The sequence below is a fragment of the Lactuca sativa genome, chromosome 3, assembly GCF_002870075.4.
Source record: "Lactuca sativa cultivar Salinas chromosome 3, Lsat_Salinas_v11, whole genome shotgun sequence".
In the NCBI taxonomy this organism is placed as follows: domain Eukaryota; kingdom Viridiplantae; phylum Streptophyta; class Magnoliopsida; order Asterales; family Asteraceae; genus Lactuca; species Lactuca sativa.
Genome location: NC_056625.2, coordinates 120,934,676 through 121,006,764, shown reverse-complemented (window position 1 = coordinate 121,006,764; position 72,089 = coordinate 120,934,676). Strand labels below are relative to the sequence as shown.

General features: G+C 36.8%; 3 protein-coding genes across 3 annotated transcripts; 2 read left to right on the top strand and 1 right to left on the bottom strand.

Annotated features, from left to right (window-relative positions):
- The first annotated feature begins 15,505 nt into the window (after window positions 1-15,505).
- Window positions 15,506-17,260, top strand: LOC111902374 (probable histone chaperone ASF1A). Its single transcript, XM_023898216.3, has 3 exons — window positions 15,506-15,807; window positions 16,414-16,529; window positions 16,609-17,260. The coding sequence occupies exons 1-3, from the start codon at window positions 15,699-15,701 to the stop codon at window positions 16,963-16,965; spliced, it is 582 nt and encodes a 193-aa protein (XP_023753984.1). The 5' UTR covers window positions 15,506-15,698; the 3' UTR covers window positions 16,966-17,260.
- Window positions 17,261-17,399: 139 nt separating this feature from the next.
- Window positions 17,400-20,035, top strand: LOC111902398 (protein DETOXIFICATION 14). Its single transcript, XM_042900277.1, has 7 exons — window positions 17,400-18,030; window positions 18,152-18,696; window positions 18,793-18,879; window positions 18,982-19,038; window positions 19,115-19,353; window positions 19,423-19,628; window positions 19,725-20,035. The coding sequence occupies exons 1-7, from the start codon at window positions 17,809-17,811 to the stop codon at window positions 19,827-19,829; spliced, it is 1,461 nt and encodes a 486-aa protein (XP_042756211.1). The 5' UTR covers window positions 17,400-17,808; the 3' UTR covers window positions 19,830-20,035.
- Window positions 20,036-31,472: 11,437 nt separating this feature from the next.
- On the bottom strand, window positions 31,473-31,922 carry LOC111902397 (uncharacterized). The gene has a single exon (XM_023898237.2). The coding sequence runs from the start codon at window positions 31,920-31,922 to the stop codon at window positions 31,473-31,475; it is 450 nt and encodes a 149-aa protein (XP_023754005.2).
- Window positions 31,923-72,089: the final 40,167 nt, after the last annotated feature.

Sequence of the window (72,089 nt, the reverse complement as noted above, 5' to 3'; positions counted from 1 at the left end):
AATCTCTCCAAGTATGTCAAATCTCTCCCAAATCTCTCTAAGTATGTGAAATCTCTCCCACATATCTCTTTGTATGTGAAATCTCTCCAAGTATGTCAAATCTCTCCCAAATCTCTCTAAGTATGTGAAATCTCTCTCACATATCTCTTTGTATGTGAAATCTCTCCAAGTATGTCAAATCTCCCCCAAATCTCTCTAAGTATGTGAAATCTCTCCCACATATCTCTTTGTGTGTGAAATCTCTCCAAGTATGTCAAATCTCTCCCAAATCTCTCTAAGTATGTGAAATCTCTCTCACGTATCTCTTCGTATGCGAAATCTCTCCAAGTACGTCAAATCTCTCCCAAATCTCTCTGAGAACGAGGAATCTCTCTCAAATCTCTCTCGAAATCTCTCCCAACTTTCTATAATCACTCGGGGCATCCCGACCCTCGAATTTGGCGAAAATAGCCCAAGAACGGAAGTCTACGCGAAAAACGGACTTAAGGGAACGAACCCTCCGAACCGAAAGTACTATTCACGAACCGAACCGAAAGCACTATTCATGAGGGTCCGAACCGAACGTACTGTTCATGAGCTGAACCGAAAGTACTGTTCATGAGCTGAACCGAAAGTACTGTTCATCCGAACCGAACCCGGCCATGAAAGAGATCCGAACCGAACCCTGCTAAGAAGAAAGGTCCGAACCGAACCTCACATGGAAGGATGGTCCGAACCGAAGTTACTGTTCACAACAGTAGCTTCGGTTCTAGCCACCCTTCGGACCGAACTCCACCTTCGCGTCGGATAGCTGCTCGGACCGAACCCGCTTCTCGACTTCGCTTCGGACTGCATCGCTTCCGAGCCGAGCTCGCTTCGCCTTTCGCCTCCCCGCCTCAGCCTGCCGCGTCCGAGCCGAGCCACCTTCGCGCCTTCGCCTCCGGATTCAACCCCAGCGTCCGAACCTTCGCCCAGAGGACCGAGCCTCGGCCGAGATCCGAAGGGTCTCGCTGGGCAGCTCGGATTTCGCCTATTTTTACCCATTTTTGCATTTTAAACCCATTTATGATTATTTTAACATGGGATTTTCACCCAAAACTTTATTTTTAATTATAGGACCCCTAAATTAATGATTTAATCACATTTTAAGGGTAAAATTTTATTTAAAAAGGGGTTGGTAAAGTACAAAAAGAAGAAGTGTTGACCTTACCCTAGTTATGACGCAAGCAACCCCCATGTCCACTCCATGACAACCCACACTCCTCCCCACCATACCTTGTACCTTTTTATCTCCCTCACAAGCCACCTCCATGCTTTGAGAGCTGGACATTCACCCCCCTCTCCCCTCTTTTCTCTCATTTGTTCACACTTTCACAAGAAGATCAAACTCCTTTCTCTCTCACTCTCTCTCTAGAAATCCAAGATTCAAGGGCTGATCTTGAGAGTTTCCTCCACCTTTGGTAAGCATAATCCATTTCCCTTATGATTATCTCAGTTATTTCCACTCAAATCATGGATATCTTACACAAACTTCATTATATTTGTGTTAGAGCTTCGAATCTTCAAGCGATCCTTCTAGTGTTCTTGGATTGAACACTTCTTTTCTTCAACACTTATCTACTGAAATCACATAAGGTGAGTTCATACCCCTACATTTTCATGTTTTCTTAAGTTTTTAGGGGGAGAATACAAGTTAAAACACCAAGAACATAACTAAAACTTTCTAACAGCTTTCATCAGAAAAGTTGGACTCCATTCACGGACTGTTTTGGACACCTTAAACATTTTAGTTTTCAAAACTGTTTTAGGTGCATGTAGTTCCACTTCTTAGCTTTAAAATGACTACTTGCACATCTCCATACGATTTTTCTACAATTTATGGTGATTTTTACAAAACTGCCTATCATTTCAAACACCAAACCGGACCAGTCTGTGATTATGGACTGTTTCACCTAAGTTGCAGGTCATTGAAAATCATGGTAAAAATTATGAGTAAACTAGACACATTTTGGGAACTCCCAGAATTTACGGATTTAGTTTTCGACTTCGTATGATTTTTCTATAAAGTTTCAAAAACAGTGTAGAAAGGCTGAAAATTTGTTAACAGCTTGTAATTTTTAACTACACTTTGTATTGTGTTGAGCAAGGTGTATATTGTCAAGTTCTAAGTATTGAATGTGATATGTTGTAAATTTTATCATCTTAAACTGAAAATAAGTCACTCATGATAAGATTATTCATTCATTTAGAACACGTGTACATACACATAAACTATAATACGCATAGTTTATTGGATTTTATAATCCTAACACCTTTTCATAAAAGAGTTCTTATATATTACAAACGTTTTGGATAAAACTATAATAAGTATAGTTTTCAATACATCACCTAACACGCACGTACGAGAAGGGTACATTCATACAGAAAGGTTTTACACTCCCGCATACAACTAGTAAACTTGTTAACCTAAATTGTGAGACACTCTCTTTCCGTACGTCCGAGTGCGGAATATAAAATCCTGTACGTTATAATCAGAGTCTCCCGGAGGGAGAACGTGATAGTTATATATAGATCTATATTGGGTTTGACACCCCACACCTTGCTGCTAGCTACAGTTGGACCTGCAGGTCTACGGGTGATAATTGTCATTTCAGTTAATCGACGCCTAAGAAACGTCGTGGCAGGTTCATTAGTCTTAAGTATGATTATAGCGGCTCACATAAGGATATAACAATACATAAAGTTTACGGGATTCTTTTTAAAAAACTTAAACAAGTTTTATGACGATTTTTGAAATCACTTTTATCTCAATAAGTACGGGCATTACTGCACGTTTTCGGTTTCGGTAATTACGACTACGCATCATGTAATACCACGTTTATAATTTTAAGTATGGACAATACTTGTTACTTTCTTGGTCCTAAGATTTAGGACTACACGCACAAAAAAAAATATTAACAAATTTAAGAAATTTCGAGAGTTTCACTAATATCATATGCGTTTAAATTGAAATAAACATGCATTATTTTCTGTAAATAAGGAAGACTACTCATACATTACAGTTTTCGGATACAAAACTACATTATTCACTTTAAGAAAAATATCGGATTTTTCTGGAACAACTAGGCCATTATTTGACGAGCTTTTTCATAAAGATATCCAAATACTTATGAACTCACCAACCATTGTGTTGACACTTTTCAAACTGCTTGTATTCTCAGGAAATCGCTAAGCAGGTAACAAAACACTTTTGAGGATGGGACGTTAAGGCGTCAAACTTATCTTATTTTGTCAACATATTGTAATTGAATTTGAAACATGTAATACATACAATGATGTAACTTTTTCAATTATATATATGTTGGCTGTGTTTACTTTCATCACTATTACCATTGTTGTTACGATACTACACATGAAGTCCTCCATCCCTGGACGTTTCCGCCATCCTTGGTTCAGGGGTGTGACAGGCCAAATTCTTTCTTTCCCAAGGACCTAAGCCTCATAACCTTTGAAGATTAGGCAACACCCCCGAATAAAGAAGCAAGTCCGAAACCGAGTGTTACATCGACATATCTGCCCATAACAAGATTTGGAAATTGTAGTTCCGACGATTGGTTCGACGATATCTGGGAATGAGATCGGGGGGGGGGGGGGGTTAAGTTAATAGCGTTTGATTTCATGGAACTTTTTGGTCATCAAACCTAGAAACTGGGAAATATAAGCGACAAGAGTGACAATGGGCGGTTGACGACGATAACAGTGATGAGGGGTGGTCAACGACAATAGTTCTTGAACAAACCCATAAAATCATTTTTTTTTCACAAGCCTAGAAACCCATCATCTGATTTCATATATGTATGTGTGTTGAAGATGAAACCCAGAAAATTCGGTGTCAATGTAAGATCTGAGAACAGAAACCCATAAAATCGTCATTTGATTTCATCTGATTTTGTGTATGTGTGTGGGTTCATATTTGATTTCATGTGTGTTTTGTGTGTGTTCATATGATTATATATATATATATATATATATATGTGTGTGTGTGTGTATGTGTTCATTTGATTTCATGTATGTATGTGTGTACATCATATATGATTTTGTGTATGTTTATTTATCAGATAAGTACAAACTCAAGAACAAACCCATATTTGTTTGTGGTTTTTGTTTCTATGATGATTTTTTTAATGGAGATGAACTGGTAGACGGTGGTGGTGGAAGTTGCTCTTGAGTGTTCTTGAATATATAAATATGTTTTTGAGTGTTTATCAAAAACATATATAGAGAGAAGGAGAGGTAAAGAGAGATGTATTTTCTTTTTTTAATTGTTTTAAAGAAAATAAAAAACGAAATTAAAATGGCAAATTTGTCACTTTAAATGTTTTGTAAATAATTTTGGAGCAAATTCACAACAAATGAAAGTTTTTGGACCACTGGTACAACTCAAAAATATTTTGGACAAAACATCCAACCTTTGACATACCAGAGGAACCAAACTTACAATTTTGTCATAATTTATCTACACGGAGTGAATTATTTTAGTATAATTAATTTAATTTTACACACACATACATATATATATATATATATATATATATATATATATATATATATATATATATATATATATATATATATTACGAGAACTCGTATATTCGTCTTAACTCAAGAACCTTTTTTGCTATGGATTTTTTTTCAAGAAAAAAGTTTATAGACATCTAAAACGTGTAAATATAAATAAAATTTGTAAAAAAAATCAAAAGATATGTATATATTAAATGTGCATATATGCATAGACAAAATTACAAATTTAGTCTATGTGGTATTCAAAAAATTGTTGTTAAGTTTTAAGTACAATAACACACCTATGGTGCACATGCAACCCTAGATGCTTTGGATCTATGTTTTCTTTAATTATACATGCATTTTCAATTTTCCAAATCATACATTCTAACTAGCATACAATAGATGATATACAATATAAAACTCATAGTTTGGGGAATACCTCTTATGTAGTTTGAAGTTCTTGGCCTTGAAAGCTTTAGCATCTTAAGTGTGATGTCTCTAATGTGTCACAAACACCAAATGCAAGAGGATGCTTGAGAGAATAGGCTAGTTAGCTCAAAATCGATTATCACTCTCTTAGAATGATGGGTCAACCGATTTTGGCTCTAAGGGTGTGCTTTTAGAGTGTTACAAAGGCTAGGGTTTCATGCATGTAAACCCTAATGCACCATGACCCTTCATATTGCTTAGGCTCCATGGGTTAAACCTCCATGGAGTATCCATGGAGTATCATATTGGTTTAGCTCATCCTAATTAACCATGGATCATTAACCCACACTATAAGAATCATTGATTTACTTAATCAGTCCCCGTATATTTAATTAGTCTCTTTTGATGACTAAATTAATTATTGATCTGTACGAATTAAATAATATGATTTCTCAATTAATATATTATACTTATAATATATTAATAAATCATAAATAACCTTATTCTCAAAAGTTCATCCTATCAAATTGCATTGGTGAAGGCAACCCAAAAGGCTCATGCTACTATCGGGTCAAATACATCCCAATTATAGTTATTGGCTTAGACACCTAATCTAATATATATATATATATATATATATATATATATATATATATATATATATATATATATATATATTACTAGAGGTGCATTATTATTATTTTTTTTTTGAAAAAAATATACAACAAAAAAGGTTTTCGGATTCTCATATATATATATATATATATATATATATATATATATATATATATATATATATATATATATATATATATATATATATATATATATATATATGGGAGGGTTCACTTGAGATTAAAAAAAAGTAGAGAACTTGAAATTCAACCTCAGTCACATATTTCTCATTTGCCGCTCTAATGCTCCTGCGTACCGGCAGCAACGGCGTATGCCCAATCATAAATGATTATATGGCAGAGAGGTATAATCATATAGGATTATACATATTTATACATATATGTCTCATCATAAATGATTATACATATATGTCTGTTCACAGATTGAGTAATCATAAATGATTATGACAGTTGGTGGCAGAAGAGGTGGTGGTGATATAAGTAATGAAGGTGACTGTGGTAGGGTCGATTGGTGTCAGAGGTAGTGATGGTGGTGGTGGCGGTGGCGATTATGGTGGTGGGAATGGTGGCGAAGGAGAAAGGAACGGACGACACTGTATAATCATTTATGATTATACCATGTCTGTCGTGTCGGTACGCCGGAGGGTTAGAGTGGCAGATGTGAAATACGTGGCTGAGATTGAATCTCAAGATCTCTATTTTATTTTTAATCTCAATGGAACCTCTCTCTTTCTCTCTCTCTCTCTCTCTCTCTCTATATATATATATATATATATATATATATATATATATATATATATATATATATATAATCATTGTTTTTACAAAAAAAAATTAAAAGATAATAATTTGAAATTAAATTTGTTATACAAAAGGTCTATATTTTAATAAAAAATAATAGAAGATAATTTTGATTGATATAGACATTTTAATTTGTTGTTAGTAAACACTTAAAACAATAATAGTATTGTATCTTTTGTGGATTAATCCATATTTTAAGTATACAAATTAATTTCTAAATAATATTGTTTATACCGCTATATGCTATATTTGGTATCATGTTTATTATGTTACTGATAAGTTTTTTGGAACATGATTTCTTCATTTTTTTGAAAACTTTAGTTATAATCATATTAGTCTCTCTCTCTCTCTCTCTCTCTCTCTCTCTCTCTCTCTCTCTCTATATATATATATATATATATATATATATATATATATATATATATATATATATATATAATTTTCAAATGATAATAATTTTAATAAATTGGGGATTTATATTAGGTATTCTAATTAAAATCAAACAAAATGTCACAGTTAATATGCTTATTAAAATGTTATATGTGAATTGTTATTTTTCCTGCTATTAATTGAGAATGTACATAAATATAGTAATAAACATAGTGATACTGATAGCTAAAATATATGAATAATTAGTTGGCATAGGTAAAGTGTTTTGCCTGACCCCCTAAACTTCTAGACCAATGCATATGCAAATGATCGACCGAATAAAAATCGTTGCAGTTTGGTCTGATTCTAGATACGTAACATCCTAAGGAAACCACGATTAATTTTTAAATGGTAGTAAAATAATAGATTTGCCGAAAAGCTAATGCAATGATTATGTTTTATTGCAAACAATTAATCAAATATTATTGGAGGAATCTTGAAGTCATCAAGTAATGACAACGGGAATCTATGTTACTGTAATTAGGAGAATCTACAATGTGTGTGTATAAAAATTTGTATGCATGTTAGTGTAAGCCCACTTTCGGGTCTATGAATTTCTTTAGCCCATCACGCCCTATCCTAAGTCCTAACGTGTATATTATATTAATGCATATCATACATACTTATAAAGCTAATATTTTCCTTAAACCTCATGCATTTGAAACCTTCATAAAAATTTGCAAACACCTCATGCATTTGAAATCTCCTATTTTATGAATACCACTCAAAAGTTTCTTAATAAAGATTAACAATTCAAAGGTTTTATAACTTATATAATATATTTAATAAACAATTAATGGATACTCTACTATTAAAAAATCAATCTTTTTTAATAGACACACAAATACAAATCACATACAAAATTCACAAAGAAAACAAGTTTATAAAGTTTTTTGTGTTGGTTTGATGACTTTAAACAATTATTCGAGCCATGTTATTATGTTGAAGTTTTTAATTTGTAAGTTTGTTATATACTATTTCTTTTTTGTATTTTCTTGATTTAAGTATTCTTTTAAGAATATCATTGTATATTGTGGTTGAAATTTTAATATAAATTATATTAGATTAATGTTATCGATCATATATTATGGAAGGTGATATATATAATATTTAATTAACTATTGTATACATGTTTGTATGTTTACGTTGCTTCAAAATAGTAATTAATTAAAAATCATGGATATGTCATATTATCCATGTATGCCTTTTTAAAATGCAAATTGTCTATATTATCACTTTATATTTTAGTATATGTTTAAAATTTTAATTATAATAATAAGTGCTTTTTAAAAGTTTATTTCACTTATTAATAATAACAAGGGTTTTAAAATTAATAAGCAACAATTATAAATAATAAAATCAAATTACATGGATATGTCATATTATCCATGCAAGTCTCTTTTGAAATGCAAATTGTCATATTTTATCACTTTATTATTTAGTGTATGTTTCACATTTTAATAATAATATTAAGTGCTTCTTAAAAGTCTTCTTTAACTTATTAATAATAATAAGTGGTTTAAAATTAATGAATAACAATTTTAAATGATAATAACATCAAATTATAAATTACATTTAGCTATAAATAAATTGTATTTTAAATGAACATCGTTATTGAAATTAGAAAATGATCGCATAAATAAAAATATAATTAATCAATAATAATAATTATTAAAAATAATACTAAATAATAATTATATTTAATTCTATTAATAATGAATGTGGGTTGATGTCAATGAATATTATTATTCAAAATAATTGAGAATATATATATATATATGTATGTATGTATATATATATATATATATATATATATATATATATATATATATATATATATTGTTAGGTGCTATTTGTGCACCTTTTTGCACACCTTTTAGTCCCATTTTATGCATATATTTAGCACAATTGTTCTTCCTTTTCCTTGCATTTTATCATATTCATTTTAGTCTCTAGAACAACCTTATTTGCACACTTTTATATCTTTTTCAGGTAAACCGGAGGTTGGAACGCGCTTTGGGAAGTGTCGGGAAGCATTGGTGGAGATTTCGGGACGATCCGGCGAAGAACTAAAAAGTTGGAAAAATCAAGTTTGGAATTGGAGTCAGAGAGGTACACGGGACGTGTTGAATTTACACTGAAAAGTGGGCACGGGGCGTGTTTGACCAAAATGGGAGCTGTTGACCATGCTGAACACGACCCGTGTCAGTTTAGTGCAAATCAACACGGGGCGTGTTGCTGAACACGACCCGTGTCAGTTTAGCCTATTTTAACACGGGCCGTGTTCGGCCAAGAAACCAACTTTTGGCAGTTTTTCCTATCTTTCATATTACGGGTTAAGGGTCATTTTTATAGACACATAACATACCAGAGCACCATTGGAGGAGGATTTTCAAAGGTTTTTGCAAGGGTTTGATTAGCAATCATTTGGAAACATTATTTCTAGTATTTGTAAGTTGTAATTGCACTTTAATTCCATCTTTTATTCTTGTGATCTTGTTCTAGCCATGTGTGGCTAGAACCCTAATTTCTCCAATTTCATGTTTTGACTTCTTGGTAGTGACTTCATTCATATGACATGATATTTGTTCTTAATTTCTATTTAATGAATTTGATTTTGCTTCAATCGAATGTTTGATTCTAATTATGATTCTTATTGGCCATTTGAATTAGGGTTAGATCATTCAAGTTATCTCTTTTACAAAATCCGTAATTGTTTTGTGAAATTGAACAAGTAACAAGCACTAAATTAATCTCTATTGAATGAATTTGGTGTAAATCTTATTCATACACTTTTACACTCCCGAGCTTGTGAGGAGTATTGGGTGTTGTTGGGAACATTCACATAAAGCTTCATGCAATCTTATAATCTAATCCTAAGAGCTTGTTTAGATTAGGTTAATAAGGTTAGGATTAATCAAAGAGCTTGTTTTGGTTAATTAATATGGTGAATGGGAAGTGTTAGAGCTTATTAGCACTTTCAAGTACCAACTTAGATAGAATTGAACGAATATTGTGTCATCTTGGAGTCACATTGCTAAATTGTCATACATGGGATTGGAGTCCTCACAAATTCTGAATTTAATTCACGCACTTAATTGATTGCTTATGTTTTTAATTATTTGTTTAATCATTACATTCTAAACCCCCCTCTCTTTTTACTATTGGTGACTATGGTACCTTGTGCAAATAGGTATAGACCAATTGTCTTGTGTCTCTGTGGATCGACCCTGCTTGCCTTGTACTACCTTTTAGTGCAATATAGTGGGATTATTTTGGAGTATATCGTACCCCTTTATTTGTTGGGTTTGACACGCCTAACATATATATATATATATATATATATATATATATATATATATATATATATATATATATATATATATATATAAATTAGTGTAAAAATATTATCTCAAAGTTAATGTCAATACACATAACCATTTTAAACATATATTTTTCAATATTTTAAAAATATATTTTTAATCTTCGTTGCGCAACGTGCGGGAATTCGTCTAATCGAATATATAAATGATAAAAAAATATTGTCCAAAGCCCTAGCAGAGCAAAGAGCCGGCTGGAAGATTTTAAAGAACATATGCAATTTAACAAACAAATAGTATTTACTCTAGGCTTGCACAAAAAAAACCGGTTCAGGATCCGAACCGGTCACTGAACCTGTAAACGGTTCACCATGAACCGAAAAGATTCAAGAACCGAACCGTCGGTTTGATCTCGTTCGAGATTTTAGACATTGAGACCGGTTTAAAACCGGTTTAATAACCGTGAACCGGTTTAGAACCGGTAGTCAAACCGATCAAACCGGTGTAACCGGTTTAGATAGGTTCGAGTTTTTCTATGACGGAACCGGTTTAAGGTTGAACCGGTTTTACTATTTACGAATCGGAACTGAACCGGTTCGGTTTAAAAAAAAACGGTTTGCTCACCCCTAATTTACTCTCGGGGATGTTTCCATGGATGACTTCTTTGTGAAATATAAAAATAAAATTTCGATCAAAAGATTTAGGTAGGAAGAAAAGTGGCAAAAACTAAAATATGAAAGTGTATCTTGTTTGATAATATCACAAATGATGATTAATTAAGAAATTATAATAATAAAAATCAATATTAATACAAATGATAACTATAAAAATTATATTTAATGGATGAAAAACATAACTTAAAAATATAATAACTTTAAAATATAATAAGAGATAAAATTAAAACTTATAAATATAATAATTTAACTTTAAAATTATCAAGGGATTAAACCTGTTAGACTAAAATTATTTGAAGGAAAAAAGTATAAATATATAAAACTTACTATGAACAAAATTAAAGTTGCTATTGGTAGAGATTTATTTGATATATTGTATTAAAAGGCTTTACATTTTTCTTAGGATTTAGAATTGACACTTTTAGTTTTCTAAAAAAACAAAATAAAATGACCATTAGATTTTTAGTAGATAGAAAGTGAACGAAGTAATAGGAAAGTCTATTGTGGCTATCGAATAGTTAGAGTAATTATATTTGGTACGACTAGAGATGAGCTTTAGAACCGGAATTGGTTTTTTTATAATATAAGAACCGGGAACCGGACCGTCGGTTCTAGTGTCGGTTCCGGTTTCGGTCTTGATGTTCCGATTATTTTTCAAACTTGAACCGGTTGAAATGTTGTTGACGATATTTATCTTACGGAGCTTGTAAATGATTTATATTTAACCAAATTATGACTTTTTACATTCTAATCTGAAGTACAAACACTAAATTACTTGATGTAAAAAGAATCAAGTAATTTCGACTTCATATGAGCGAGTTATGCGCATTTTAAAAGCGTGACAGATTAAAAAAAAATGCTAAAACAAAAAATACGCAACATTGATATGTTCTCTTTCGGGGTCTATAGCTGATTCAATATATAACCAAAATATGTGTTTGTATGGTCTAAAATAAAGTACAAACGCCAAATTACAAGCTAGAAAAAAAAAAGAAGTAATTCCGACGTCATATGAATGCGTTATACACATTTAAAAAAATGGGACAAATTAAAAAAAAAAACAAAAAAAAGTGCTGAAATAGAAAAAATGCAACATTGATATTCTTTCTTTCGAGGCAGGTGTCTGATTCAATATCTAACCAAAATATATGTTTGTACAGTACAAAATGAATTACAAACTCCAAATTACACGTTGAAAAAACAAAATCAACTAATTCTAACTTTATATGAGTGAGTTATGCGTATTTTAAAAAACGAAAAAAATATCAAAGTGGTTCCGATTTTTAGAACCGGGATCGGTTTTCATAAAAATGGAAAACCGATAACCAGACCTTATTACCAATTCCGGTTCCGATTTGGTTCCAATCCAGTTCCGGTTCCGATGGTTTTAATGCGCATCAATAGTATGACTATCCAATGGTTAGAAATCAAAGTTCTAATGAACAATACATATGTGAGGGGAAATCTTTTTGGTAATTAATATATAGGGGAGAGTTCATGCGAAAATGCAAATAATTTGCGAAAACGCAAAAACAAGAAAAACCTATGAGATTGTGCCACCTCAACATTATCTTTTTGGACAATAATTCATCCAAACTTTGAAATACATGATGATAATCGATAATAGAGGAGAAATTGTGTCATATTAGCGAAGTATGATTTTTGACATTTTTATTATGAAAACATGAATTTAAAAATGGTTAAGGACGTGAAAAAAAAGTAATTATTAAAAACGTTTTTTAATCTATATTATCATAACACAATCCAATATAAACTTATTAACTTTAATTTATTGCTAATAAATTTATTTTTTATAGTACATGTGTTTAATTTTTATAAGATAAAATCTGTTTTCGCGTTTTCTCAAGATATTTATGTTTTCGCATGAACCTACTTCTTAATATATATATATATATATATATATATATATATATATATATATATATATATATATATATATATATATATATATATATATATATATATATATATATATCCTAAAACATAAAAGATCTAAAAATTTAAGCAATACATAAAATTAAAATTTCATTAAAATAATACACAAAAAAATTGCTTCTATTTGAAAACAGTTACCTTTTAATATTTTTTGAAATAGTTTTTTCAATAACATCTTTATAAGTAACTCTGTCCTAAATGTTGCGATCAATCTTTATCAAAACCAATCCATTGAGTCGTTCTTGAGTCATTGTAGATCGTAAATAGGACTTTAAAATCTTCAATTTGAAGAAACTTCATTCTGTAGATGCACCACTAATAGAAATAGTCAACATAATTCAATATGCAATAGTTTTAATAGTAAAACAATCAACACGTTTTAAAAACTTTAGAATATCAATTGCTGTCATATTTTTTTTGAAAAAAAATATAGAAGTAATTTTAACTCGACATATACATCATTTCTATGAATATTCAATTGTTCTTCTTTCTTGAGTTAATTTTTAAAAGACTTACAACATGACTTTAATGTTATATCATATAATAAAAGTAATTTTTTCAAAAATAAAACCGCACACAAATATGATAAATAAGACTAACAAAATAATATTAACTTCAAATCTTGAACTTATTTTTTTACTGAATAATTAATAACATTAATAGCGCTTGGATAATAATATTGGATCAAAGTTAGATATCCAATTGGATTGGATCCGTTCGGTTATCCACTGGATATTCATGATGAACCAATAACCGATCCAATCCAATTAGATTTTGAATTTTCGCATCCAGTCGAATCTAACTGTAATCGGCTATCCAATCCTATATGCCGGTTCTTAATTGGATTGGTTAATTTCTATACACCCTTACCTAAAGTTACAAATTGGTATAAACTAGTACAATAAAAGCTAACATTTTGGTTTGGCATGCTTCACTCAATCATTTAGCAAATAGAGATAATTTGGAAAAGTCTGGCATGGATTTGGATCGTATATGCATGTTGTATGAGTTGGGGGTCAAAGTAGCATCTCTTATTTTTTTTTTTTTTGTAGGCTCAAACAATTTGGGTGAGATTGAGGCTTTGGTGGGATATTTAAGAGGTGTCGCTATAAATAAAATATTTTTAAAAATGTCGAAAAAAACTAAGAGAAAAAAATTTCCGAAGATTTTTAGTGGAAATTTTTTTGATATAATCGATGGGTATTTGAGATTTTATTGTGAACTGAAAAAGAAATCTAGGCAAAACTATTTATTGATTTATGGCGGTAAGAAAATGAGTTTTTTAAAAAATGTTTGTATTAGTTTTTGTGGTGAGAAAAATCAATAAGTGTTGTTTTTTTTAAAAAATGTGTTCATTAACTTATATATGTTTTAGAAGGTATTTGTCTTTTACAACCCAAAAAATTATAAAAAGTTTTGAAAAATTAGAAATCTTAACTTATTAAAATCTTCTTTTTGAAGTGATAATAGAAAGTTATTTTAAAAGTCTATTTCATATTGTCAAACAATTTTTTTTTGGCTTATTGATATCTCAAAAATCTAATAAGTCAATAAATTACTTTTTAATGAAATACCAAACAACCTTTTAGTTTGTAAATTAAGAAATAGGTCATTTATATTTTAGTTTTATACAATATGTGACAAAACATTTTTTTTAGGTTTTTATTTCACCATTAGAATGCATTTATATCCGGTAAATCTATCATATAAAATGTCATAATGGACATAAAGTCAACATTAGACAAACCTAAATGAAAAAAATTACTTAGGCTGGAGGGAGTGGGTCGCTATGGACGCTCGCCTCCAACTCACCATGGACTCGCTACACCAGACCCTCACCTTCGCTACAGGAGTCGCCAAAGATGGATCGCTACAACCTTAGCGAGATGAGAGAGAAAGCAAGAGAAAGCTGTGATTGGTGGTTGGGCTTTTGTACAAAAATCGAATATATAATCCTAGATCAAAATAATAAGAAAGATGATGAACCTCTGGGTGATCCTTCAATGGACTATAGTCGAAGCTTCATTTTTGTTGCTAGTTTGTTAGCGTTCTTTTAACCAGAAAAATTGGGGAAGAAGCTGATTCTTTTAACAGAGAATTATGAGGAAGATGAACAGATTAGACATTTGGCCCCTAAAGTTTCAACAACTTAGTATTTTTTGTCTAAAAGTAAAAACCTTTTTATTTAATTTTGATAAAAAAAAATCAAGGAGTATTAGCGGTGTTACCACTCCCTATGAAATACTGATGGCAGGCCAAAAAATGATATGGCAGCAAAAAAAAATGATGTGGCAGGGTGATAAGAATATTACCACTCCCTTTAGCCTTATGCCATAATGAATATCAAAATGAATGTCTTACCGTAGATTCAATATCAGTTTACCAAATTAAAATATACTGCCGTAATATAATAAAAACCCAAATAATAAATTGAAAAATCTATTAAATTAAATATAATTAAAAGATAAATAACATAAAAAAAATTAATTATATATTATTTGTTTTCATTTAATTAACTTCTTAGAAAACTATAGCATAGGTATTTCCATTGTTACTATTCTTAACACGTGCCGGTCACGTGTTTTCCTTCCCGCCATCGAGTGACTCAAAAATACCAAATAGGTTGACCCCCTAAGCCGTTACTCCACCGGCTCTTCCCGGTAAACAATATCAGTAGCCGGTCAACAATATAAATACATCACAGAACACGAAAGGCATACGCCATTCTTCTCCGACATCAAGATTTCTCAACTCCTTCATTTTCTAGTTCCCAATTTTCATCCATCACCATCTTCGATTTCCCTCACAATTTAGGGTTTTAAAAACTCCGATGAAGGATTCGAGAGCTAGGGTTTCCAATCGACTGTAGCCGGTTGTATATTCCATTGATTCGCGCACTTTAAGATTTCACAATGAGCGCAGTGAACATTACGAACGTGACGGTGTTGGATAATCCGGCGTCGTTTCTCACGCCTTTCCAGTTTGAAATCTCGTACGAGTGTGTTTCGCCTCTCAAAGAAGGTATGTTCGGCAACTCCTTCATGTCTAATTGTCTTCATGTTCATTAGCTTGAATCTGGTTCGTGTTTTGATTTTTCAATTAGGGTTAATGACGTTATAAAGCTGTATCTATTGATTGTTAGGGTTTCTTGATTCGCAATTGGAGTACAGAATTTGCCCAATTATGTTATTTTACTGATCATTGGTCGGATTTTTCCTTTGATACTCATCTTTTAGCAAATTACATGACAAAATTAGGTTAAAATTGGTCTGTATGTGTCGATAATTGAATTGAACGCACACATACCCTAATAATCCTGGGTTAACCAATTCAAAGGGGAAGAACACTATGTTGATTCGCATCTTTAGTATATTACTCCTGGAAACAAATGCAATTGAATTCCGCTTGTTTTATATGCAAGATTATCTTTGAATTTGCTAAAGAAATCAATTCCTTTGCAACTGATAAGTGATAATCTTCTTTATGGTAATGACATTGTACACTTACACCAAGCTAGAAGCATCATTGATAGATTCTCTTTAGAATTGGACATCAATTTTCATTATAATTTTAACTCCTTACAAATTACAATCATTACTACTTCATCTATTTATTACTTTTTTTTAGATCTTGAATGGAAACTGATCTATGTTGGATCAGCTGAGGATGAAACATACGATCAGCTCTTAGAAAGTGTACTCGTGGGACCCGTCAACATTGGAAATTATCGTTTTGTTTTTCAGGTAACTAACAACAAATTCAACTAACCAAAAAACAAAAAAATGAAAAATAAAAAAAAAACTAATTTGAATTATTTTTAAGGCGGACCCACCGGACCCATCAAAGATCCGTGAAGAAGATATAATCGGTGTGACTGTGCTTTTGCTGACGTGTTCTTACGTGGGACAAGAATTTGTGAGAGTGGGATATTATGTGAATAATGATTATGATGATGAAAAGCTAAGAGAGGAGCCTCCACAAAAGGTGATGATCGATAAGGTTCAAAGAAATATATTGACCGATAAGCCTAGGGTTACGAAGTTTCCGATCAATTTTCACCCTGAGAATGAAAACACTGAGAGCGGTGAGCAAGTGGAGCCGCCAGAGGGAGGTGAAAGTAGCCAACAACCACCGCCCAGTGAAGGTGGTGGTGATGGCGAAGATAAGTCGGAACCCTAGTTGTTCGATGATTGTTAAGATGGAAATGGTAGTGTGTTTTGGTTTTTAGGGTTTGTTGCTTAGTGTAAAACTATGGTTAAGATGAAAAAGGTGTTTGTGAAACTTGAATCTTTTCATGTTGATAAAATGTAGGAAATTTAAAAGTTAGGTTCTGGCTGTTACACTGCACACTGGACAAGACTGAAGTAGACTGAGTTAGCGTTTGCACGCGACTAGACATTGAGAGTTAGCCTTTGTCCCATCTTGCTATGTCATTCATAAAGTGTTGAACAAATTAATGAAATTGTGCTTTATATTTTCTTTTTTAATCTTTGTTTATTGTTTATTAATTACGGAAAATAAGTTAAATGATTTATAAACACTTTGGGACCCATTCCTACAACTACTCCCCTAAATAGCAAAAAATTAACATGTTTTATAAAATAGCCAACTAAATCGTAGCACTATAAAATTAAAAAAAAAAAATCTTTGAAAATATCATTTTTGTTTTCACTACATGCGTCAATAATGAAGTTTTTACATTTCATTTTAGAGCTCTATCTTTTCCATAAGCGTAAAGATTTATAAAAGAAAAAAAAAACAAATTTTTTTTGGTGTCTTTCTTAGCATTTAAGAACTATGATTTGTATTTGGTCCTGTCTATATACTCAAGTCGTAAGCAATTTGATAATTATTATAACCTCATTTTACAATTACATGTAAAACAATTTTGAATATTCCGGATGGTTTTGCACGCTGTTTTCAAGTAAAATGAATCTTAAGTTACTCCACTACACCTTTATTTTGTCTCTTGCATATATTTGTACATATATATGGTAGTTTTGTTGGAGGTGTGAGAGAGATATGGAAACATTAGAGGAGTTGCCTAATGGAAACCGATGGGCGGATTATGGTCATGAGATAAAAAAGATGACTGTTATTGCACTGCCGATGGTGGTGGTGGCTTTGTTGCCATACCTAATGCAAATGGTGGCGGTGATAATGGTGGGGCATGTTGATGAACTATCCCTATCTAGCCTTGCAATTGCCACCTCCCTCACTAATGTCACTGGTTTTAGTCTTCTTGTAAGCATTTCCTTTAAGATTATGTTATGTTTACAATGAAATAGAAGATTTATTTACAATTAATTAACTAAATATTAACTATAAATTCATGTCTTTTAATAAAAAATCGTTTCACAAATAGTCGGGGCTTGTGGGAGGACTGGAGACCCTTTATGGGCAAGCTTTTGGAGCCAAACAACATAACAAAATCGGCGGCTACACATGCAGTGCCATAATCTCGTTGCTATTCGTTTGCATCCCAATCTCCATCTCCTGGATTTTCATCGATAAGTTCTTAATTTTAATCGGACACGACCCTTTGATCTCACATGAAGCAAGAAAATATTCCATATATCTTATTCCATCTTTGTTTTTCGGTGCAATTGTGAAGCCACTTGTCAGATTGCTCCAATCACAGAGTCTGACTATGCCATTGCTCGTGAGCTCTACACTTGTTTTATGTTTCCATGCCCCTCTGTGTTGGGGTTTGATCTTCAAGTTAAAGATGGGTAGCGTTGGTGCTGCTACAGCGTTTAGTTTGTCAAATTGGTTCTATTTGATGTTGATGGTGTTTTATTTCAAATTCTCATCGTTGTGTAAGAATGTTGGTGTGACTTTCTCCATGGACGCACTTGTAGGTATGAAGGAATTCTTCTGGTTTGCTATCCCATCGGCCGTAATGGTTTGGTAAACTCATTCATCATTTCATCTTAAAATTAAAAGCTTCGGATATAATTTATTTGTAACAAATTTTTGACAACAATTAATACATACATTTTGTAGCCTAAAATGGTGGTCACTTGAACTTCTTGTCTTAATATCTGGCTTGTTACCAAATCCACAACTCGAAACATCACTTCTTTCCATATGGTAATCTTTCATTACTTCAACTCTTCCTCGATAACTTTACTTAACAATAATCATCTCGTATTCTCATCACTTCAAAATATTTTCAACATTTGTTTTCATCAGCTTAACTATCTCTACACTACACTTCACTATACCCTATGGGTTTGGAGCAGCCGCAAGGTATTTTAACTTCTCACCATTAAAATTCCTTCTATCTTTACATAAAAAAATCTCATTCTACAATCCGATTATGTAGCACTCGGGTTTCAAATGAGATAGGGGCTGGAAATCCACAAGCAGCCCGTTTAGCTGTTTGCATAGTGATGTTTCTAGCTGTTATCGAAGCCATAATAGTAAGCACCATGGTTTTCAGTTGTCGCCATTATCTTGCAAATGCTTTTAGTAACAAAATGGAAGTAGTAAGTTATGTTGTTTCAATGAGTCCTTTCATAGCTCTCTCGATCATCACAGATAGCATACAAGCAGTGATTTCTGGTGAGTGATTGATTTTTTCACATTTTTGGTCTATACAATATCATCACTAATAGTTCTTGATGGTTTTAGGAATCGCTAGGGGAAGTGGGTGGCAACATATAGGAGCTTATGTGACTCTGGTGGCATTTTATTTGTTTGGGTTGCCAGCATCCATTGTTCTTGGGTTCCCTTTACATTTGAAAGCAAAGGGACTTTGGATTGGGATCGTGATTGGATCTATAATACAGTCCGGGAGTCTGTTATTGGTTACTAGACTCACGGATTGGCAAAAACAGGTTCGGTTTTTTTTACTTGAACATTTGTATGTTTATATGCTTTTTTCATGGTCATGTGGGGACTATGGTTAAGACATTATAATATTGTCATTGCAGGCAATAAAGGCAAATGAACGAATCTCGAAAGTATCATATCGGTACACAATTAAAGATATAGATATAAAAGAATGTGTACCCAAAGAAATGCATGTGGTTTTGTAATCGGTACACAATAGGCGTTGACTTTATTTTAACCCATGTTTTGAAAACCGAGTTGAACCGGGACATTGAGGAGAAAATAGTTAGCAATGGTTTTATTTTTATTTTATAGAACGGATTGAACCGAAAACAGATACAATGAACCGCTAAAATCCATGTTGAACTTGTAAATGTGTTGAACCGATAAATTGTATATGGACTTTAATGTTTGGGCTACAAAATATGATATATATATATATATATATATATATATATATATATATATATATATATATATATATATATATATATTATAAATTAAGCGTAATTAATTTAACTTTAAATCAAAATAAACTAGTAAACTTTGATAATAACTTTAATTGAGAAGAAAGAATATTTAGAGAGAATATGAAAGATATATCACTTATAATTTTTTTTGGTGTATCTCATTCTTTACAATGGAGGGGTATTTATAACATATAATTGTAACTAGTTAAAAATATTGATAAATTTACCATGCACCAATTATTATGTCATCCACTAATTATTTACAACACCACCAATTATTTACAACACTCCCCTTTAGATGACATCATTTTAGCGTTCAACTTTGATGTACCGCCTCATTAAAAACCTTGTTAAAGAAAACCCAGTGGGAAAAAACTTTAGCGAAGGGAAAAAGAGTGCAGTGTATAGTTGACTCCCCCTGATTTAGACATCCATCACATTATATTCTATGCACATGTCGCATTCCGATGCCATGGACATGTTTCCTGAAGATTGCAGTAGGAAGTGCCTTCGTAAAAAAGTCTGCTGCATTGTTACTGGATTGAACATATTTGATTTCAACTTGATGGTTCTTTATAAGCTCTTGAGTGTATTCAAAAAACTTTGGAGGTATATGTTTTGTCCTGTCGCTCTTGATATAACCCTCTTTCATTTGAGTGACACATGCTGAGTTATCTTCATAAATTAAAGTTGGACATGTATCATTTTCAAGTCCACATGAAGTTAAAACTAGTTGTGTCATCGATCTTAACCATGTACATTCTCTACTAGCTTCATTTAGTGCAATTACTTCAGCATGATTTGAGGATGTGGCAACAAGTGTTTGCTTTTGAGAACGTCAGGAAATTGCAGTACCTCCATACATGAATATGTATCCAGTTTGAGATCTAGCTTTATGAGGATCGGACAAATAACCTGCATCTGCATAACCAATCAAGCCTTGTTTTGAATTGTTTGGGTAAAATAACCCTAAAACACTAGTTCCTCGAAGGTATCAAAAAATATGTTTGATTCCATTCCAATGTCTTTTTGTTGGGGCTGAACTAAATCTTGCTAGCAAGTTTACAGCGAAAGAAATGTCAGGTCTAGTACAATTGGTAAGATACATAAGAGGTCCAATTGCATTTAGATATGGCACTTCTGAACCAAGGACTTCTTCATTTTCTTCGCATTGATGAAATGGATCCTTGTCAATATTTAATGATCTAACAACCACTGGAGTGCTTAATGGATTTGCATTGTCCATATTGAAACGTTTCAAGACTCTTTCTGTGTAATTTGATTGATGCACAAGTATTCTGTTAGGCATATGCTCAATCTGTAAACCAAGACAATATTTGGTTTTTCCAAGATCTTTCATTTCAAATTCTTTCTTTAAAGTTCAATCACTTCAAGGATTTCTTTATTCGTTCCAATGATGTTTAGATCATCAACATAGACTGCTATGATTACATATCCAGATGTTGTTTTCTTAATAAATACACATGGACAAATAGTGTTACTTTTATAACCTTTACTTGTCAAATAATCGCTTAAACGATTGTACCACATGCGCCCAGATTGCTTTAAACCATACAAAGATCTTTGTAATTTTATAGAATACATTTCTTTGGGTTTTGCACTTAACGCTTCAGGTATTTTAAATCCTTTAAGGATTTTCATATAGATATCACTATCAAGTGATCCATACAAGTAAGCTGTAACAACATCCATAAGACGCATCTATAAATTTTTAGATACTACCAAGCTAATTAAATATCTGAAAGTGGTTGCATCCATTACCGGTGAATAAACCTTGAGCAACAAGCCTGGCCTTGTATCTTACAATTTCGTCTTTCTCATTTCTTTTTCGTACGAAGATCCATCTATATCCTAATGGTTTTACAACTTTAGGTGTGAGGATAATGTTCCCAAAAACCTTCCTCTTGTTAAGAGAATTTAATTCAACTTGCATAGCTTCCTTCCATTTAGCCCAATCATTTCTTCTTTGACATTCAATGACCGATTGTGGTTCAGGATCATCATTCATAATATCACATGCAACTAAATAAGAAAATATTGCACCTATATTGTCAGTTTCATTTTGGTCACATATTCTATTTTTCTGACTATAATTTTGTGCATCATCCTCTTTTCCTGGGGGAATTTGAATAATTCGTGTTTCTCCAGGAACACTTTCCTTATGATCTAGTGCATTTTTTGCTCCTCTTCTTTTTGTGGGTTCTTATCTTTAGAACCAAATGGCCTTCCACGCTTCAGGCGTGTTTTAGACTCTTGAGTGACTTTATCATCAGATTGTCCATGTGGAATGTCAATTCGAGCTGGAACATTGACAGTTGGTATATATGATTTAGTCACCCTTTTTGTGCCAGTAAATGCATCAGGTAATTGATTTTCCATTTCTTGGAAATTCATTATCATTTGAACTTCCATGTCACATTGCCTTGTGCGAGGGTCAAGATATGATAAAGAAGGCTCATGCCATGACACATCCTTTTCCATAATCTTCTTTTCTCCACCTAATGATGGGAAATTTGCCTCATCAAATTGACAATCTGCTAGGCGTGCTGTGAAAACATCACCTGTTAATGGTTCAAGATATCTTATAATAGAGACTGACTCATAACCAACATATATTCCCAACCTTCTTTGACGACCCATTTTTGTCCATTGAGGTGGTGCAATAGGGACATATACTGCACACCCAAAAATTCTCAAATGGGATATATTTAGTTCTTGATCGAAAGCAAGTTGTAGTGGAGAATATACATGATATGAACTTGGTCTCATGCGTATCAATGATCCAGCATGTAAGATTGCATGGCCCCAAACATAAACAGGAAGTTTGGTCCTCATTATCAATGGTCTAGCTATTAGCTGGAGACGTTTAATTAGTGATTCAGCTAAACCATTTTGTGTGTGTACATGAGTAACTGGATGCTCAACAACAATTCCGACAGACATACAATAGTCATTAAATGCTTGTGAAGTAAATTCACAAGCATTATCAAGTCTCACTCTTTTGATAGTATAATCAGGGAAATGTGCCCTTAATTTAATAATTTGGGCAAGAAACTTTGCAAATGCCATATTACGAGTTGATAATAGGCAAACATGAGACCATTTGCTGGATGCATCTATTAAGACCATAAAGTATCTAAATGGTCCAGATGGAGGGTGAATCGGTCCACATATATCACCTTGAATTCTTTCTAGAAATCTAGGTGATTCCTTTCAACTTTCATTGGAGAGTGTTTTATAATTAACTTTCCAAGGGAACAAGATGTACATGGTTTTATGCTATTGGATTGAGGGAAATTTTGGTCCTTCAATGGATGCCCATGTGTATTCTCAATTATCCTTCGCATAATTGTTAATCCTAGGTGGCCCAACCTATCATGCCATAAACTGAATGTCCCAGGATCACAATGTTTTCCTTCAATTACCATATTTGATTCAATCATATGTATATATGTATAATGTAGACCAGAATCAAGTGTTGGTAGTTTTTCAAGCACATGATTTTTGTCTACAATATACATATATTTCTTATTTTCAATGGTCACAGTCTTTGTGTCATATCCTTTGAAATATATGTCATTGAAACTTAATAAGTTTCTATTAGACTTTGGAGAAAATAAGGCATTTTCTATACAAAAGCTTGTACCATTTGGTAATATAAAATGGGCTTTCCCGGTTCCCTCTATCAAGTCTGCAGGACCTGATATTGTATGTATGATTGTTTTTGTTGGTACTAATTTTGAAAAATATTTCTTTGATTTTAGAATAGAATGTGTACTACCACTATCTGCTATACAAAGATCTCCAAACTTTTCTTGGTGTCGTGCTCCAGTTGGACTCATATTAAACTTCACATATGAAAGGAATAATAAGTGAATAAACATAATCATAATTATTATTAAAAAGAAAGTTCATTTATTGAAGGAAAAGCATTACATGAAAAACAAACGAAGTAAAAACAGTTTTACTAGAACAATAATAGATTTTATTTTATTTATTTATTTATTTAGTTTATGTCTTCCATGTCATTGCAGAAATCAGCAACATTTAGCGGAGTGAATTCAACATTATCAATGAGGTTTGCTTCTTTTCCTTTTCCTTTAATGGACTCTTGATAAAGTTGACAAAGATGTGCAGGTGTGCGACAGGTCCTTGACCAATGGCCCGTGCTACCACATCTATAACATGAACCATCAGATTTTTGTGATGTCCCAGTGTCATGCCTTGCCACTTTGGCCTTATCTTGTGTGTGGACATTGTTTCTTTGTGAATGTTGGTAATTATTCCTTTTCTGGCCACGACCATGAATATTACCTTGTCCACGACCAGAATTATGGTTCTGATTATGGCTTTGGTTTCGATTAAAATAGCCACGACCTCGTCCTCAACCACGACCACGCCCTCGTCCACGTGTATTGTTTCGATGAACATCAATATTTGTAGCATTTGCTTCAGGAAGTGCTACTGATCCCGTTGGAAGAGATTCATGATTTTTCATCAAAAGTTCATTGTTTTGCTCTGCAACGAGCATATATGCATTCAGTTCAGAATATCTTGTGAACTTTTGCATCCAATATTGTTGCATCAAGGTAATGTTTGTTGCATGAAATGTGGAGTAAGTTTTCTCCAACATATCTTCATCAGTAATGTCACACCTCAAAACCAAGAACGACGGAAACGTTCTGGGGCAGAGGACGTTATGTAATGTATCACAACAATGCAAAGTAGTAAACAAGCAACAACATCATCCATTGCATTAATAGTATAATTTTAACTACAAGTGTGTTCTTTCATAGAAATAAACAACCTAATGAATAATCAAAATAAAAGACGAGTCTTGACTACTTCGTCTTCACAAAACCTGGTCGTCGTACCTGTCTATTTGTGACCTGAGAATACAAGTTGTTTTGAAAGCGAGTATCAACAATAAAGCTGGTGAATTCATAAGTATTTATGTGTCTTTGATTTGTAAAACTGTAAAGTAAAGACTTGTAAATGTTTGGAGAAAAGTTTGTATAAGTATGAAAATGTTTGTAAGAAATTGTAAACGTTTGAAAACCCTAGAAAATCCCATATTTCCTACTAGTATAAAAAGTAGTCTTTTACCAAGACTCGACTGTTTTGAAAGTAGTCTTCTACCAAGACCCGATAATTTTGAAAGTAGCCTTCTACCAAGATCCGACTGTTTTGAAAGTTTGAACCTCTACTTAAGTGAAGGTTTTTCCTTGTACAACTATTATGTCACACCCCAAAACCGGAACGACGGAAACGTTATGGGGTAGACGACGTCATGTCAAGTATCACAACATATGCAGTATAGTAATCAAAGTACAACAACCATTGCATTAATAGTAATAGTTTTACATCACAACATATGTAGTATAGTAATCAAAGTACAACAACCATTGCATTAATAGTAATAGTTTTACATCGGTTACAGGTTATAGTAATATCAAAGTAATACAAGTAATAATATAGGTGCAGCTTGGTACTAGGTTGTCTCCACAAAAGTTCCCGGAATGTACCTATCTATCGCTGACCTGAGAATACAAGTTATTTTGAAAGCGAGTATCAGCATTTTTTATAAATGCTGGTGAGTTCATAAGTATTTAGTGTCATTTGTGTAGGTAAGCATTTTTATTCAAAATAACTTTATGAAAAGTAGTAGTTTAGAATCTACGGTGTATTAGCGTCCTTTCCAGAAAATCCTATATTTTCTAACTAGAAGCAGTTTTCTACCAAGACCCGACAGAGTTATGTTTTAAAGAATAATTTTCCCCGAAATACTATCATTATCGGAAAACAATATTTACTTTAAAGGAATAAATGAGAAAATCACAAGTAAAAATACCAGGGGAAAAATAACATATGCCTCAGCAGTAATACTGCTGATTAAGGCAAAAGAAATCATAGACTCCAGGAGAGTATTGAATGAATGATGCGCCTGGCTCAGTCTAACAAAAGGGAATAACAAACCCCAGACGGTATCAAATGAACAATATGGCTAGCAAGGTCTAAAATAAAGAAACACAGACCCCAGACAGTATCAAATGAACGATACAGCTAGCAAGGTCTAAAAACAAAGAAACACAGACCCAGATAGTATCAAATGAACGATACAACTAGCAAGGTCTAAAAACAAAGAAACACAGACCCCAGACAGTATCAAATGAACGATACAGCTAGCAAGGTCTAAAACAAATGGTAGTCCTAAGTGGGTTGTTTCAAGAATACCGTGTTAATTCTCGTTACCTTAAGGCCATGAATTATAAGGTAAACATCGAGATACTCGTAACCATACTGATAGACAATAGAGTACTTGACGCCTTGCAAGCGTCGGAAAGAATGTGACATTTGTCACCCCTTGGCTTGGTAGGCCGGGGACTGTAGCTAGCAGTCAGGGTGTGGGAGTGTCAGTCCCGTATAGATCTATACACACAATGCCCGCTCTCCCTCCAAGAGACTCTGGTTACCAACTTGATGACGGGGAGATCCGTGTCTTGAAGATGCATCTCGTATTTTGAATTCTATTGTAAGTACTAGAATAACGATATAGACTCACGAATGAACTGACTCCTTTGGAATTCTCTAAACTAGAAAGAGTGACTAGAATCTCCTAACTATTCCTATAATAGTTACTAGTGTCTCTGATCTATGAATAATGAATGGAAGGATGCCCTTGCTACCCAAGGGAAATGAACTGGTCGATGTAAATCTTTATGTCTATACATGTATACATGATATATAACTAATGTTTAAACGACCTTCGGACGGATATCCGATACCCACCAGACCACATCCCAACGAGGAAAAGGAAATAGGGCGAACTAGCCTTCCTAAGTCCTTTAAACATTATTTATATAACTATACAAGTACAAGCATGCATTTAACGAAGTAGAAGCATAGAAGCATAGAAGAAAACTTTGGTAAAACCTTTGGAAAACCTTTAAAAATAAGAATTTACGACTTGATTTCGTTATGTAAAACAAGCTTTGAAAACCTTTGGAAATCCTTTGAAAAACCTTTCATAAACAAATTTGAAAAACCTTTGATAACCTTTAATGATCTAAACAGGGATATTCATACTTTAACAAGATTCGAAAACCTGATTTTGGAAACCCTTAATCTGGATAAACAGTTTAACATGAAAAATCTATTTTGCTATACAGTTATTAATCACATGCGATTTATCTAATAACTGTACAGTTCAACTTGTATTCCCCCCCTATAAAAGTAGTTAAAATCATTTAAAAGATTGATTCAGGGGTATGAACTCACCTGACGTTAGCGTTTCGGATGAATGGACGGTATAGGATGCTAAGTGTCAAGGGAGGACTTGACCACACTCACGAATCCTATTTAACATGTAATGATACATTTAAGTATCTAATTAGTCATTTAATAACTAGTTAAGCAAGTAAGGATGTCTTACTACATAAAAATACTTTGCTACAAGTGCTAGAAGTACCAAGGGTTGCATATAAGGTGTGTATGGACTCACATTGGAGTTTACTCTTCAAATGATGGCCCTTATGGGTGTTTACGGTTTTAAGACCACTTCCTCCATGAGTTTACGGCCGTAAACTCATGGTAGTGGTGTCATGGGATGTTTAAAGGTCTTATCTCACTCGTAGAATCATGTTAGAGTCGAATCAAGGGCTAAGGAAGTGATTGGGGCTCAAAATGGACACAATAGGGAGTTTACGGTCCTTGGACCACTCCTTGAGGAGTTTACGGCTGTAAAAACATGAGTTTATGGTAGTAAACTCATGTTATTCCATTTCTTTTGTGCTTTGGTGGTTCTAGGCTATGTAGACAAGGTTCTAGTCACTTATATGAGCATAAGAAGGTGTTAAAGGAACTTAAACACCTTGGAAAGGTGTTTATGGTCTATGAAGGTGTTATTGGGGAGTTTACTACCTTAAACACATGATTTTACGGTAGTAAACTCATGTTAGTCCATAAATCATGTGTTTTGGTGGTTGTAGGTTAAGCATACAAAGTTCTAGGTCCAATTCTAAGCCATACAAAGTGTTAAGGGCACTTTAACACCCTTTGGGGGTGTTTATGGTCTAAGAAAGGGTGTTTATGGTTTTGGGAGACCTTCCCAAACCGTAAAGTCAATTGTTGCTCATTGGGGCATGTTTTGGTGCATCACATGAAGGATTACAAGGCTCTAGGCACTCATGGAAGCTTTTGGAGGTGTTTGAGAGGTAGTTTAACACCCAAAAAGGTGTTTATGGTCCTTGAAGATGGGTTTACGGTCCAAGAATGTCCTTAGATCGTAAACTCATGTTTACTCCCCATTTTTTAAGATTTTAGTGCTCTAAGTCTTTTCATGTAATCCCCTAAGTCACAACTAAGCTCCATAAGTGGTTTGGAAGGGTTTTTGGGCATTAAAACCCCATTTATGAGTGTTTACGGTCCAAGAGTGTTCTTGGACCATAAACTCATGATTTTTCCACTTTTGGGTATCTTAAACATGAATTTGCATGTTAAATGAGCTAAACAACAAGTTAGGGTAGATCACTTACTTGTTTGGGGCTTGAAAGAGGCGATTTTGGACCAAACCCGATTTGTAGAGAGAGAAAGTAGAGAGAGAGAGACTCCTAAGGTGTGAAAAGGGTTGGAATGAAACCCACTCAACCCTTATATAGGGTGGAGTTTATGGCCTGGTTGGGGGTGTACCTGACACCAACCGCGAACGGGGTTTTTCACGACTACCGTTAAACATGGCAATTTTAAAATTAGACCGCCTTATTTTTGGTTTTCTTGACGAATATTATTTAAAATATTCCAACGGGTTTAATTCCGGTCAAAAATATTTTTTGGGATAAATTTGGCTAATTTTTGACGTACTTAATTTCGACGTTAAAACTAACGAAAATTTTTGGGTTGTCACATATTATTATTCAAATATAATCTACCTCATCGATTATGTGAATGTGACACAAAGTAAAGGTAATAATAATATAATAACTGAAGTTGTATCCTTTTGTATTTGTCGTAGGTAAAGTGTAAGTACTGTAGTATTTGTAATAAGTGGCTACTATTGTACTAATTGCCTTAAAATGAATATTAAGGTATAATGTGATGGCTAGATCCCATACTAAAAGCTCTCCCTGTCAAAAGATTCTGGGAACCAAATGCGACCCTTGCAATGATTGCAAGCCGTGAACATCCACATTATTATGATCATGTATACCCAATATAACTATCACCTTTTGTTTAGAACAATGCGTTAGTGATTCATTGGTATAGTTAGATCCTGTAATTTTTCCATGCTATAGCACCTTATCGTGTATTGTATCTTCTTCCATGTATTCCTTTATTGTGTGTTCTCTTATGTTATCGTGTATTGTATTAGTGTGTTTGTAATTTTACTTTTGTAATTGTATCTCGTTATATAGTATGTATTGTATTTAGTATAGACTCATGAATGAAACGACTCTTGTGTGATTCCTTGTACTTAGAATAGTAAGTAGTATCTCCTAACTATACCTATTATAGCTACTAGTAATATACTTGTATAACCGAAGTATGCCTTTGCTACCCAAAGGTACTGAACTGACTAATGGAACTTTTATGTCTATATATGTATACATGATATATAACTAATATTTAGACGACATTCGGACAAATAACCGATACCCTAAGGCCACATCCAAACGAGGAAAAGGAAATAAAGTGAGCTAGCCGTCCTAAGTCCTTTAAACATTACTTATATAACTATACATATATAGGCATGCATTTGACAATATAAAAGTATAATTGACGTTTTTGTAAAACCTTTGAAAAGTTTAATAACTAAGAAATGATGACTTGATGTCAATTTGTAAAATGATTTAAAAGCAGTTTGTTTGATAAGAACAGTTTTAAGTATAAGAAGACCTTTGTTTGAAACACAATTGAAACAGAGTTTGAAAGGAAACATATAGTATGTAACACAGTTTGATAAAGTGTTTTAACATGTAAAAACGTTTGAGAAAATCATTTGAAGTAATATGTTTGGTAAGACAGCTAAACGTGTAGTAAAACCATTTGAATGCTAGTTATAAATCACATGTGATTGATGGACTAACTAGCATATTTCAACTTGGATTCCCCCCATAAAAGCATTTATAAACATTTAAAAGGGTTAGTTAAGGGGTATGAACTCACCTGCAATGAGTGGATCGTATGGAAGTGTCGGACAAGTTCTTGGTGTCAAGTGAAGACTTAAACACACACAATGATCCTAATAACATATAAAGACATATGTATATATACAATTAGTGATTATAACACTAATTAGACAAGTTAAGACATCCTAAGACATTCTAAACATTGATTTAAGTTCTATAAGTCCTAAGGATTGCATCTAAGGGTTGTAGGACTTGGGTTTTGAGTTTAGGGTCCAAGGGTAAGCTCCTTATGAGTTTACGGCTTTGGGACCAACTCACTTGGAGTTTATGGTTGTAAAATCATGAGTTTACAGCCGTAAATGCATGGTACTTCTACCATTTTGTGTCTTGAAGCCTATAAGTCAGAAAGAAGCATTCCTACTTCATGTCTAAGCCTTTGGAAGTGATTGTGGTATCATTTCACTCCTTTGTGGAGTTTACGGCCCATGGACCATTTCTCCATGTGATTACGGCCGTAAACTCTAATGATTCATGGTCATTTGATGTTTTAAGGTCCTAAGTACATCAAGGATATGATCTAGACTAGTATCCAAGGCTTGGTAAGGGACTAGGGTGCATTTAACCTCACTTAGAAGGGCTTACGGCCCAAGAACATTCCTTGGCCGTAAACACCTTTGAGCATGTGTTTCTTGGTGTTTTCTAAGGCCTAAACATGTTAAACCTAGTGTACAACGAGTTAGAACAAGAGTACTTACGATATAGGAGCTTGAATGGTCGGTTTTGGCCAAGAACACTAGTGTATGTTCTTAGTGCTCTTGGTGAAACTTGAAGATCTACAAAATGGAATGATTTCACGGATGAAATCATTTAAGATCACTAGTTCATGTAAGATATCAACTAGTTAGGGCAAGAAACTTACGAGTTTTGAAGATCGGGGACGAAGATCCCGATGATACTTGAGAGAAAACTGAAGCTTTTGGGTTTGAGAAGTGAGAAAATGGCTAGAATGATCAAGAATCACTTATATAGGTGGGAGTTCACGACCCTATTGAGTTTACGGCCATAAACTCCATGTTTACGACCGTAAACTCCATCTTATGGAGTTTAGGGCATGAATTTAGGTGATGAGGCTTTAGCAGTTACTTTCCAACACTTATTCCTTAAGTGTACAAGGCTCGGAATGCTCAAACAGACTCCTAATCGTGCTAAAAGATGGCAGGAATGAGTTTGACTTTCAATGAAGTGTTTGACTGTACAGGATAGAAAATTTAGGGTTGTCACAAGTAACTTCTTGTCCATAATACTTGAGTTGTGAACATATTCTGAACAAAGCTGAGTTGTATTCATTTACCTTTTTGAAGTCTTGAAACCTGAGTGTTCTCCATTCATCTCTAGCATTTGGAAGTGTAACTTCCTTTTGATGATCAAATCTTTCTTTCAAAAGATTCCAGAGAATACTTGGATCAGTAACATCAAGATATTCAAATCTCAATATTTCATCAATATTCTTATGAAGGAAAACTTGTGCTTTTGCTTTGTCTTGTGCCAAACAATTATTAAATTCATATATAGCATTTGAGATTCCCATGGACTCAAGATGCATTTTTACATCTATCATCAATGGCACATAGTTTTTCCCACTAACTTCAAGTGCTGCAAACTCGAGCTTTGCAATGTTGGACATAATGTAACTTGATTAAGATAGGTGTGATTTCCTTGTTTAATAACCTTGATTAGAGCTTTCGTGCTGATAACGTGTTATAAATTAAGCGTAATTAATGTAACTTTAAACCAAAACAAACTAGTAAACTTTGATAATAACTTTAATTGAGAAGAAAGAATATTTAGAGAGAATATGAAAGTTATATCACTTATAACTATTTTTGGTGTATCTCATTCTTTACAATGGAGGGGTATTTATAATACAAATTTTACTAACATATAATTGTAACTAGTTAAAAATATTGACAAATTTACCATGCACCAATTATTATGTCATCCACCAATTATTTCCAATATATATATATATATATATATATATATATATATATATATATATATATATATATATATATATATATATATATATATATATATATATATATATATATATATATAGGGAGATGATCAAATGAGAACACCTAAAATGTTGAGACTGCGATAACAGTTCTGGACCAATCATTTTATAAAGGTATATTAGTAACTTTATATAAATATTAATTAATGATTTCCTAAAATCTAGGGATAATGATTTTAATTATCTAAAAAAATTAATATTTTCTTTTAGTTAATGAAATATATATATAAATATTTTTTTTAATGATTTTTCCCAAAAATAATTTATGACTGTTTAAAAAAAATTACCTAAAAAAATTAATATTTCCTTTTATTTTAAATCTGAAAAGAAAATCTTAAAAAAATTATTATTTTCTACTATTTCACGTTTTTGTTTTTTTTACAAAAAAGAATAGAAATCCAATCACAAATCAATATACTTCCAATCATAAATGAAAACACATCAAATTACAAATAATTCAATGCATTTTTCATCAATTGAAAATAAAAAGAGTGTAAAAATTATCATTTCTTCGTAAAATGAATACCTCTAATCATAAATAAACACCCATTCACAAGAATACACTACTATTCATAATTAAATACAATCATTCACACATGAATACATTGCAATTCACAAATGAATACACTGTTATTTATAAATTAATACAAATTCATCATATAATGAATATATCTAATCTTAAATAAATACACTCATTCACATGAATACACTACTATTAATAAATAAATACAACAATTCACACATAACTACATTATTATTCATAAATGAATACACGTGCTATTCATAAATAAATACAACCATTCACGCACCCCCCTTCATGATCCGTTTTTTATTGTCGATCGACTACAACGACATCAAGAGTGAATCAGTACTGTTGAGTTCATCGTAGCCCAAGTTGGATTGAAGGCTTCCTTCCCGTTACTCCCTTTGCTATCGCTGGCGTATTCATAAATCTTGCCATTGGATCACTGCATAAACAATAGACGGTAGAAGGACTGCCACCACCATCCTTAGACTGTCACCACCACAAACATCTCTATCATTCTCTTTTCCGTCGAACAAGCAAGCCAAACACCACCATTCTTCATCTTCTTCCCATTTATTTCAAGCAACAAAACACTACCAAAATCTATTGATTAAGCTCATCAATTTCTGTTAAAAAGCAAACCCCAAAACCCACCTCAAACTCCACAAATTTCAGTCAAAACAGAACAAAAAAAAGGGAATCAAACAAACACCCACTTGAGGCTATCGAGTTCTGCCAAATCAAACAAGAAGAAAAAAAGAAGGAATCCTTACCTGTTGTTGAATCGTTGCTGCCTTTCTCGATCACCAAAAAACCCAATGTCGGGGCTTTGTCATCGGAAACCAATGGCAAACCCCACATCCCACTGCTTCCGTTCTCTTTGCTTCTTCTCTTCGATCCAGCCAAGCACCAAAAGTGCCCTATCTTTAACCCCTGATCGCATTATTGCATCCACCGAGACTGACGACCCACCCTTCGCTACCTCCTCCTTTCCTCCTCTTCAGCCTCGTCGACCCTGGAGACGCTCCCCTCGCCATCACGACAACCGACCACAGACGTCGCCGACTGCCTTCACTTCCTTCCTACGTCATTCATCATTCATCGACCTTGCTACTTTCGATTCTTTGTTTTCTCCGGTCCCATCAAGTGACACCTTGGAGGGTTTTGGTGATGGCAAGTTTCGATGATGATATTAAGTCAACGAAATAGAGAGACAGAGAGTAATTATAGGAGTTTACAAAATTAGGGTAATGTTTATTTACCTTAATACCCTTTATAATTTTCTTTAATTTAAAAATCAAAATTTAAATGTATTAATAATTAGAAAAATAACAATTAATTATAGCCACACATCTTTATAACCTATCGATAACTATCATTTTATCTATAAGTTTATGTTTCATTATGAATATCAGTCAATTTTAATATTGGTTTGTAGTTATTATCGATAACTTTTTAACCATGTTATAAAATAAGGTAAATACTTTTATTCCGACAATTAGTTTCTTATAGATAGCATTGATAAGTTCTTACTGATGTCTTGTTTTGTGTTAAAAAAACCGGTTCATGATCCGAACCGGTACCAATTCAAGAACCGAAACGTAGGTTTTCACCCGTGCCAGATTTTAGACATTGAAACCAGTTTAGAATCTATTGAACCGATGTAATCAATATAAATTGGTTTGAGATTTTTTATGATGGAATCAGTTTGATCCGAACCGATTTATGGCTGAACTGGTGTTATTATTCTTGAATCGAAACCAAAGTGGGCGACAAATAGTTTCATCCTGGAGATTAGTTACTTATCCCGGACGACGAATACTTTGATTTTGACCTATTTTGGGCGTTCTCGACAACATTTTTTTCGATTCGGTCTTTTTTCTAAGTCGTCTTGTTTTTTTAGATCCGGTTTCGTTCTAAACCAGTTTGGTGTAGTGGTCTTTTTCGTTAGTTTTTTTTTTTGAATTTAGGTTTTTTGGGACCAGTTTCGTTTCACTTTTGTTGATTTTGATGTTCGTGTTTTCATTTGAGTTGACCCGCTCAATTATTTTAGTTAGTTTTCGACAAATCATCAAATTACAACTTTATCGATTTGTTTTTCTCTAGTAGGCTCTTTCGGCAATAACTTCTTTTCTGCAATTAGTTTTGCTTTAAGTAGAGGGTGGATAATTTTTCTCGGAAAATAGTTTATTCTCCACGATTAGTTTTCTTTTTGCAAAATACGACTGAGTTTATCAATAGGCCGTAAGATTTCTAATTTTTCTTATAGATGGTCTAGTTTTTTACTTTTCTAAAAAAGTTTATTTTCAACAATTAGTTTTACTTTCACCAAGGTAGATCCGAATTAAACAAATCATTTTTAAAATAGATGTTGCGGTTTCCATATTTTCTTAACCGGTTATATGTGGTTTTGCTTTCGTATATTATGTGAAACCTACACATCACAAAATGAATAGTTTTTATTTTTAGGTTATAGTTTCATTTTAACAAATTGTTTCATTTCACCAAATTATTTCGTTTCAGTGATTAGGGTTTGGTTTTAACTGTTTTGTGCAAATCCCCTACGCTAGTTAAAGTTTGCTTTGTTCGGTTTGTCATTTTTCGTTAGATATTTTGTTAACATATGATTTGAAATCTTATAGTTGTATTTTGGTTAATATCCCTAAAACCTTTGATTTGTTTAATGGCATTTCTAAACAACGCCGTTAAATCATAAAATAATGAAACAAATATTATATAAGCATAATATCAAAACAGAAAAAACAATGTTTAGAATTGAATTGAGTGGTTTATAGAGTCAAATCATCTAAGCAATATGCTTTTATTGCATTCTCTAGGATACCTGAATACATATTTTGTTTTGTTTTGTTTTTTTTTTTTACCAAAACAGTCATAAGTTTAAAAATAATACCAAACAGTCCATGAATGCATTTTGTTTACCAAAAGAACCCGATATTTTCGGTTCTATAACCTAACCCGGTTCTTTTTGGTTCTATCAGTCAACTTGTAAAAGCAAGGCATTTATCCGAACAAGTCAAAAATAACAATGTACTTTAGTCATTGCTAGAACGATCATAAATAACAGCAGGGACATAAATGTTCGAAACAAAAATACAATGCATTTATATAAACAGTAATGTATAGCTGATTAGCATTAAGGAACAACAATTGACTTTCACTAAGCAACCAATTATGACATCAAACTTTGGAATTGCAAACCTTCAAAGAAAAATAGGAGGCAGAAACCAGTTGTGTACATTGCATATATTGCAGATAGAGTGATCAATGAGCAACTGAGTGTATCAATGAAAAAAAAAACTTAGAATACAACCCAATGAATGTAGTTCCAGCGTGATCTGAATTATCAATGCATGGGTAAAGCATTGAAAAATAAAATACTTAACAAAACAAACATATGTTTTGTTACGTTTTTAGGATTAAACAATTATCAATGTTCTAAAAGACAACATTAACCTCCTCTTCTAGTGTCCATCCTTCCCATTTTGGACAATTATACCCTTTCCATCCAAAAGTTCTAAAATCTCAGTCTAGGCTAATCAGACAGATGTTACTACCGCCTCATTAACACCTTGCTATTTCTTGTTTCTGGCAACTTGTTAGCAACAATCATCTGCTAAAGAAAAAGAAAAAAAGATAATTAAAGCTTCTTAAATCAAACTATTAAGTCTATATGTTAAAAACACTAAAAAATTTCAAAATGAAGAACCTATTTAAAATAAACATTCACAATTCAAAAACTAAAAGCACCCAGTCTAATTTAATTTACAGGAATCTCCATGGATCATGGTTCATCTACAGATCCTGTTACAGAGAAAATGATAAGCATCAACAAAACTTTTCCTATCAAAAGGTGTAACATCCCGAAATAGCAAGAGTTGAGTTGAAGGGCTAACAGTGTAATTTGGGAAAGAGTGACTCGGCGAGTCCATGGATGGACTCGGCGAGTAGAGTCGTGACTTGGTCGCGTGTTAAGTAGCCGACTCGGCGAGTCAATGAGGTGGACTCGGCGAGTAGGCGCTGAGTGGAGAAAACCCTAATTCTCGGGGTTGAGCCCTATATAAAGAGCATTATGTTTCTTCCCCAACCTCTTTATTCCCCCTTAAGTTCCAGAAACCCTAAAATCGTGGAGAAGCACCATTGTGAGTGGATTGGAGCTTGGAGAAGTATTTGTTGAAGAAAGTTGGGAGTTTGAAGGTGTGGAGCAAGGGGCTTTGCTTGGATTCGAGTTTCCTTGCAGTTTGGGGCGTTCCTTTGAGGTAATATCTCGTTCTTAGGCTGTTGTTATCTTGTTTCTTCATTTTGGGGTTTGAGGGAACCTTATCTTGGGTGATATTGGAGTCTAGAGGTTAGATCTGAGGTTGCTACCTCAGATCTGGAATGGAGAAGGGTTGGACTGCAGGAAAGTCCCTGTGTTGAGTATTGGATGAAGCTATCTTGTCCCAAACCTTAGCCCTAATGTGCATAAAGCATAGATCTCTTTGGATTCACGTAAAGTTTGCCACTTTACGTGATGGATGAGTTGTAGGAGGCTAGATCTATGTTTTGGATCAATTGCATGGTCTGGAATGCTTCTGTATGGACTCAGACCGGTGGTACTCGACGAGTCACATAGGTGTACTCGACGAGTTGCTTGAAGATGAGCTGGAACTCGACGAGTTGGAAGAACAACTCGACGAGTCGGATGAAGATGGCCTGAAACTCGGCGAGTTGTATGAACAACTCGGCGAGTAGGTTGATGATAGCCTTAGACTCGGCGAGTCTGTTCTTGGACTCGGCGAGTCTTGTCGAAGAGTCCCGATATTCTCTAGTTGAGTCGAGAATCGGTGAGTCAAGGGATGACTCGGTGAGTTGTGTGCGAGTGGAATCAGAGTTGTTGGACTCGGCGAGTCTCGGGGTGACTCGACGAGTTAGGTCGCGGATTGAGTGAAGTTTTGAGTATGGGAACTCAGCGAGTCATAGGGTTGACTCGGCGAGTAGGGTCAGTCAGGGGTTGACTTTGACCTTGTCTTTGACCAAGGGTTAACCAGTGGTTTCCAGGGGTACTTTGGTAATTGTTGTTTATGGTTTTGAGTTCAGTGCATTGGTGGCTGTCCAGTGGTGGAGATCGTATCAGTGATCGGAGCAGCTTGAGTTATCTGTTCAGTCGGCAGTTTCGAGGTGAGTTATCCTCACTATATCGATAGGGTTTAAGGCACCAAGGCCAACCCTTTTATCGGATGGAAATCCGGGTAGTTGTCTGTTGTTATGATATTGCGGGATATGGGCCGGAAGGCATTATGTTATGGTCCGGAAGGCGTTATATGTTGTGGGCCGGAAGGCATTACATGTTGTGGGCCGGAAGGCATTGCGATGTGGACCGGAAGGTCATGGCCTGGAAAGGCGTATGTGTGCATTTAGTATGTTGACTGATTCGTAGGGTGATGTTATGCTAGTGACCGGCTAGGCTGGTATCTTGGTTAGGGTAATGCTATGTTATGTGATCTGTTGATCGATTGCTGACTGTGAACTGTTATATGATTATATGTTATGTGCATGGTTACTTGGTCTGGAGTGTGACCCGGTATGCATGGTTGTTCTATGTTCTGTTATGGTATGTATGCTTTTTATGTTGTGGGCCGGAAGGCAATATGTTATGGGCCAGAAGGCAATATGTTATGGGCCAGAAGGCATTACGTTATGGGCCGGAAGGCAATATGTTTTGGACCGGAAGGTCGTGGCCTGGAAGGGCGTATATGTGGTTGGTATATTGGGGGTATCTCACTAAGCTTTCGGGCTTACAATTGTGGTTTTATGTTTTCAGGTTCTCAGGAGGCTGTGGCAAGGCAAAGGCATGATCGTACCGTTCCTCGCGTTGGTGTTTTATGAAATGAACCTGTGAAATACTCTGTTAAATAATGTATTGAAAACCTTTTTGTAACAACGTTATTAAAATGGGTTGTTTTTGAAAGTTTTAATTGTTTTGAAATTTTGGTCGTTACAAGTTGGTATCAGAGCCTTGGTTTGAGTGAATTGGAGGAACATTCGTGTGACTCCAGTCTCAAATCGAGGAGAGTTTTCAAAAGAGTAATTAAAAATGGTTTTCAAAAATGAGTAAGGGAGGACGCGGAGGTACGATCAGCCGGAGCCAGTAAGTAACCCCCCAAAATACCATGCATGTTATTTGTTTTTGAGCTTGGATAGAGCAGCATGCTAGTGATAGGCTAGGGATCTTCAGGAATTTATGATAATGTTGCCTGATTTGTGATGGCTGTAGCCTAGGGTCCCTTATGGGAGATTCTCTGTTTTCCTCTAGTGGTGTGGTAGTACTTCATACAAATATGGGTAGGTGTGGAAGGTAGTATGGGCCCGTACTACTGAAAGCACAGGACCCATACGCGTATCAAGGAAACCATGATCTCTAGGGTTGGATTGAGAGAGTTGGATCCCAGGCTTGTGGGAAGTGTCTGAGATTTTGTGGTGTTTTTCAGTATGGAGATCCTGAGGCATGCCGGGAGTGGATCCAGGTCAGGATCGGGAGTAGGAGAAGGGGTTCAGGGCGGGTCTGTGCCCGGGGTTATTGGTCAGATGAGCTCGTGCGAGTTGGATGCGAGGATTCGCGAGATCCTGCATGATGAGGTTGCTGCATTGTTCCGGGCTGAGTTGCCGGAACTGTTTGGGTCAATCAAGACCGCCATGGTTGAGTATTTTGATGAGCGCTATGCGGCTCTCGCGAAGACGGCTGCCGCAGCAGCTACAGTGGCTGTAGCAGCGGCAAGGGGAGGAGCTGATAGAGATTTTCAGTATCGGGACTTCGATAATACAGAGCCTCCCACCTTCGATGGAGTTCAGGACCCGATTGTTGCTATGAGGTGGTTATCGGACGTGGAGGGGTGTTTCTTCACGTGTTCATGCCCTGCTATTCTGAGGGTGAGGTGTGCTCTGAACCTGTTGAGGCTCGGGGCGAAGGATTGCTGGAGAGTGACCACGGGGTCATACTCGGATGCACAGAGGGCTGCGGTTTCATGGGATCAGTTCAGAGAGATGTTCAGCACTCGCTATGCTCCGCAGGATGAGAGGGAAAGATTGGCTCAGGAGTTCCTTGAGCTGAAGCAGGATTCAGAGTCGGTGACTGAGATCACCAGGATGTTCTCTGAGAGGGCGATGTTTTGCCCTAAGTTCGCTTCGGAGCAGGCTCAGATGTCCCGATATCTAAGTACGCTCAGGGGGGGATATCAGACAGTTTGTGTCTGCGCAGAGGTGCGAGACCTTGTTGGAGTTGCAGGAGGCCGCCAGGCAGCGTGAGTTAGAGATTGAGTTACAGTTGCGTGAGCTGAGGCAGGCCCCGGTGCAATCGCAGCCGGCGCCGAAACGGTCCAAGACCGTTGATGTCAGAGTGGGGGATCTGAGCAGCCACACTTGTGGGAAGTGTGGGAGGAGTCACACCGGAGTTTGCAGGTCCGGTGGTGCATGCCGCAAGTGCGGAAAGGAGGGGCACTATGCGAGGGATTGTCGGCAGTCAGCGCCGGTTCGGGATTCGAGGATTTGCTATCATTGTCGTCAGGTTGGACATATGAGGGTCAACTGTCCACAGCTTTCCGCAGGACCGGTGCAGGCTCCTGCACTGGCCACTTTGAGGATTTCAGGAGGAGGTCAGGATGGAGCGGAGCCCCCAAGGGCTCAAGGTCGTGCTTATCAGCTTGCGGCAGAGGAGGTCGGAGCAGTGCCGGAGGCAGCTGCGGGTATGTTTCTTTCTTGATGTCTCGTTATCTTGCGATTATTGTGGTGTATTGTTTGTGCTGGTATCTTTGTGTGGATTTCGATGCGGTATTCGTCGTTTTGCGGGTTGAGGGTTTGGCATGGTTATGGATTCGTGTTTCGGGTTTTCATCTTGGTATCCGTTGTTCCTTGAGGGTTTGGCATGGTTATGGATTTGTGTTTCGGGTTTTCGTCTTGGTATCCGTTGTTCCCTGAGGGTTTGGTATGATTATAGTTGGGTGTTTTGTGCTATCGTTGGTTATCTTTCGTGAGGGTTATTAGTGGAGATGCGGCATTGGGTTGAATGTCGGGTAGCATCTGCAGTCGTGGAATGGATAATTGGAGATCAGATTTTTTTTGAGTGGATTGATCAGTGAGGAGATGTGTTTTGTTGAGGGTTGTTTATGCTTGTGGGAAGCAGTCAGTGTGTAATTGTTTTCTTTGTGCAGGGTTCTTCTGGAAGGTCGTTGATGGCGACCGGTGGTTGTAGTCAGTGCTATAAGTGGGGGAGAATTGGAGAATTCTCTGGGAGATCGATGAGTATTTGAGAGTGCTTAGCTGTTGGGATTCAGCAGTGTTCTGTCAGCCTTGAGTACAGGCTGATAGGAGCAAGTGTCGGGCATGCGGGCCGGGATACAGACCTAAGGCATTTGATTGTGGAGGCCTGGGAGCAGGCCGGGATCAAGTTCGAGTAGGTAACCAGGGTTATGTGATCAGAGTATTTGTATGCTATATGTACGTGATGTGTTGTACTGCATTATCTCTATGGGATTTATGCTGTGCATGTTTATAGAGTTGGAACCGGAAGGTTCCCAGAGTTAGAACCTGAGGGTTCACAGAGTTTGGGTACGCGGACCCACAGAGTTATAGCCTCGAGTGGCTAATATGTGTTATGTGAGTCGGTCCAGTCATGCTGGAGACTCTGCTGGTATTGTTGGATCAGTTTGAGAATATGGATTGTGTATGTTGCAGTGTGATTGCATTGGAAGGTCTGGCCCCGGGTAGTGATCTTGTTTACTTGAGGTAGTGCATGGGCTTGAGATTCCCTGCAAGGAGAGTCATAGTAAGTGTGTTGGATGGATAATGGACATGCTAAAGGGTGGTGTAGCGTTGGGCGAGTACCGTGGCATTTGTCGGAGTGACATTGTGGCCGAGTGGATTCCTTGGTAAAGGAAGAGAGAGAGGTAAGAGGTGTGTAACTCCGAAAGGGAGTGCAAGTTCACAAAAGTGAAAGCGGCAGAGCAGAGTTATGATTAGAGTAATTCGAGTATGGTTATTGAACAGCGTGTTTGCGGCAGTGGAATAGAAGCTCATCCGATTTGGAATGTCTGCTGAGGTCTCGGAGGGAAATCTGCAAGTGTAGAGCCAAGAGGCTCGGAAGGGATGCAGGGAGAGAGTCTTGAACTCTCAGTGTGATTCTGATCAGGGTATGGGGTGTATTTTAGTGGTTCATCCTGGGGGATGTTTGAGGATATCATCAGTGTATCGGGTTTTCCCCAACCTAAGGGTGTTAGAGCTAGTTCAACATGTGTATGCGGTTGCAAGAAGAGAACTCGTGGGAGTTGCTTTGAGAATGAGAATGGGTCTTTCCGTCATCACGGAATGGATAGAGTGGGATTCGGATCTGGGATCCGATGGTTCATGGATTTCTAGCCCTTATGGGTCGAGTGATTGATGAGATTTGGGGCAGTGATGCATCTTGGGTAATTCTCGGTTATTGAGAGTGATGATCAGGGGGTACAGTCGGTGCCTGGTTCGAGACGGTGGTCAGGACACCGTAAAGGAAGGGAAAGTGTGTTCGAGTTTCGATAAGTATGCCTTGAGGGACCTGGTCCGGTTAAGGCCAGGAGGAGCTTTGTGGGAGTATCCTTGGAGTTGAGTTGCTGTAGGCTTCGAGGGCGAAGCCTAATTTAAGTAGGGGAGAATTGTAACGAAATAGTAAGAGTTGAGTTGAAGGGCTAAAAGTGTAATTTTGGAAAGAGTGACTCGGCGAGTCCATGGATGGACTCGGCGAGTAGAGTCGCGACTTGGTCGCGTGTTAAGTAGCCAACTCGGCGAGTCAATGAGGTGGACTCGGCGAGTAGGCGCTGAGTGGAGAAAACCCTAATTCTCGGGGTTGAGCCCTATATAAAGAGCATTATGTTTCCTCCCCAGCCTCTTTATTCCCCCTTGAGTTCCAGAAACCCTAAAATCATGGAGAAGCACCATTGTGAGTGGATTGGAGCTTGGAGATGTATTTGTTGAAGAAAGTTGGGAGTTTGAAGGTGTGGAGCAAGGGGATTTGCTTGGATTCGAGTTTCCTTGCAGTTTGGGGCGTTCCTTTGAGGTAATATCTCGTTCTTAGGCTGTTGTTATCTTGTTTCTTCATTTTGGGGTTTGAGGGAAGCTTATCTTGGGTGATATTGGAGTCTAGAGGTTAGATCTGAGGTTGCTACCTCAGATCTGGAATGGAGAAGGGTTGGACTGCAGGAAATTCCTTGTGTTGAGTATTGGATGAAGCTATCTTGTCCCAAACCTTAGCCCTAATGTGCATAAAGCATAGATCTCTTTGGATTCACGTAAAATTTGCCACTTTATGTGATGGATGAGTTGTAGGAGGCTAGATCTATGTTTTGGATCAATTGCATGGTCTGGCATGCTTCTGTATGGATTCAGACCGGTGGTATTCGGCGAGTCACATAGGTGTACTCGACGAGTTGCTTGAAGATGAGCTGGAACTCGACGAGTTGGAAGAACAACTCGGCGAGTCGGATGAAGATGGCCTGAAACTCGACGAGTTGTATGAACAACTCGGCGAGTGGGTTGATGATAGCCTTAGACTCGGCGAGTCTTGTCGAAGAGTCCCGATATTCTCTGGTTGAGTCGAGAATCGGTGAGTCAAGGGATGACTCGGTGAGTTGTGTGCGAGTGGAATCAGAGTTGTTGGACTCGGCGAGTCTCGGGGTGACTCGACGAGTTAGGTCGCAGATTGAGTGAAGTTTTGAGTAATGGAACTCGGCGAGTCATAGGGTTGACTCGGCGAGTAGGGTCAGTCAGGGGTTGACTTTGACCTTGTCTTTGACCAAGGGTTAACTAGTGGTTTCCAGGGGTACTTTGGTAATTGTTGTTTATGGTTTTGAGTTCAGTGCATTGGTGGCTGTCCAGTGGTGGAGATCGTATCAGTGATCGGAGCAGCTTGAGTTATCTGTTCAGTCGGCAGTTTCGAGGTGAGTTATCCTCATTATATCGATAGGGTTTAAGGCACCAAGGCCAACCCTTTTATCGGATGGAAATCCGGGTAGTTGTTTGTTGTTATGATATTGTGGGATATGGGCCGGAAGGCATTATGTTATGGGCCGGAAGGCGTTATATGTTGTGGGCCGGAAGGCATTACATGTTGTGGGCCGGAAGGCATTGGGATGTGGACCGGAAGGTCATGGCCTGGAAAGACGTATGTGTGCATTTAGTATGTTGACTGATTCGTAGGGTGATGTTATGCTAGTGACCGGCTAGGCTGGTATCTTGGTTAGGGTAATGCTATGTTATGTGATCTGTTGATCGATTGCTGACTGTGAACTGTTATATGATTATATGTTATGTGCATGGTTACTTGGTCTGGAGTGTGACCCGGTATGCATGGTTGTTCTATGTTCTGTTATGGTATGTATGCTTTTTATGTTGTGGGCCGGAAGGCAATATGTTATGGGCCGGAAGGCAATATGTTATGGGCTGGAAGGCATTACGTTATGGGCCGGAAGGCGATATGTTTTGGACCGGAAGGTCGTGGCCTGGAAGGGCGTATATGTGGTTGGTATATTGGGGGTATCTCACTAAGCTTTCGGGCTTACAGTTGTGGTTTTATGTTTTCAGGTTCTCAGGAGGCTGTGGCAAGGCAAAGGCGTGATCGTACCGTTCCTCGCGTTGGTGTTTTATGAAATGAACCTGGGAAATACTCTGTTAAATAATGTATTGAAAACCTTTTTGTAACAACGTTATTAAAATGGGTTGTTTCTGAAAGTTTTAATTGTTTTGAAATTTTGGTCGTTACAAAAGGCCTCTATCTCTGAGTTCCAATTAAGATCCCTAATATCTAGAGTCATTTGAAGATCACATATCTATATGGAAAAACCTTTATAGCATGAGTTGTTCAACTTTTATTTCATTAAAATATCAAAGCACTCTACTAAACCACTTGGATTACATAAAAGAACCCCAAAACATTAGATTGAAAAAAAAGTAAAGTAAAGCGAAGCAATTACCTAAAGGAATATGGTCTGTGTGTGTAGATGTAGGTCTAGGATTTCATGAGAGATCCCATGGTCTGTTTTCTACAAGTATATATTGAGGATTTAGCCCACACAATAATTTTCTCTTTTCTTGCGTGTGACCTAAATCTAGTAAGAAAGCCATGATGAAAGTTAGGAATAAATATAGAAACATCGACACCACAGAGGATAAATTGTAATATAAACAGAGAAATTTATCAAAAAAATACCCAAAACGATGAAATCCATACTTACGCATATAGTATTTCCAAAATCAAAGAGCTTGTTGTAAAAACCCAAGCAATGATTTGTTATAATATATTTTTTACAGGAAGCATAATCGGACCTCACCGAAACCTTTGAACCTCCGGCGCCGACTTTGTATGATCACTAAAACCATTGCCTAAATCAACATACACCAAATCATGAATATAATTGTCAGGATATTAAGAGGGAAATCAATATTTGTACCGCTTAAGCACTGGAAGGTCTTCGATCTAGATTTGAATCCGACAATAGTGAGCACATATTCATTAATTGGAGATCAGGATCCAGAAATAGTGGCGGGTGTCTTGGATCGAAAGCTAGAAAGAGATGAATGCGTGGTGATGTATTGAAAAATAGTAGTAGAGAGAGAAAGAGGAAGTGAGATGGCCGATCGTAATGACGTTGAGGAAGATGGTGGTATTGAGAAAACACTAGATTTTACTTTCTTCTGACGTGTTATTCACCCAAAATAAAGCCATTTCACCTACAACTTTATTATCCAGTTACGGAAATCGCCAAAGTAATCGATAGACTTCACAGGAACAACTTTGATTGTAGTGAGGCTATAGTTTCCTGAGATTTTGAGTAACAAACATACAAAACTTGAGTTGGGAAAATGGTGTAAAAGAGAATATATAGGTTGGAAAATCATAAAGAAGGCGCTTGGTGCTAAATCGATGCCGATGGTTATGGATCTAGATCCAGATCCTTGAAATCGACATGTGGAGAGAGTAATAAAACATGAAGCATCTGATTTGTTTTTTTGGTGTACCTCTTTATGCCTTTGTTTTTCATTCCAACACGTCCATTCATTCCCATTCTTGTCATCTTCATCCAGAGAAAACCATGAGAGAAATTTTAGGTTTTCAATTTAAACAACTAAAGTCAGAGAATTTGGATTAAAATTGGTCTTCTAATAGAGCATATCTTAATAAGCATCCGAGAGAGAGAGAGAGAGAGAGAGAGAGAGAGAGAGAGAGAGAGAGAGAGAGAGAGAGAGAGAGATTGATAGATAGATAGATAAAGAGAGAGAGAATCAAGTGTCAGTTAGCGTGAAGGGTCTTATATGAAAGAAAAGGAGAGATAATTGTGACTACGTAAGATTTACCTGTGACAATGAGTGGTAGTATTGATGGTTTTTGTACCTCTTAAAAACCTTAGATCAAGAAAGCTTATGAATAGAGAGGATGATAAAGAAGATGTATACCTTTGAATTTATCAGTGATGAAGAAGGAAGGGATGAGGAGATTCAGATCGAATTTTAGGGTTCATTTCCAAAGATAAAGACGGAAGACCAGGTAAAGATAGACAAGAGATAAGATGGAAAGATAAACCCCGTCAAAATTTAAATCAAATGAGATCGATTGCATTGCATACTTATATATATCGCAATTTTTTTTGGACAATTTAATTTCAATAGGTTTATGTTTGAAATTTTAACTTTAATATTATTTTAATGTTGGTTACTTGTATATTTATCTTAATGTTTCGGACGTCTTAAAAAATATTATTATTTTATTCAATCTATTTATAGAAATAGTGAGATTTCTTTTATAAGATAGTATATATATATATATATATATATATATATATATATATATATATATATATATATATATATATATATATATATATATATATATATATATATATATATACTTTGTGAAACATGAGGACGAAAATCTTAACTACTTATTTTGGAGATAAAAAAAAAACATTTTTAAAATGCAAAGTCAATGAAATTTTTTGAATTTTATTTTTGTCATTTTGATTATCCAAAAAACAATAAAAAAAATAAAAAAATAAAAAATTACCATTTCTTTAAATATATGTGAAATATTCTAATAGAATATTATGGTATAAATATTAAAACAAATTGTTATACTATTCAAATATTATACTAGAATATTAGACTATAAATATTGAAACATTTCAAATAGAGTATTAGAAAATTCTAATACATTATTATAACTAGGTGTGAGACCCATATATTATACGGGTTAATTTAAAAAAAAAATAAAGATTAAAATGTAAGCTGTAAATATTTTTTATGTAAAACTTTAAAATAAAAAAGAAAGAAGCATATTCATTGCTATTTTATTTCATATATATTATATTTAATACTTTACATATATAAATATATGACTTGAATTTTAAAAATTGAAACAAACCAAAAATTGACAAGTGGATAATATTTACTTCAATAATACCATAAAATGACAAGTGTCAAAACTCATACGAGATTGACAAGTGGCAAAAAAATCTTCATTTATTAGAGGAGATATTTTAACATATTTAACAATTCAAGTAGAATACTAGAATATTCTACTATTCTAAGAATTTTATTTGAATGTTTACATTGTAATATTCTAGATAAAATTGCAAAATGGTCCCTGTGTGTAAGGTCCGAATCTGGATCTTTCACTAGTAATCAAACAATCACAAGTCGAGAATAACAACAATAAGATGAATGAATTGAGCTTGCACACGATTAAACATTTGAACCGTAAGGTACAACTCAAAGACTAGTCGTAAACTCTATGACATCGAACCCCACAAATGACCAACTCCTAGCCTTTAAATTCTAGACTAGACAACAAACTGAGTTTGCGGCCGTAAACACGTTTACGGCCGTAAACGTGTTTACGGTTGTGAACATGGCAAAACAGTAAACTACTCAAAACACTATTACAGACTCAAAACCAAACAAATCACATAAAGCCTAGCCCAAACCATTTATCAGACCCTTCAATATCCCCCTTGGTTTGGTGCTAGCATGAATTCAGTCTTTGTCGATGACCAACACATCAGATCTCTCCATTGCTCCATTCCACATCTTCTTCTCGATAATTTGAGCCACCATCACCGTATATTCTTTCGCAACAGGTTCAAATATGGACTCAACCACCACAATCTTTTTAGTAGCAAGGTGATGTATGTCCCACTTGTGAAATTGAAGTAAATCCCTTTTCTCATAGAGACGAATGCAGTTTTCTTTTAACTCGATGACCGCAGCATCTGTGGATTCATCATACACCCAATAAAGCATGGATGCAAGAGAACCATCAGGGTAATTTTGAAGAACAGGGACTTGCTTAACCTGAGCTGTAGCAGGCCACATCACTGATGTAATTGGCTGTTTTGTTGAAGTATCAAATACCTTGGAGTGAACCTTGACAACAGACTCTGCAGTCTTCATTGACGGGAACCCCTTGGCGACTTGATCTTCCAAGAAAGATTTGAACTGGCTGGCCGTAGGATTTCCAGATGGATTTGAAAATTTAGCTTTGGATAACTCAATGAGATCAACCTTAGTAAAAGAATGAAAATCATGAGCATCCTTATATAGTTCCTTATTCCCGCTCTTCCTTCTCACCATAAACATTTTCTGCGTGTCATGGAATCCCTACGATACGATTCCTGACCTGTCACCAAAGACATCCCAGAAAGTTTGGGTGCTAAGATCAGTAAGAGTAATTCGTGGTTGATCCCAGGGTGCCGTATGATCCACACTTCGTTTGAAGAGCCATTTTCCTTTGTCATCCTTAGTAACAGCCTTCTTCTTCTTCTTCTTTTTCTTCTTCTTCTTCTTCTTCTTCTTCTTCTTCTTGGAACTCTTTGAGGCACCTGCCCTTGGAGCTTGTTCAGGTTCCACTTCAAAGTGATCCACGATGATGGGAGATCTGATTGGTTGAGAAGAGGTGGGAGCAACAATACTAGGATCGTCTGGAATAGGGGGATCGACATGTGGTTCATCAACTGTTGACTTAAAATCATCACCAAACTTGTCTTCAAGTTTCTTTTGCATCTCCAGGAAGTTAGCAGCCAAGTGACCATATTGTATCTGAAGGTCAACAATTTGCTTAGTCTTCAGAACATTTTCTTCGCGAAGCTCGGCCACTTGAATACCGAGCTCTGTATTTTCAGATTGGAGGTCTGCGACCTTGATGACTAGCTCAATATTCCTTTGATCGAGTTCAACATTCTTCTGATTGATGACGTCAATTTGACTTTGGAGTCTATGGAGTGCAGGGGAGTCATCTCTTATGTTGTCACCTTCGATGAAAAATCCTTTGCCACGAGGAAGTGGTGTAGAAAACTGTTCTTTAGCTAACAGATGGGCTAACTTGACCGAGGGATCGTCTTTTGTTTGGCCTGGTTGGAGATAGATCTGCTTGAAATGAAGAACCACTAGCTACAAATACAGTACTAGGGCCTTCACTGATAGGTTCAGATGAGACAATAACAGGCGTGATTGTTGGTGGAGCTGTAGCACGGTGAGTCGTTGAACTTTGATTTGCTAGTCTCAGAACTAGTCTGTGTCGCTTGTTTGAAGGAGGAGTGGCTTGAGTGGTGGTGAGATCATCTTCCATTGGAATGGTAGTAGGTAGACTAGTGTCAAGGGGAGGAATCCCTGACATTGTCACCATAGGAATTTGTATTTCCGCCTGTGGATTTGTAACTGGAGGTGTCGCCACGAAAAAATCTTCTTCTACCCTTGTCTCAGTAGTGACATGAACAACTTCATTGACATTGTCAAGCAAGTTGTCGAGGTTTACATCAGACAAAAAATCATCATTGCTACCGAAATTCAATGGGATATCATCCTTATCAAATCCCGTGAGATCAACATCCTCATTTTCTTTGTCATCGTTTCTTGTTTCCTCTTTGTAGTCACTCTGTACTTGAACAAATTGCAATTCGTGTTCATCATTGACTTGAGTCTTTGGAGCAGGAGTCTCGTCATCTTCATGATCGGAAATAGTGATAATAAATTCAGAGGACACCTTTTCTGATGAAGTCGGCTCTGATAGAGTCTTCTTAGAAGTTCCATGGGATTCGGAAGACTCATTGATCTCTGCAAATTGCCCGAACTTCACCAAGGGATGTAAACCTTGAAACACCACTTTGCCTTTTCGATTTTGTTGGATAAGACCAACAGTATGAGGGCCTAAGGACTTTGTGTCCATCTTATCACCAGACTTGACCATGTCAGGGAATTGATCATCAATGAAAGCTTGAATGAATCGGGGATACATCAGAAATGCATCTCTGTTTCCCCGAGTCATGGCACCAATGTTCACTAGAAACTCATCAAAGACATATTTTGAGAAGTTAAATTTATTTCCGGCTGCCAAAGACACAATTGCTCCTGTCTTTCTGATTGAGATCTCATCTGCTCCTGATCTCCTTCCTGATATGCAGCTAATGAACACGTGAGCCAAGAAGCGCCAGTAAGGAGGCAGAAGCTTTTTCACAGTTGGAGGATAGGAACCCTCATATCCCATCCTTTCAAGAATTTTTGGAATTTCTTCAGCATCAGCTTCAGTTGGATAGTCAGATTCATCAAGGATCATCAATGTGTCTCTGATATATTGCTCCGAAATTCTGATATTGCAGTTTTTCACTATAGCTTCAATAATCATTTCTTTATTCTTCTCGGTCACCTTGGATGATCTCCAAAATTCTTGAATAAGACTTTCATAGATGACAGGATTCACTGTGATAGCATAGGCCAAGCAGCATTCTCGTAAACGATACATCATGGACATGAAATCTTTGTGAGCCTCTGGTGGATCATCCAACACTATTGCAAGGTTGTGCATCTCAGCTGTCTTAAGATATGCCATTATCTGCACTAAACAAGCCAAGTAAGAAAACAAGGTATCTAAAATTGAAATGCTCAAAGTTTTCTTAATTTTGACCAACTAACAAGTTAACAAGAGTTTATAGTCAACAGAGGTCAAAATATAGTTTATGGTTAAACAAGGTCAATGAACCGTAAACAGGGTTTACGGCCGTAAGGTCAAACCTAGTTTACGATCGTAAGACCAAAGGACTGTTTACGGTCACAAAGTCAAAATGAGGTTTACGGTCTATGAATTTGCGGTGTATGAGTTTACGGTCTATGAACATTCTAACACCGTAAACTCTGATAGACTTTGAACACAAATTACTCCTTTGATTCTAAGTCGATTCGAACAAAAAATTACAAGTTCATGGTCGGAATTGACGTACCTTTGTCGTGGACTAAATGATTTTGAGAAAGCTAACACTTGATTTTCGAAGATTAGAGAGAAAAGAGGAGCTGTTTACAGTTTCTGAATGAGGGAGGTAGTAAAGAGGGTTTACCGGAGTAAACTCCTACTTTTATACCACCTTGACTTTTCAAACCACATACACTGTTAGATTATCAGTCCAATTTCCAAACAGAATTTCAAAAAATAAAACCTTTTGAGGATTATTAAAATAAAAGTAAATATAAAAATAAAAAAATAAAATTAATTAAAATTAACATTAAAAATATCCCAATTTCAAAAATTAATGGAAAAATTGTCTTTAATTAATAAAAAATAAAAATAAAAATAAAAAAATAACCTCAAAAATAAAATAAAAGAAATTTTAACTAAATAATACACGTAAGTAAAATTTTGACTTCATTTTGTGATACTGGGATCAAAGTTGTTAAACAATCTTTATCCGCTTGTTGGTACCTTTCATATTCACATCTTTGTCTGGTCGATCGTCGATATTGTGGTCCACTTAAACACGAGAGATTGTGACAGATTTAGGACATACTATTTGTTACAAGACAAGGTGAACTTAAGTTCCTAAAAATTATATCTGATCCTAATTCCTTAGATACTATATCTTAAGGACCATTCATCTGACGACAACCAGGGATATTGTTGTCCACCTAAATTGAGCAGCGAGATCTACAGACAATCTGTATATGTTCAATTATAAGTGTACTAGAACATGTTTCCCGCTTCCTGATATGCCCTAGCCATCAAGAACTTCCAGAGTACTCCTTACATCGGGTGAGCAGACAACCATTCAGAGAGAGGATAGATTCAGAATTCTATTACTTATTACTTCAGAGGGGTTGAGAAGTAGAAGATTGCATATGCTGTGTACCAGGTCGGATTAGAAGTCACGCAAAGGAGACAACATATGGCTAACAAATAAGAGGAATTTCATATACATAACATGCAGAGAAATAGAGTCGCATATGTTGTGTACCAGGTCGGATTAGAAGTCACGCAAAGGAGACAACATATGACTAACAGACAGAAAGAAAGAAAGTGATTTTCTACAGACCTAATTTATCGGAATTTACCAATCCCCCCATCCAATCGGAATTAAGGATAGAATCCGCACATCGAGGAAAAGTTAAACCACTATTCCAAGTACGGGTTCATTTAATGTGACGAGTAGATTCCCATATATATCTCCCTGCTCAACCTATCCAAGCGCCGTATTGTCAGGCTAAACGGATCTAACTAGGTCAAGATTTGTCAAGTCTATAGATTTCCTAAGTTCAGCTTTGCCTAGTCATGTCCATTTAGAATCTTTCGTGCCTACCAGCGCATCAAACCAGAGCATAAACCCTTCAACTTTGGGTACGTTACGCAGAATTGGATTACCTGTTATCACTAGATAATATCACTTCCCATACCTTCAACAACAAACAAAACTATTAGCGACAATATATTTTTTTATTTTTCTGATTTTTTTTATGTTTTTGGAATTTTTGAAAGTTTTTATGAAAAAAATTAAACAGAACCAATATATATATATATATATATATATATATATATATATATATATATATATATATATATATATATATTAATGTTTTTGGATTTTTGTTTATTTCTCCCCCTAAATTTGTGCATGGGAAAGAATGAAATGACTAAAAATGCGCAAATTTAAACTAAGAAAACCTAAAAATTAATCCTCAAAACGAATCATTTTTAAAAATCCCACAAACACATCGAATCAAGCATTATGAAAAGGCTTTGTGAACAAGTCCGCCACATTATTGTCAGTGTGAACATGTTCTAGCCTAATGAGCGAACGCTCATAACAATCTCAGATAAAACGAATTTTGATATCAATGTGCTTGGTTTTGGAATGTTGGACTGGATTTTTAGTGATTTGAATAGCAGCCTCATTGTCACAGTGAATTGGGGTTTCTAGAAAGTTCAAACCGTAGTCCAACAGCTGATGTTGGATCCATATGACTTGAGAACAACAGGCAGATGCAACGACATATTCCACTTCTGCTGTTGAGGTTGAGACCGTATGCTGCTTCTTGCACTGCAATGAGACCAGTCTATCTCCAAGAAATTGGCATCCTCCTGAAGTCGATTTTCTATCAAGCTCACACCCGCCGTAGTTGCTGTCTGCAAAAGCATAAAGGTCAAATTCTAGATTTTTCGGATACCAAAGGCCCAGTTTTGGGCAACCTTTGAGATACTGAAAAATCCATTTAATAGCAATAAGATGAGAAAGTTTAGGATTGGCCTGGAAGCGTGCGCATTGACAGACGGCAAACATTATGTCTGGACGACTAGCAGTCAGATACATGAGCGAACCGATCATCGATCGATAATACGTCTGATCTATGGATTCGCCTTCAAGATCAGGAGCCAGTAGAGGTCTCTCCGCCATGGGTGTAAGAGCAGGTTTCACGTCTCTGAACCCGAACTTCTCCAGTATATCATCCACATACTTTTCTTGATGAATAAGGATTCCGGTAAAAGATTGTTTGACCTGAAGCCCCAGAAACATGGTCATCTCCCCAAGAGAACTCATCTCAAACCTTTTCTTCATTACGCCTTCAAACTCCTTGCAAAGCTGTGGACAAGTTGACCCGAAGATAATGTCATCAACATATATCTGAACAAGTATCTGATCATTACCCACATGCTTAATGAACAAAGTTTGATCAATGGTGCCACGAGAGTATCCATGTTTGAGCAAATGCTTTGTAAGAGTCGCATACCATGCTCGAGGAGCTTGATGTAACCCATACAATGCTTTGTCAAACTTGTAGACACAATTAGGGAACTTTGAGCCAACAAACCCAGGGGGTTGATCAACATAAATTTCTTCCTTTACCTTGCCATACAAGAAGGCAGTCTTGACATCCATTTGGTAAACCGTGAAATTCATGTAAGAGGCATATGCAAGAAAAATGCGAATAGAGTTCAACCGAGCCACGGGAGCAAATACCTCAGTATAGTCAAGACCCTCAATCTATCGAAACCCACGAACCACTAACCTTGCTTTATTTCTGACGATCACTCCCGAATCATCTTGCTTATTATGATAGACCCAATGCGTGTCAAGAGCCCTTTTGCCCTTTGGTAAGTCAACCAGCTTTCAAACCCCGAGCTTTTCAAACTGATTTAGCTCCTCATGCATCGCATCCACCCTCCTGGGATCATTCAGAGCCATGTCAACGTTCTTCAGCTCTATTTGAGATATAAAGCAAGAGTAGAGACATGCATTAACATCTCCACCATGACTTCTGGTTTTAACTCCATCTCCCAGCTGGCCAATGACATTTTCGATCAGATGATCGTGTTGGATTCTGGAGGGTATGTCATGGCTGATATCATTAAGAGAAACAGGAAGAGTGTGAATGTTGAAACCTCCATCATCTGCTAATTGAGTCCTATTTGATGACTCTGCTACAAACTCATTTGCAATTTCTTCAGGAAAGAGTAGTTCCATAAAAGTTGAAGTGGCAGCGGAAGTATCTCTAGACATGAACTCTCTTTCAATAGGGGTAAGAGGAGTAACATCAGCATCAGAAGTTCTATCTTGAACTTTAGACTTTAGACTAGATGGTTGATCAGATGACTCCCCTTCAGGTGTAGCAGAGGACTCCCCCTCAAACGATGGGGGTCTATAGACAACTTCTTCGTCTTCGTCTTCGTACACAATCTTCGAACCAGAAGAGGATCCACTTAAACTATCTGAAGACACATTAAATGATTTAAAAAGAGATGTGTAATCAAATAACCAGTCGGGACCCACTCGAGCGTCTGTTTCATTCTCCTCCAGCCAGCGCACATCATAGGATTCAACAATCTGCTTCGTCCTTTTGTTGTAAACCCTATACGCGGTGCGCGCAGCATACCCCACGAAGTAACAATCATCAGCTTTGGCATTAAATTTAGGGTTGGATTCTAAGTGAAGAAGGGTGCAAGGACAACCAAATACACGGAAATGGCTGACAGAAGGCTTGTGTCCATAAAGAATTTCATACGCAGTCTTCATCTGTGCTTTGTTGATTAGAACACGGTTCTGCACGTAGCAAGCAGTGTTAATCGCCTCAGCCCAAAAGAAAACATGTAGTTTGGAATCACACAGCATCGTCCTTGCGGCGTCTTTGAACGTTCTATTTCTCCTTTCAGCAACACCGTTTTGTTGAGGCGTGTGAGCGGAGCTATATTGACGCACTATCCCCTTTTCTGCGCAAATATGATCAAGAATCGAATTCTTAAATTCAGTTCCATTGTCAGTGCGAAGCGCCTTCACTTGATTGTCGGTCTGCTTCTTAATCATCACCATAAACTTCTTTATCTGATCAGCAACCCCTGCTTTGTTGGATAAGAAGAAGACCCACGTAAATCGAGAGAAATCATCGATCACAACGAGACAGTATGAACTTCGGTTAATGCTCAGGACGTTGACCGGTCCAAATAAGTCCATGTGTAACAATTGGAGCACTTGACTTATGGAGTTGACTTGCTTGGGCAGGTGTGGTTTCCGATGATGTTTGCCTTGAGCACAGGAAACACACTTTTCAAACGTGATAAAGTCTCTGACAGGAAGACCTCGGACCATCTCATTTTTCGCAAGATGATTCAGGTTTTTCGCGTTAGCATGACCTAGTCTTCGATGCCACAACATTGCATTGTGTTCAGCAACCTTTGAGAAAAGACAAGTGACTTGTTCAGGGAGATTGCTGTTCATATCAATAATATAGGCATTCCCATCCCGTTTAGATTTGACTAGGATCCATTCTTCTGGGATGACAATGCCAGGCTTGAGAATCATACACTCTTTATCAGTGAAATGGGTAGAGTAGCCTTTGTCGCAGATTTGGGAAACGCTTAACAAGCTGTGCTTTAACTCGGGAGCATAGTTGACATTTTCGAAGCTCAGCATTCCATTCGTAACAGTTCCGCGCTGTGTGATCTTGCCACCATCTCCGCCCCCGAAGGAAACATATCCCCCATTAAAGGATTGAATTTCGCTTTATTGGGAGATGTCTCCAGTCATATGCCGGGAGCAGCCGCTGTCGACGTACCAAGGACGAACAAAATTCCTCCGCAACTGTCCCTGCAAAATGAGCGGAATCATTTAGATTTAGGAACCCATGTCATCACTGTCCTGGGTTTCCTTTTCACTTTTTCTGAATTAACATTTAAAGATCTCAAACAAGGATCCTCATTCCTAATCACTTCAGAGGATGGAAATGATGGATTGGAAATTGACTTGAACACCCAATGAAATTTAGGTTTTATCAAATTTTCTGATGGTTTTAAAATAGGTTTCCTATTAGTTTGCACTGAGCCTCTGGATGTTCTACCAGAATTGGTTGAAGATCCAGAATGTCCTTTTGATGAATCCAATCTTGGCGGAGCCTTGTTTGGTTTTGGCAAACAGTTTTGAGTTTTGTTTATAAAAACCTTTTTATTCTTTTGAAGAACAACCCTTTTTCTACTTCGTTCATCTTTCCAATCATCATTTCGAGAACGATTTCTTGAGGATTTTCTAATTAAAGACCTTCCTTGAGATTCGTTCTCTCCTCTTGGTGACAGATAATTTACAAAGATCCTGTTTTGACAATTCCTAGCTATATGACCACCAACACCACAATTAAAACAACTTTTTTTTTTAATTTTTTGAACCTGTACTACATTTCTCAAACTTGTTTTCTTTACGGACACTCTTACTTTTCTCAGAAGAACATGAGTGGGAACCAGATTGAGATATAAGTGAGGGTGTCTCAGTAGTTGTGGCTTGTGGAGTTGATGGTGTTTCATGTTTATCACTAGCATTAGAATTACCAAACAATTCATCAAACATATCAAAGAAATTAAATTCAACAGAATCAGAATTAGAAACATCACACAAAACATCATCAGTTTTAACATTCGAATCATAAACAGAAACATAACTATCAGAATTAGGAACAGAAACAGAAACAGAAACTCCAACTCCATGCTTCGCCTAATCTAATGGTTGATCTGCAGAGGAAGTAGATGCGTTAGTACTTTCAACATTTATAAACCCTCCTGAGATGAAACCAGATGGTTTTCCATAAACCATGAATGGTTCGTTGGCAATCTCATCTTTAGACAAGGGTTGATACATATATGTGTGATTATAAGAGGAGGCACACTATCATATCCTAAACCCTTTAACTGATTTCGTTTAAAGTCCATGCAATGATCTATCACGTTGGCAACTACCTAGCTTGATCCATCAAATTTTTGAAATGCAAAGTTTGCAGAATCAAATCTTTTCTTCATTGTATCAAGCTTAGCAGTTAGCGCATCATTCTATCTTTTAACATAATTGTACAGTTCACATTTCTCACTGTACTCTGCCTGGACTCTTCTAAAGTCGTTTATCTTAGCTTCTAATTGGGATTTAAGAGGCTTTTGTCCTTTCCTAAGTTGGTATCCCTCATATCTAAGGTCCTTTACCTCTCTAGTAATAATTGGATTTCATCACGAAGAACTTTAACATATTCTTTACATGCAAAAGAACAAGATGGAAGGTTTACCTTGTTTTTCTTCAGCTCGGAAGAGGTAGACGCCATGAAAGCAAACTGCAACTCCATCATTTCTGCCTCGGGATCAGCTTCATCAGTCTTCAAGGCAGCATCATCAATCTGGGCTAGGTGAGCATTTTCTGGCCCTGAGAGATTCAAAGCTTGCATCTGGTCCTCCCAGTCAAAGGATTGAGAACCATAGCAGTCTCACCATTAGCTGCAGCACCTGCATGGTTGTTTCCCACTGCTACCATTGTTTTTTTGTTGTTGACCCTGCGATCTGGCTTTGGACAGTCACGAGCAAAGTGACCCAGTTCGTGGCAGTTGAAACATCTCAGCGTGCTCTTGTTGAATCCCACCTTCTTGTCAGCATTCAAGCCCCAGTTGCTCTTTCCAGTCTTCTTAGCAAACTGCTTGGCCCTGAAAACAACCATAGCAATCTGCCATGTGATGTCCATCTCTTCCATGTCTTCAGGATGAATCTGATCCAAGTTAGCGAATGAAAGCTGAGGTGGAAGATCTCCAGCTACAAAAGCATTGTAGCAGTTAACCATCCCAGTAGCTAGGGCCAGATTCTCATTAGTTTCTTTAGAGTTTGAGGAAGAGGCTACAATAGGCACATTTAGAGAAGAAACAACATGTAGGGAGACAAAAGGTTGACTCTGAGGATGAGGAATAGGTGATGCAGTAGCGACAGTCTGAATCTGAGGTGGTTTAGCAGCAAACCCTTGACCTGAAGAGGATATGATTGAGGATAGAGCACTATTGGATGAGATCCCAAGATTTGCAGTAGAGTATGAGCTCACGTGATTGATCTCTCTCTGTTTTTCATCGATATCACAAGCTTTGATGATTGCCATGGTTTCAGCAAGAGTGAGGCGGTTTAGATCCTTAGTTTTATTGATCACAGCAACATTCATATCCCATGATCTGGGAAGAGCATTGAGAAGCTTCTTGTTGATTTCTGACTTGGTCAAGCAAATCCTAGATATGTTCATGTCCGTTGTGAGAGTTGTGAACCTCTGCAATTGAGCCTCAAGAGTCTCTCCTGGAATGTAATTGAACATGTTGAACTTTTGTCTCAACATGTCTTGACGACTCTCCTTCATGTCCTCATTGCCCTCATAAACCTCAATTAGAGCTTCCCATAGATCTTTGGCTAAAGTGTACTCACTAAAACCTTGAGCAATATCGGGAGATAGTGCCATGGTTAAAGTGGCTAAAGCCCTTTCTTTGTCCTCAATTTTCTCAAACTCCTCATCAGTGTAGTTTTCAACCTCCTTGTCAATCACTTGTCCTTCGACTGTTGTGGTGATTCTAACAGGCCCTCTAAGAACACTTCTCCATACCTTAAAGTCCTTCATTTTGATGTATTTTTTAATCCTATACTTCTATTCGGGGAAACCATCTGCATACATCAATCTTGGAATTCGTGTAGTGGTGCCCATGACAGTGTCAAGTTCATGAAAATGATTTTGACCTTGAGAATCCATTTGTAATTAAGCAAATAAAGCAAATTAAGTTCAAAAATGAGTTAACGGTTTAAAGAGTTTACGATCGTAAACTAGGTTTACGGTTGAGAGATTGCGACCGTAAACAGGGTTTACGATTTACGAGTTTACGGTTTGAGAGTTTACGGTTTATGGGTTTGTTGTTCTTCAATCCTATTTACGGTGCTTGAATATTAAGAGATTAAGGTTTTTGAATATATCCTTTTACGACGATAAACTGAGTTTACAGTTGGCAGTAAACTCTCAAATAGCCTTCAAAACTCGAGTTTTCAGATAAAATCAGTTCCTTCAATGCCTAGAACGTAGAATCTAATGATCAAACAGTGAAAATAACAGCTTGAACACACAAAATCTCGATCTAATGAGTTTTGATACCAATTTATGCTTTGATACCAATTGTAAGGTCCGAATCTGGATCTTTCACTAGTAATCCAACAATCACAAGTCGAGAATAACAACAATAAGATGAATGAATTGAGCTTGCACACGATTAGACACTTGAACCGTCAGGTACAACTCAAAGACTAGCCGTAAAATCTATGGCATCGAACCCCACAAATGACCAACTCCTAGCCTTTAAATACTAGACTAGACATCAAACTGAGTTTGTGGCCGTAAACACGTTTACGGCCGTAAACGTGTTTACGGTCGTGAACATGGCAAAACAGTAAACTACTCAAAACACTATTACAGACTCAAAACCAAACAAATCACATAAAGCCTAGCCCAAACCATTTATCAGACCCTTCACTATGGTATTTATTTTTTAGGGTTTTAGTCTAAACCTTGATTTTTTTGGATTGGTGGTCATTTTTTGGTAGTTTGCTTGTGATTTTGGTCCATCGCTAAATGGAAAAAGACTAAATTGCCTTTACTATATTTATTTTCCATTTTTATTTTTTTCCTATAAGTATTTATATATATAAAATAAAAGTAAGGGCCCACATACCCACTGTAACGCCCGTGTATCTGGGCTAGACATTAATGTTGATGTAATAGTCTAGGTTAACCTTTGTAACTCATTTTGAAATAATAGAAATGTATTATTTGAGTATTATGTATTTTATGCTTAATTGTGTGTCTTAAATAAATTAAGAACAAGAATAAGCGTAATAATAAAATATTAGATACGCCCAATATCTATGAAGGAAGTTGTAGTGGTCGTTACGAGGATTCCGAAAATATAAAGAATGTCGAAATCTGAGTTATAACGAAGAAGTTATGATCCGTCGAAGTTTCGCGACAGAACCGGTACGATGCTGCATGACGTAAATAGTGAATTTACGATAGAGCGATATTTAGCCTTAGTGATCTAAACGAAAATTGTGAATACGTTAAATCGTGAGCATGCATAGAAAGGACGTCAAAATCTGATTTCGTATGAGGAAGTTATGATTTTTCGAAGTTTCGACTTAGCAGTATGTAGCCCAAAGTTCGAATATGAGATCGAGTGGTTTCTATCCAGAACAACCTAAACAAGAATCGAAGATCTCGTCGATAGTAATGATACGGTAAAAAGACAGACAAAAACGGACGTCAGATGAAGAAGTTATGAAAATCTAATGGAGTTTTCCTGTCCCGGCCTACTAAAAATAATATAATAAAAAGAAAGTGAAAATTAGCCGACGGTGTCTAAACGAGAGTTGTAGAGCATAATCTCACCTATGCGTGGACATAAAGAATGTTGAAAACGGAGCTCGTATGTGAAATATATGAATTTCTGAAGTTCGGGGCACGAACTTCAACGCCTGTGTGAGAGCTCACGACGTGAGCACAGTGGCTCACGACGTGAGCAGGGGATAGACATCTTCCAAGGCAAGTGGTCATGATGAATGCAATGACATATCGAGCTCACGATGTGAGCAGTTGTGTCTCACGACGTGAGCCTAGATTTCCAGCCTCCTATAAATAGGAAGCAAGGGCAACCGTTTAGGGTTGCTCAATCTCTTCGCTCTCACCCGTATCACCTCGATTTACGTGGAATTTATACCCCCAAAGCCCCAATATCATCCCGAGACCCGAAGCGAGTCCTGAAGCACTAAAGATCCCGAGAAACAGAGTTCCCGAGCCGAAACTCTGCCCGCGTGAAACCCGGTTTTTAAGGAAGCATCCCGGTTTCACCGAAGAATACTACTTTTAAGAGCCGTAGTGCTATACGATAATCATCTTATCAAGTGAGTGCATAGTCCCTTTCATATACACGATTTTAATACAAGTAATGATAAATGTATTCGATATATGACATGAGTCAGTGTGCAGTTGCTTTTTGACAATACACGTATATGAATTATACTATATTGAATACGTGTTATGTGTATATGTATCGTCTGTTATTTGGAATGAGTATTGAATTAACATGCTATACAGGTTTTAAATTATGTATAAAACAAGTATATTTTATCCACAAATATGTTGGGTAGAACATGGGTAAATAGTGATGTGTGATGAAACAAAAATGATGAGAGGCCTCGATGTTGTTGTTGATCTAGTCATCTAGCAGAGTATGGATGACGACCACATACTCTTTCTAGACTGTCCAGTGGAACGCTGGCAGGTTCATAACCTGTAGGTGTTGTGAACAATGTGTTCACCGGTGTACTCTATCCCCCTCATGGTTGCCTTTAGGACATCTATAGTTGAGGAAACCCCTTTGCAGTAATGTCCATCCCGATGAAAAATCCTAGATTAGGTCCCTTGTGATAGTTGTTTTAGGGATGTAAAGTGAGGATAACGGGAATGGGTAATCGGGTTATTGTTGGATGGTGAAATTAAATATAATTATTTATTGTGGGTTGAAAACCCTATATGCTCACCAGGCTCCCAAGCCTGACCCACTCAATTTTATTTGTATTACAAGTAGTGGCGCAAGAGCATAAGATGGATGAATCATCAAGTTATTTTGTTTATAGGACAGTATTTGTATATAACCGTTGTAAGGCTTATAATGTGCCGTTTATTTTAGGAAAGTTGCCTAAAATGCTTTTATGTGCTAAATGTTATATGATTGCCATATAAGATATTATTTATTCGGATCTATGGTTTGTTGCCAACCGGATCTGGAGACCTTATGTATTTCGGATTCTAAGCGTATGACGACGATATTAGAACTAGCATGTAAACGTTTTAGAGTGGTAAGGATGATTTAATTATCTATCATGATCGAGGATCTAAATTCACCTTATTCGGTGTGTAGATCAAAAAATGGTAAGAACCAGGAGTGGCGTTGGAAACACAGATGAAAATAGGAATCAATCACCTGTGATTGAGCGAGTACCTGTTGTAGCAGCAACAACTGAGCCAATGACAATGGATGGGGTACAAGCGATGATCCAAATGATGTTGGATCGTCAAATGGAAGAAACTAGGCGTTTGCTTCAGCAAAATCACGAAGAACCTTCAATGCCGATTGAACAACCCGAATTGAATGAAGGGCATTCAGAAGGAGGAAACTTCAGTGGGACTGTTGGTCAAGTCAACCCACCGATTTTTAGGCAAGTCAACCAGGATGGAGGAAATGATGGGCGTTGGTGCAAGTACAAGGATTTCATTGCATCCAAGCCACCATGTCTATCCGGAAGCCCGACGCCGGTGGAAGTTAAAAACTGGATCTCCGAAATGGAGACAATGTTCAAGAGTTGCGAATGCAGCAACAAACAGAAGACCGCTCTGACGATCCCTCTGTTAAAATCTGGCGTGTTGAGTTGGTGGAAGCTGTTAGCTGACTCGATGCCCTAGGGAGAAGCGAGCAAGATGTCTTGGGAAGACTTTGTGGTGCAACTCAAGTTGCAATACTGCTCCGAGCAGGAACTTCTGGAAATCAATAATGAGTTTCAAAATTTGAAGAAAGGAAAAATGAGCGTTACTGAATACGCTGCTAGTTTCACAGAAAAGATGAAGCTTATCCCATATTTAGTTTCAACTGAAGTCTCTAAGGTCAACAAGTTTTCCCTCGGATTACCTGCGGACTATGGTCCAATGGTTAAGCAAGCAACCACATTGAAAGCCACCATCTGGGATACTAGAAATGTTGAGACCTAGATCAGGGAGAAGGGTCTAGAGAGGTCAGAGGTTGGTGTGAAGAGTAAGTTCAACGGACCTTTGGGGTCCAACAAAAAAGGGTAAATTCTCGAAGTCTAGTTCGAGAGGAGGTAGAGGAGGCGAAGCGAAATGGTGCGACAAATGCAAGAAGAAGCATCTTGGGAAATATGGTGGGGATGCCACATGCTTCAAATGTGGAAAGCCAAGGCACTATACCAACGAATGCACCCTTACCAAGAAAGTCTGCTATGGGTGTGGTGAGGAAGGGCACATCTTGAGGGAATGTCCGAAGAAGAAGGAGGCAGCAAAGCCCAATATTCCACCAAAGCCGAAGGCGAGAGCCTTCTAGATGACACTGGAAGTTGCTAAAGATGAAGCTGATGTCGATTCAGGTACCTTTCTCGTAAAAAAAATTTCTGCCCAAATTTTATTTGATTCTGGAGCCAACCACTCCTTTATTTTGCATGAATTTGGTAGCAAACTAGCTTTTCCTGTCGATAGACTCGATAATGCTTTATTAGTCAAGTTGCTACTGGCAAGTTTATAACTGTTAGCCATCGTATGAAAAACATCTTAATTGATTTGAATGGGAATAAGTTCCACTAGGAATTATTTCCTGTTGAGCTAAATGGTTTCGATATCGTGCTGGGGATGGATTGGCTTAGCGCCAATGATGCCGAAATACTGTGAAAGAAGAAGATTGTAAAAGTAAACCCGCCAGGGAAAGAGTCATTTATGGTGTACGGGGACCAACGCAGAGTAAATTCTGGAATCATTTCTCTAATGAAAGCTAGAAAGTGTTTGGCTAAAGGATGTACATCATATTTGGTATTCGTGATCGATGCTAAGAAGGAGGAAAAGGAGATGCAGAGCATTCCTATCGTGTGTGATTATCCGAAAGTATTTCCCGAAGATCTTCCCGGATTACCGCCTGATAGACAAGTGGAGTTTAGAATAGACTCATTACCAGGGATGACGCCAATAGCAAAAGCACCTTATAGACTAGCACCGACGGAGATGAAGGATCTGATGGTGCAACTTCAGGAGTTATTGGACAAAGGTTTCATCAGACCTAGTTCATCACCCTGGGGAGCTCCGGTGTTATTCGTAAAGAAAAAGGACGAAAGTATGAGGATGTGCATCGATTAAAGAGAGCTGAACAAGGCAATAATAAAGAATAGATATTCGTTGTCGAGGATTGAGGACATGTTCGATCAACTATAAGGTTCAAGTTATTTTTCAAAGATCGACCTAAGGTCAGGATATCATCAGCTGAAAGTAAGGGAGCAGGATATCGAGAAGACTGCGTTCAGAACACGATATGGACACTACAAGTTTTTGGTTATGTCGTTTGGACTAACCAATGCTCTAGCAGCATTCATGGATTTAATGAACAAAGTTTGTAATCCTTTCCTTGATAAATTTGTGATAATGTTCATTGATGACATTCTGATTTACTCGAAAAGCCAAGAGGAGCATGGCAGACACTTGCGAGAAGTGATGGAAGTCTTGAAGAAGGAGAAGTTGTATGCTAAGTTCTCCAAATGTGATTTTTGGATTCGAGAAGTCCAATTCTTGGGTCACGTGGTCTACCAAGAGGGGATAATGGTTGATCCAGCGAAGATTGAAGCTGTGATGAAGTGGGAACAACCGAAAAGTCCCACAGAGATATGAAGCTTTTTGGGATTAGCCGGATATTACCGAAGATTTATCCAAGGCTTATCTTCGATCGCTAATCCATTAACAACTTTGACTCACAATGGAGCTACTTATACTTGGAGTGATAAGCACAAAGAAGCATTCAAGATGCTAAAGAAGAAACTATGTGAGGAACCGATTCTTTCTCTACCCGACGGTTTTGAAGACTTCGCTGTTTATAGCGATGCGTCTTGTGTTTGGTTGGGTTGTGTTTTGACCCAAAGAGAAAAGGTGATAGCATATGCGTCTCGAAAGCTGAAAGAGCATGAAAAGAACTACCCCACTCATGATTTTGAGCTGGCAGCGGTAGTATTTGCTCTAAAGATATGGAGGCATTACCTCTATGGCTCGAAGTGCAAACTTTTCACTGATCATAAGAGTCTCCAGTATCTCTTTAGTCAGAAAGAATTGAATATGAGGCAGCAACGCTGGCTAGAAATACTTAAGGACTATGACTATGAGATACTTTACCACCCTGGTAAAGCAAATGTTGTCGTTGATGCTCTCTGTCGGAAAGTCAATCTTGAAGGAAAAAGGCCAAGAGCATTGAGAATAGAAGTTGTCTCGACAATTATGGAGAATATAGAGAAAGCTCAAGAGGAAGCTTCTGAAAAGAATGAACGGAAGGAGGAACGTTTGGGAAAAACATTGGTATTTGGTACAAACGGTCATGGACTGAAGGTATTCCAAGATCGTGTTTGCGTACCTAGGTCAGGAGGAATAAGAGATCTTCTGATGGAAGAAGCTCACAAAACCATGTACTCAATTCATCTTGGAAACACTAAAATGTATAGGGACCAGAAACCCTATTACTGGTGGCCGACGATGAAGCTTGATATTGCAAAGTACGTGGCGGAGTGTGTGACATGTGCGCGGGTCAAGGCACAAAATCAGAAACCTTACGGGAGTTTAGAACCTTTACCTGTGCCTATGGGTAAATGGGAAGACATTGCTATGGATTTTGTCACTAAACTACCCAGAACAAATAATGGTCACGACAAGACTTGGGTGGTCGTTGATCGCTTCACTAAGAGTGCACACTTCATAGCAGCCAATGAGAAATGGTCTATGGATATGCTTGCGAATTCTTACGTGAAAGAAATTGTGAGGCTTCATGGTGTTCCACTAATGATTGTGTCAGATCGTGATAGTCGTTTCACCTCACGATTTTGAAGAATTCAACAAGATGAATTGGGTACCAAGTTGTGTTTGAGTATAGCTTACCATCCACAAACTGATGGTCAGAGCGAGAGAACGATACAAACGCTTGAAGATATGCTGAGAGCATGTACCCTGGAATTCCAAGGTAACTGGGATGAACATTTACCTTTGGTAGAATTCTCCTACAATAATAGCTTCCACTCGAGCATAAAGATGACACATTATCAAGCTATGTACGGACAAAAATGTCATATGCCGTCTTGTTGGCTTGAGGCTGGGGAAAAACAGTTTATGAAACTGAAGATAGTCCATCAAATTGCTGAAAAGTTGAAAATAATTAGGGATAGAATGTTAGCAGCTCAGGATCATCAAAAGAGCTATGCTGACAACAAGCGAAGACCGATGACTTTTGAAGTTGGAGATTCGGTTTTGCTTAAAGTCTTACCGTGGAAAGGGACCTATACGATTTGGTAAAAGGGGAAAGTGAAGTCCAAGGTTTATTGGACCGTTTAAAGTTCTTCAGAGGATTGGGAACTAAGCTTACAAGCTCAAATTACCCGAAGAACTGAATGAAATACATAACACTTTCCATGTATGTTATCTGAGGAAGTTCACGGGAGAAGTTCCCGATATAATTCCAATTTCTGAATTAAGAATTGATGAGAACAAAAGGTTGATTGAAGAACCAGAGGCAATCGTCAACCGAAAGACTAAGAAGTTGCGACGCCAGATGGTCGAATTAGTGCTTGTCTGATGGAAACATGCGAATGTGCGAAATCTCACTTGATAAACGGAGAGTGACATGATGAGTCATTATCCGCATTTGTTTGTTGATGTGTGATTCCGAGGATGGAATCATCCTAAGGGGGAGAGAATTGTAACGCCCGTCTTTATGGGCTAGGCATTGATGTTGATGTAATAGTCTAGGTTAACCTTTGTAACTCATTTTGAAATAATAGAAATGTATTATTTGAGTATTATGTGTTTTATGCTTAATTGTGTGGCTTAAATAAATTAAGAACAAGAATAAGCGTAATAATAAAATATTAGATACGCCCAATATCTATGAAGGAAGTTGTAGTAGTCATTACGAGGATTCCGAAAATATAAAGAATGTCGAAATCTGAGTTATAGCGAAAACGTTATGACCCGTCGAAGTTTCGCGACAGAACCGGTACGACGCTGCATGACGTAAATAGTGAACTTACGATAGAGTGATATTCAGCCTTAGTGATCTAAACGAAAATTATAGAGATAGAGAAAGAGATAGAGACTCCTAACTATTCCTATAATAGTTACTAGGGTTCCAGAAACATGAATTATAGAGGGAGGCCTTTACTACCCAAGGCGATGAACTGGCTGAGAGAGAGAGAGAGAGAGAGAGAGAGAGAGAGAGCGTTTATGTCCATATTGATGGGTTTTAGCTATAAGAACTTTCCTATGTGCGCATGCAAAACCCTAATGCTCGGATCTAGGCTTTCTAATTAAACATGCTTTGAATCCAAGACTTCTAATAGCTAATTAGGTTAAATAACAACATTGCAACAGATCTAGAACCATACCTTTGAATTCCTATGATGACCTTGTTGTCTTGGTGCTTCTAGAGTCACAATTGTCACTCCTCTAATGGCTTACAAACACCAAATAGCAAGGAGGATGATTTGGGAGAGAGGAGAGGGGAGGAATTTCAGCCAGAGCTTCTCTACTTTTGGTGAAGTTCCGAATTCCCATAGCCATGGGGTCTATATATACTTGTAGACTCCTTAAGGGTTACAACCTAAACCCTATTGGATAATCTTCTCTTAAGGCTATCCAAATCCATTCCTAGATAACACCATGGATGATTTTAGCTATCCTTTAGCTTCTAGAATTCGTCCATCATATATCTATATGGATTTACAGTCTAAAGTTTAACTATCAAACAATTGACAGTTTATACCCTCTTATTTAGTTAATCTCTTTAAGTCACCAAATTAATTCTAATTAATTCTATGACTTATATTAACAATATTATTATTCTTTATAATAATATTTACTCTCTCTTAATAAATCATCCTATCAAGTTGCTATGGTGAAGGCAACCCAAAAGGACCATGCACAACCGGGTCAAATACTTGCCTAATATAGTTGCAGCCTTAGACACTAATCCAACAGTCTCCCACTTGGATAAGTCTAGTAACTATATGTACAAGTACAATTCGGTATGCAATCGTAGCTCTCAAAGACGCTGTCAAACTCTGATCTAATCAATCTTGTTCTTTAGATAAGGGATCGTACAGTCCTCTGTTAGATATCATGCTGACAATCCTATGGAATGGTTAGTCAAGCATTTAGGTTTCTCGATCTCCGATTTATTCGACATAGAACTTAATCGAAAACATCAATTCAGTTCTGACCGGGCCCGACACATAAGTCAAATCAAATCATCGAGCGGCCGAGATATCACTTTTACCTTCTTAGATAAAAGTTACAGATAAACTTCGACTTATATGCATTTACTTATTCATTAACCAACTATACACAACAATGCATTTTATAACACCGAGTTACTGATGCGTTTTCGCATTATCAATGTACAATCAATTAACAAATAACAAACCATATATTTAGGTTTTAAGACTATATGATATTATCGTCTTGCGATCACCCTTTTATATCTTATTCCATAAGGTGATTCCAGCAAGCACGGGTTTGGTCCAATGCTCAAAACTAGTTCATAAGCACTCATGAACGTTGCAGCAACCCTTTGCTATGTCTAATACCATTTAGACAATCTACACACCAATTTATGACAATCTTCATTCACATCTACTTCCAACATATGAACGATTGTGGACAATTTGAACAATTCATTATTCCTAATAAACTCAATTATTCTGGAAGTCAAAACATGCAAAGTGAAACAATAGTTAAACAATTAACATAAGATAGTAACATTACTCATAAATAAAACTCCTTTATTTAATCATCAAATGTTAATTACATTTATCTATTACACATTTCTAATACTATCTAATCTATGCTAATATCATCCTTCAGCCCAATACTCCTAGCATGCTGCAAGTGCTTAACCCTACTCAGTCCCTTCGTAAGCGGATCTACTGTGTTATCTTCTGATGATATCCTCTTCACTATGAGTTGTCCTTCTTCTACACGATGTCTGATGAAGTGATATTTTCTGTCGATATGTCTTGATCTACCATGATCCCTCGGTTCCTTGGTTAAGGCAACCGCTCCTTCGTTATCACAGAAAATCTCCATGGGCTCCTTTATGGCAGGTACAACTCCAAGATCACCGATGAAGTTCTTTAGCCATATTGCCTCCTTCGACGCTTCGCTCGCTGCAATGTACTCTGATTTGCACGTTGAATCAGCTACGGTTTCCTGCTTGGAACTCTTCCATGTCACTGCTCCTCCATTTAGGGTAAAGACCCAGCCCGACTGCGAACGGTAGTTGTCCCTATCGGTCTGAAAACTGGCGTCACTATACCCTCGCACCTTTAAGTCATCACTCCCTCCGAGGACTAAGAACCATTCCTTCGTCCTCCGAAGGTACTTAAGGATATTCTTCACCGCAATCCAATGTGCTCTGCCAGGATTCCCTTGATATCTGCTAACCATGCTCAAAGCAAAGGCTACATCAAGGCAAGTAGAAGTCATAGCATACATGATTGAGCCAACTGCGGAAGCGTATGGTACTCGACTCATTTCTGCTATCTCAGCTTCGGTACTCGGACTTTGATTCTTACTCAACTTGGCATTACTTTGTATCGGTAATTCTCCCTTCTTTGAGTTTTCCATACTAAAACGTTTTAGTACCTTCTCTAAGTAAGTATTCTGACTAAGTCCAATTAGTCTCTTACTTCTTTCTCTTACTATCCTTATTCCCAAAATGTAAGAAGCCTCTCCGAGGTCCTTCATAGCGAAGCACTTCCCGAGCTAGGACTTAACCTCCTGCAGAGTCGGGATGTCGTTTCCTATGAGTAATATGTCATCGACATATAGAACGAGGAAGCTTACCATACTCCCACTGGCTTTGACATATACACATGATTCATCTCGCTTCGTACAAATCCAAACTCTTTGACTTTCTCATCGAAGAAAAGATTCCATCTGCGAGACGCTTGCTTAGGTCCATAAATGGACTTCTCAAGCTTACACACTCTATTCAGATGCTTCGGATCCACAAACCCCTCTGGCTGAGCCATGTAAACATCCTCAACCAACTTTCCGTTAAGGAAAGCGGTCTTGACATCCATTTGCCAAATCTCATAATCATAAAATGCGGCAATAGCTAGCACCACTCTAATAGATTTAATCTTCGCAACTGGTGAGAAGTTCTCATCATAGTCAACTCCGGAAGTTTGAGTAAAGCCCTTTGCAACCAATCGCTTTTTATATGTGTGTACTTTACCATCCACGTCGGTCTTCTTCTTGAAGATCCATTTGCACCCAACGGTCTTACATCCGGGCACATAATCAACCAAATTCCAAACTTGGTTATCATACATGGATTGGATCTCGCTATCCATTGCCTCTTTCCATTTCGCAGACTCCGGGCCTGCCATGGCTTCCTTATAGCTATTAGGTTCATCAAGGTTTACTAGTGTACCATCACTAAGATATGTGTCCCCTTCGATAGTGATATGAAAACCATAAAACTGGGGATGAACTCTAACTCTATCGGAACGTCTAAGAGGTAAGGATTCGTCAATCGGTTCAACCGGAGTTTCCTCCTCGGGTTGAGTGCCAGCGGTAGGGGTTCCTTCATCTATCGTTTCATGAATCTCTTCAGGCTCGATTTGCCTCCCACTGTCTCCTTGGACTATGAGTTCTCGCTCTCGGAAAACTCCTCTCCTCGCAACAAAGACAACATTGTCCTTCGGTCTATAGAAGAGATATCCAAAGGATGTCTGCGGGTAGCCGATGAAAATACATCGCTCACTTCGAGGTTCGAGTTTGTCGTGAGTATCTCGTCTTACAAAAACTTCGCAACCCCAAACCTTGATATGTGCCAACGAGGGATCTTTCCCTGTCCACATCTCATGAGGTGTTTTGGCAACCTTCTTAGTAGGGACTCGGTTAAGGATATGGGCGGTAGTCTCTAAGGCATACCCCCAGAAAGAGATAGGTAGTGAAGCATGACTCATCATAGAGAAAACCATATCCAATAAGGTTCGATTACGCCTTTCTGCCACACCATTCAACTGCGGTGTCCTAGGAGGCGTCAATTGCGAAACTATTACACACTCCTTGAGATAATCGTGGAATTCAAGACTTAGGTACTCTCTTCCTCGATCGGATCGAAGCATCTTGATTTTCCTGCCCAATTGATTCTCCACTTCATTTTTGAACTCTTTGAACTTTTCAAAGGTTTCTGACTTTTGCTTGATTAAATAGATATACCCATATCTATTATAATCATCGGTAAAAGTCACGTAGAAGCGGTTCCCATCCTTCGTGGTTGATCTAAACGGTCCACATACATCGGTATGTATTAAGTCCAATAGACCTTCACCCTTTCACACATACTCGTGAAGGGTGACTTAGTCATCTTTCCAAGTAAACAAGACTCGCATGTGTCATCTTCCCTAAGGTCGAATGACTCCAACACTCCATCCTTTTGGAGTTGGGCTATGCGTTTCTTTTTGACATGTCCAAGATGACAGTGCCACAAGGATGCTTTATCCATACTAGTGGAAGAATCTATATTCAAAACATCATTTCCTAAGTTATCAACAATCATAACAGTTTCATAAATTCCATTACATGGTATAGCTTCAAAGTAAAAGACACCATTTAGATAAGCCAAAATAGAACCATTCTCATTATTAAAAGAAAATCTAAAGCCTTGTCTATATAAACCATGAAATGAAATGATGTTTCTAGCCATTTCTGGCGAATAGCAACAATTGTTCAAATCTAAACATAAATTATTCCTAAGCACTAAAGAATACACTCCAATCTTGGTCACAGGCGACGATCTTCTGT

Excerpts from the sequence above, each read along its gene's own strand:
- LOC111902374 (XM_023898216.3), top strand. The coding sequence starts at position 15,699 with ATGAGCGCAGTGAACATTACGAACGTGACGGTGTTGGATAATCCGGCG. Across the intron at positions 15,808-16,413 it reads TGTTTCGCCTCTCAAAGAAG|ATCTTGAATGGAAACTGATC; the intron begins GTATGTTCGGCA and ends ACTTTTTTTTAG. Across the intron at positions 16,530-16,608 it reads ATTATCGTTTTGTTTTTCAG|GCGGACCCACCGGACCCATC; the intron begins GTAACTAACAAC and ends ATTATTTTTAAG.
- LOC111902398 (XM_042900277.1), top strand. The coding sequence starts at position 17,809 with ATGGAAACATTAGAGGAGTTGCCTAATGGAAACCGATGGGCGGATTAT. Across the intron at positions 18,031-18,151 it reads TCACTGGTTTTAGTCTTCTT|TCGGGGCTTGTGGGAGGACT; the intron begins GTAAGCATTTCC and ends TTTCACAAATAG. Across the intron at positions 19,354-19,422 it reads CATACAAGCAGTGATTTCTG|GAATCGCTAGGGGAAGTGGG; the intron begins GTGAGTGATTGA and ends TGATGGTTTTAG.
- LOC111902397 (XM_023898237.2), bottom strand. The coding sequence starts at position 31,922 with ATGTCCAACATTGCAAAGCTCGAGTTTGCAGCACTTGAAGTTAGTGGG.